Source organism: Dipteris shenzhenensis, chromosome 19 (genome assembly GCF_047967505.1).
Source record: "Dipteris shenzhenensis isolate YYH24624 ecotype China chromosome 19, Dip_SZ_1.0, whole genome shotgun sequence".
NCBI lineage: Eukaryota > Viridiplantae > Streptophyta > Polypodiopsida > Gleicheniales > Dipteridaceae > Dipteris > Dipteris shenzhenensis.
In genome coordinates, this window is record NC_141614.1 from 27,274,838 (window position 1) to 27,345,375 (window position 70,538).

Here is a 70,538-nt window from a genome sequence, read left to right on the forward strand (position 1 = left end):
GCCATGGAGGAAGTATGCAACTCACCCTAATCTTCATTGCAATTGACACCTAAGAGGGATCACTAATACTAACCCTAAATATTCCCCACTACTTGGTGTTCATTCCCCCACGACAATAACTAGACTCTAGTTTTCTTGATGATTCACCATATGAGGACACAAACGAAACTAAGTTCACCAGAAATGTTAGCTGGAGCATGAGGCCCAAGTCATGAGATGTCCCTTAAGGACCCATAGATCATATGCAACCAACCACCATGTTGGTAACCACTTATCCTGTACTACCCTTGAGATTGGGTTTTTTGGCTAATGATAAGTGGATTGAAAAATAATCCTCTACATTACAGAGTTATAAAAAGTTTTGTGTGTCTGAAGGATGTTTAAGCAAGTTGCCTAAGTAATAGTGTGATGGAGTGTTAGCTAATTTTCAAAGAATATGATGGAATTGTTGACGACTAGTGTGCTCTCTTTTTGTCACGTTCTTATACTCACGGTTCGATTATGAAATAGTGGAATGGGGGATATCTAAGTGGGGTCCATGATGGATTTGTTGTTAAGGTAATTCTCATAGAAGGTGATGGGATTTTTCTTGGCATCTAGTGTGGTCTCCTTTAATTTCCTACTTGCCATTGTATGTTGAAGAATGTAATAGGGATATTAAGAAGCTCTATGTTTTTGTATATGTATGTAAGTGAGTAAGAAAATATGGTAAAGAGTGTCACTTGGATTTCAAAGGTGAAGGACAAGATCTTTGCCTATTGTTCTATGTCAAAGTGGGGTCAAATTGGTTAGAAACTAAGGTTGCTTGGGCACTATTCTGCAACTCGCTATGCTCCCTGAAATCTCTTCCTTATATATAATGTCATGTGTTTGGAATGATATTTCCTTAGCTACATGCATGGTTCAAATTTTATATTAAATCAATAATGCATTTATATTATGCACATAAATGTTATTATCTCAACTTGGATAACGAGGATGAGTCTACAAAATCATCTTCAGCATTTTTCTTTATTACCGACAAGCCACAATGCAATGAGTTAGGGATGACACATCTAGTTGATCATTAGGGCAAGTACGACACTCATTTCAAGTCCACACACACACAAAGTTCTTGTTACATGCCTTATCCCCTTCTTTGCCCACTCCCAATCCTAAATGGAGTTGTTGAAAGAAAGAATACTCTTCTATAGTTGAAATGGTATGATCTATGCTTTAGGCCAAGCTAATCTCTAATTCATAGCGGACAAAAGCATACAATATGGAAGTGCCAATCTTGAAAAATACCCCACAAAGGCATTCAATCGTAAAACTCTTTACGTTTTAATAGTTAGGAACCCTATTGTTTCACATTTTAAAGATTTTATTTGCATATGCATATGCCCATATTCTTATGAGAAAAGAAATAAATGGGATACAAAGTCAAAAAGATGTATCTTTTGTTTGCTACAATGCAAAGGCTTGGTTAATACTATCACTTCTACAATGGAAAAACCAAAAAAATGCTAATAAGTTGAGATATCAAGTTTGATGAATCATACAATGCAATGTGACATACTGAGAACAATCATCATGAAACAATGATTGAGTCTGAAAGTTATGACTTTATGCCTAAGGTATGAAGGGGACAAAGGCAAAGATTTTATGAATTTTGTAAACATTAAAGGATGTCTATGCAAATGATTTGCTTAAAGCTAGTGCAGAAGGTGATGTAAAAAGGCCTCTAAAAGATTATAAGAACTCTTGAAATTTATGACAGAAGTTGTAGATTTGCATAATCTTGAAAATTTTTAGAGTGTCTTTGAGGAAAAGTAATGGACAAATGCTATGCATGGGAAGTACAATCATATCATAAAGAATGAATCCATAAGGTAAAATACATATCATGTAGGAGTATCAACAGGTAAAGGTTTGGACCAAAGCAAGGCATCGACTAAAATGAGACATCTACGCAAATCGCTAAAGCACAGACTTTGCATCCCACCTTAAGGAAATCAAAGCAACACTTGTTAATGGTTCACTAGAAGAGGATGTCTAAATGGCACAACTAGAAGGAATTGATCTGAAAGGGAAAAGACAACTTAGTGTCAACTCAAAAAGAAAAATTTCAGAGCTTCGATTTCATGGATTGATGTGAACACTCTCAACAATAATATCTTGCCAAAAGTGTTATCAATACAAAATTAACAATTGAAAAAATAGAATACACTGTGTATGTTACTCTGTATATGTAGGACTTGATCATAACACACAATGATCACGTCTTTGGTGGTTGTCATCTTAGATCCAGGACTATTGCACTTGTTGGAGTGACTAAGACTTGGAAATATATATTCTCTTATTGCATAATATATATACAATGGAATATTTTCAAATGATGAACATGCAAAATAGCAAACCCAGGGAGACTCCTATGGAAACCAACTAAAAAGTCAATTTGACAATTCATTAATGGTGTAGGCATATTACTATTATACTTGACACGCACTCATCTTGGCATTGCACATGCAATGGGATTAATAGTTAGTTTATGCAAGAACCAAGGAAATCCGATCTAAAAGGTACCAAAATAATTTTGCATTACATCAAAGGTACCATATGGTATGTGTGGGATTGTACCAAAGATCTTGGCTTAAATCCTTACTATGAAGAATAAATTTTACAAAATAAATTCATAGATTGGCTCTCTCTATATGCTTGTGTAATGTGGTTGTCCCTTCAATATGAAACATGAGCTAAACCTTACTAGTTATTGGTTCCTTTGTGTACTGTGGGTGTCCCTTCAATAAGAAACATGAGCTCAACCTTAACAAGGCTTTAACGACTTATAAGCATGTCTTTAGCAATTCAGCTACTTTGTATATCTTTAGCAATTTACATGCATGTTATTGTAGCAAGTATTTTGTAAAAGCAATCTTACCTTTATCCTTTGATTTATCCGATATGAATCACATGCTTGAACGATAAGGCACATGTTTTTATTGTCCTCCCATGAAAAATTAATTCTAAGGCTTCAATAAAAATAGCACACATGGTCCGTGCACCGCCCATCCACAGACAAAGCCTCAAATCAAATACCTTTCCATGCATAACAAGGACTAATTGATATGACATCCTTGAACGACCCAAAGTTACGTGTGTGCTGCTTGCACTAATGAAAATTCGCTACATATCTATATGTTCATACACATCAGCATGGCAAGCTTGCACCACTGGCAGATTCGTGAAAGATAAACGGTAGTACTAGAGAGCGGATCAAGTCATCAATTTAGCATCCATAGGAAGGGGAGGCTTGGCATGCTTGCTAACTAGAACTTAAAGCAAGAAAGAAAGCTAGATAAGCAGATCCTCTGCTAATGATGCTTCTTTTTAGCAAATCCTAATAACTACAAATCAACGATGGAGTTCCACCAGGCACCAAATAGGTATATTGATGAAAGGTCAAGTTTGTTCCTAGCCTTGCTATTACAAATCGAAGAAAACACTCAAGTCTTCCAATCACAACACTCTAAAACCAGAGCTCACCACCACCACATGGAAACATGTTAAGTCACATTGTACATACTCTCAATTTTTTTATCGCCTTGCATATCAAACTGTGACAATCATCATTCTAGGACATGAAAACACTCTCTTACAAAACTAAATGTAATGGTTGATGTATTGACTTTCTAGCATGCAACATTTAGAGATGTGCAATGTGTCCTTAGTTGACCGTATTGCTACCTATAGTATAACACTGGCTGCCACAAAAGCCTTGATGAATGGCCTTACTTGTTCAAGATATGCCTAGAAAGCTAATTACATGTAAACTATATTTTGCACCATATCTGAAAATAAAGTCTTTGCGATCCTTAAGGCTATCTGGCCATTCCTAGCCTTACCTTCTTAAAGCACACAGGCGCTATTAAGATCAACTGAAAACTCTCTTAAAGCTGCACACAAATCTTAATGCAAGAGGATTCCTGCTATAATAGCTGGATGAAGCTTGTATCTTGTAGCAAAAGTTCAAGAACTCCCTACAGCTACAGACGGATGAACCAATACACTGCCCTCTTTTCCTTGCGCTCAAGGTATTCAATACCCCTTATTTCCACGAATGCGAGAGCGCATATCAACCTGCCAACACAAAATCAGGCATCACTCATTGCACTCATTGCAGTTTCCACTTGAATTCGAACTTCGAGTGGAGGCTCCTATATGCATGAGATGTTGTTTTGAGTTTACATAATGCTCCATTTGTTGGAAAAACACCAAGGAAACTCTTAGGACAAAGAAACTCTTAACTGACAAGATCCATTCATGTGTTTACACAAGACTTAGTGCCACCAAACTCCCATGGGTAAGAGATCACTAAACATGAAACAACAATAAAGTACTAATATTAATGTTACACTAAAGATGGTACTGAAAGCCCTATCCAAATAATAGTCTCATCCATCTATGCACAAGATAATTATAAAGAGAAAGTGTAACTATTTGGTACTTCTCTCAAGAAATAAAGTATAATCTTTATTAGAATTGACTTTGGTCAAAGAATGTTGACTTTGGTTAACTAAGAATAAGGCTTATTGTTTTACTTTTGCTTTGCATTGGTAAAAGAGAAGTATGGGGAGCCCACAAGGGACTAGGATTCATCCAAGAACTGGGAACGCATGCATTTTTCTAACCTTTAATGGGTTAAAGTGTTGGCGTTTGTGTAGGACTTGAAAGATTGCAAAAGGGCCCACAAATGACGAAGCAAGTGCCAAAAAGCAAGTCCCACAAGGCCAAAAAGCAAGAAGAAGATGGCGCCATTAAGAAGGGTCCCACGAGGTTCTAAAAAGAACATAAAAGCTGCCCCAAGGTGGGCTAAAAGCAAGAAAGCTAGCTTTTGTAAAAATTAGCTTTAGGAAAAAAGGTCTAGCTTTTTGCTAGGCCGAGTCTATAAAAGAAGAGCCTCCGTGCTCCTAGATTCATTCAAGAGTTGTATTCAACTTCATGCTCTTCTCAGAGCCAGTTATACAAAGTTAATTTCTATTGCAATGATGACCTTAGGGGGGGTCCAGCCCTTGATTCTGGGCCCTACTGCTATGTATTGTCTTCTTCTCTCTCCCAGACAACACCTCTTGTTGCGAATCACTTTCCGTGTCTCTCCATGCCTTCCCCACTATGATGTGATTGATTCCAGACCGGAATCCTTTTCAGCTTGCACACGTGAGCTTCCCAGAGAGAGAGCCTGTTGTGATTTGAACTCCAGCCCTTCTTCTTCTTCTTCTTCTTCTTCTTCTTCTTCCTCCTCCTCCTCTTCATCCCGAGAGCGTTCTTCTCATGGGCGCAAAAGGAGGAAGACTAGAACAAGACGAAAGGACTCCAAAGAAGGAGGCAAGTCCATCAAATTCACTACTTTTAACGGAAAGTATGAGGCAAGTGAGAAAGGCTTGGACTCCATCCAACAGTTCGACATACCTTTCCAGACAAGACACTATCACGAGAAATCAAAATTGAAGATTATAAGCCTCCATCTTACAAGCAATGCCAGACCAAGGTGGGGAGCTCTTCTAGTGGCGGATGAAGCACCCGAGAAATGGAAAAGTTTCAAGAAGCAGTTTTTTTAGCAATTCTTATGATGATGTTCATACAACTTAGGAGAGTGTATCCATGATAGCCACGGATACGATCGAGACTTACTATCAGAAATTATTTTCAGTGTACCTCCTGATTACTCCCTTCAAGGAAATTTAAGAAAAGTCAAAGATGCGGAAGTACCAGGCTGGTCTACATCCAAGTATCCATACCCAAGTGAGCATTGAACGCAAGACAAAGCTGCGAGATCTGATGCACTCAGCCCTAATGGTTGAAAGATTTACTACAGACAATGGCTGCCTCAAAGGGCAAAGATGGAGACACCTTCAAAAGGATCATGACCCCGACAGTTCAGGGACAAAGGCAGCTCTAGCTTTAGAAGCCGAGGGGTCCATTGAAGCCCTACAAAGGAAAGTTAAAGTTTTCACCAGAGCAACTAGAGGCCTTCTGAAAGGAGGGAAGGTGTTTCAATTGTGGGCACTTGGCTGCCCAATGCCCTGAAAAGCCTACGGGTTTAAGGGAGAAAAAAATGCCAAAAGAACCGTCAACCTTTGGCAGGAGGAGTTCCTAATATGTTGGGAAGAGCCACTAATCCAAAAGCTCGAGAACTTTGCCTCTCATGGGGTAAAGTATGAGACCAGAATGCTTTGATTTTATTCGATTCAAAAGCTACAGACAATTTCATCTCAAACGATCTAGCTTTGAGGCTAGGATCAAGACTAAGAGTTGGGACCAGCTCGAGATGCAGAACATGTTTTTGAAGTGAATCCAGTTCAAGTCACTCCATTGATTGGAAAGCTCAGAATTCACCACAAGAGTTTTATGTTCACCCCTGTCACATGCACCCCTACACTTGGGTGCAATGTGACACACTGGCTACATCAACAAGTGCGTAAGAGTTCCCTAATAGGAGATTCTATCCTATGTTGTGACCCCTTTGTGAGCCCTTGTCCAGGAACAGTCAGGAACAAGCTACGTAAGTCCGTCTCTCAGCCTTAGATTAAGTCGAAAGATCAGTTCTTGTTCACTGGTACCCACTGGAGAGCAATAGGTTAGTGTTTCCAACTTAGGATTAGTGATAACTTTAGGTCCATGTCATGTGCACGGATTGGTATCTGACGTGTACTGGGTACACAAGACTAGCTCAGATAGCCTGGGGAGGCTTAGAGCTAGGCAGGCTTGATTCTCGGGTTGAGTGGCAAGGGTACGAACCAGTTTGAGGTCTTCGCTATTTTTGGCGCTTGGGGCCCAAGTCTATAAAAGGGGCCCAGAGGTTAAGTTCTCAGAGAGCCGATGGGAGCAAGTTTCGTTCCCAGGTGCTAGGTCTGATCCTGGATTGAGTCGCGGATGCGCACCTGCATCTTAGCGTAGCCCAAGGCCCAGTAGCAGATCCCAGGCTTCACAGCGCCACCTGGTGGTATGGGACACCAGGCTGGTTTGGATCTGGTTGGGAGTTCGTGCCAGTAGCTCAGCTCGTGGCTCGGAGGGGACATCTCCTGATTCGGGATCACATCCCGTAGATGTCATGGTTGGGTGGTGAGCAACCTGCTCAGTTTCTCACGTTGTGTGTGTTTGTTTACAGATCAGAGGTTTCAGGAGTGCTGGGACGTGTCAGTCGGTATCAGAGCCAACTCCTGAGGTAGGAACTTCTGATGCGAAAACTTTGGACGATTTGTTCCTCCAGGTATGCCCTAATTTCGAAATCTGTTGCTGCACGATCTTGTTGGTTCATGGGTTATCGAGGGTGGTCAGGATGTAGGGAAAAGGTAGGAGAAGGAGAGTCATGGTTTCGGAATTGCTGAAGGGAATAGTGAGAGAGGGTTGAGGCGTAGCTAGGAGAGAGTGGAGATGCAGGTAGGAGAGACGTGAGAAGAGCTGAGTGGCAGGCGAGGAGTTTTCGTTTGCTGGTCAGGGCTGCGTAGAGGTAGGTGACGCAAGTGCGAGTGGCTGAGAGGTGCGCCATGGCTGGAAGGGAATTCGGCCAGGCAGGGAGGTGCGCTAGGGGCTGGAGCAGGGTGCGGCCACGCTGTAGGAGGAGCTGCTTTTTTCGAAAAAGCACCACCCTCCAAGTTTGGGAGGGTGAGCTTTTCTGGGAAGCATAGCTTCCTAGATTAGCTGCACCATCTCCTATATAGTCGGGCAGGGACCCAAGATCAGCCATAGCCTCAGCTAGTGTGCGCAAGAAGACCTCCTTGCACATCTATTGGATTGCGCCATCTAGGAACGGCCATAGCCTGCGACAGGCTATCGTACAGCCTGCGTCAGATTCGGTACAGCCTGCGACAGGCTACCGTACAGCTTGCGTCAGCATCCGTACAGCCTGCGTCAGAATCCGTACAGCCAGCGGGAAGATTTCCGTACAGTACGGTCTGCTGCAGACTTCCGTACACTGCAGCCTGCACCGAAACCAGCAAGGAGAGAGACCACGGGATCACCTATGCCAGCTGATCGACAGCTTCCAGCATCTTCTTTTTGGCCAGCTCCTCTTCTTTCGTCACCTCCTCTTGGGACGGTTTTTTTTCTCTGCTCCACTCTCCTTCCAGCTTTGATTCCCCCAGTTATTTCTCTCAGTTTTATACTCTTTCAGATCAGATTTCAGACATGGCTGATTCTGTAAATCCTGAGTTTGCCATGGGAGATCAGGATTTGGACTACCCTGCTGAGGAAGACCAGGGTCTTTATGACGATCTGATTACAAAGAAAGCCTTCAGTGAATTCACCACTGCTCTAGATGGAAAATTCGAGCAGGTTAATGCGAATCAAACGGGGTTGACACAGCAACTCCAAGGGATTCAGACGACTCTCACCCTTCTGACTAGCACTGTGCAGGCACTCACGCATGTCGATGCCATGGCTTCAGTGCTAGGTCCGAACATAACTCCAGACCCTTTTCCCGGAGATCAGAAGTCTAGAACCCAGGAGGTTGTTGACACTTGGTTGCACAAGTGGCAGGTACACTTCCAGTTCCACCCGTACCCAGATGAAAAGAAAATACAGCTTGCAGCCGGCTTCATGTCAGGAAAGGCTTTGTTATGGTGGAAGGAACTCCAACCTAAGCCGGTAACATGGATAGATTTCGAAGGGGTCTTCAGGAAGGAATTCGTGAAGGAGGACGACTACGATATCGTAGGCAAGCTTAAAGCCCTCGATATGTCTAAGCTGAACTTGTCGTTTGAAGTTTATCTTCAAAGGTTTCGAGATCTGCAGACCAGGGCCACAAAGATGGATCCAGTGACCTTGTTAGGTTTCTTTGTGGATGGTTTGCCAGATTCGTACAAGTTGCAGATCAAGAACAATAAATGTACAACGTTGCAAGAGGCCATGAATTACGCGCGTATTTATGATGATACCATGGCCGGTGCAAAGACAACTACAGTTTCCGACACGAGTGGAAAGAACAAACAGAAGTTCTTTCAGTCTACGACTGGTACCGGGGAGACGAAGTCTATAGACAACGCCTCCAAGAAACACTTGACTCAGGCAAAGAATGGTCGAGCCCGTTTCCTTCGTACCTTGAAGCTTAAGAAGGAAGGACGTTGCTTCTACTGCGAGGAGCCGGGCCACACCAAGAATGAATGTCCAAAGCGCAAGAATCAAAAGTTAGCGCTCGGACCGAAGCTCCAGGCGGGTCCAGGTACCAAAGCCAAGGGAGCGAACCAAGTTTCGATGACAGGTATTTCTGTAAATGTCATTACCTGCCCACTTTCTTGTAATTGCACTTTCAATACTTCGTTATTTGGTTCCCATGATCTTTTCCGAGTTTATGGAGAAGTTAGGGACCAAAGGGTTCACATTCTCTTTGACCCGGGCAGCTCTCACAACTTTGTTAATTACAAATTTGTGCAGAAGATGGGGCTGTCCACGATACCTAGCAATCACACCTATGAGGTGCAGCTTCCACCAGCTGGGAAGCAGTTTTGGGATCGCAAGATTGAAGCGCTTCCTACCCGGATTCAAGCATACACAGGGGCTCTTACGTGCTATGTTATGCACTTGAAGCATGTAGACTTGTTAATCGGAATAGAGTGGTTTAAAACCCACATTATTCGGATTGGATGGACGGAGCATACCCTTTCTTTTGTAGATAAGGACACCCAATTTTGTATTCAGTGTGATAAAATTCCCTCTTCTCAGGGACCTATTGTATCTGCGATGCAGCTTCGGAATATATTAAACACTTCTCATTATGATGTCTATCAGTGTGTTTTGATTCCGCTTTCTTCATTTGTTGTCTCTGTAAATAACAAGAATGATTTAAGTGTGTTTGAACACCGTGAATTAAGAATGTTGTTGGGTAGTTTTAAGGATGTATTCCCTACTCAACTGCCGGAAGGTTTACCTCCAGAACGGGCAGTAGATCATCGCATAGACTTAGTCCCAGGGGCTCAACCTATTAGTGTACCACCTTATAGGATGAGCCAGCTTGAGGAGGATGAGTTAGCTACACAGCTACAGGATTACCTGAATATGGGCTATATTCGCCCAAGTAAATCACCTTGGGGTGCACCTGTCCTCTTAAGGAAGAAGAAAGATTCTACATGGAGAATGTGTATAGATTATAAACGATTAAATATAAGTAACAATTAAGAATCGATACCCTCTACCTCGTTCTGATGATCTGATCGACCGTTTGGCCGGAGCGAAGTATTTCACTAAGATTGATTTGCGTACGGGTTATCACCAAATCCGTATCTATGCTAAACACATAGATAGAACCGCATTCCGAACTAGGTATGGTCACTACGAGTTTCTTGTATTACCTTTTGGTTTGACCAATGCTCCTGCCACCTTCCAGCAGATGATGAACGATTTGTTCCGAGATTTTCTAGGCAAATTTGTTGTAGTGTTCTTAGATGACATGTTGGTATATAGTCGAACGCTTGAGGATCACATAGGACACCTCCGGATTGTCTTAGTTATTCTAAGACAGCATAAGCTCTATGCCAAGATGAGTAAATGTGACTTCTTTATGAAGGAGATCATTTACTTAGGACACAAGATTTCTTCTGAAGGTATTAGCATTGATCTGGATCGTATCCAGAAGGTTTTAGAATGGCCTATCCCTCAGACTGTGAAACAACTTCGTTCTTTCCTAGGATTTACGGTATTTCTACGGAAGTCTGTGCGTGATTATTCACATATCACGGCACCCCTAACAAACATATTGAAAGGTCGTGGACGCAGGTCTACCCAGCCGATCTCTTGGAATGATGCAATGAACAAGGCTTTTGAAACCTTGAAGTTTTCTATCAAGGAAGCACCCGTTCTTGCATTACCCGATCCTACCCGGCCTTATGTTTTAGAGGCCGATGCGAGTGATTTTGCGATTGGGGCAGCTCTATTCCAAGAGGGCAGACCTGTAGCTTTCGAGAGTAAGAAGCTAGACGACACCCAATATCGTTGGCCCACTAGAAAAGGAACTTTATGATGTAGTGTATGCCCTTAAGGTTTGGAGACACTACTTGTATGGTTCAAAGTTCCTTGTATTGACTGATCATCAGTCAATTAAGTATGTGTGTGATGGATCTAAATTGAGGGGACGCAAAGCTAGATGGGCAGAATTAATGCAAGATTTTGATTTTGAAATACGTTATCATAAGGGCTCGTTGAATAGTGTGGCGGATGCCTTAAGTCGAGTCAAGTCTGTAAATGCTATGTCATTTACGGAAATATCCTCAGACCTATTTCAATCCTTGAGAGGGCTATACGCAACTGATAGTCATTTCAGTTCTTATTGGCAGAGAGTCCAGGATGGGAGCTCCACGGTTGACCAGGACTCAGGGATTGTGCCACCTACGGTACAGGCGGCGGGAGGTCAGTGGATGATTAGAAACGGCTTGCTGTTCCGGAATGGAAAGATTTGTGTGCCAGATGTTCTGGAACTTAGATCCAAGATTCTCTGGGAGTGTCATGATGCTCCTAGTGCTGGACATCCGGGTATACATCGGACTCTGTCTCTTGTGAAGCATACATTTTATTGGCCGAAGATGCGTGCATTTATTGAAAACTATGTAGTAGGTTGCCAGGTTTGTCAGGTTACTAAGGCAGAACGCCTTAGAAGCGCGGGTTTATTACAGCCATTACAGATTCCAGGTAATAAATGGGAAAGTATTTCCATGGATTTTATTACTAGTTTGCCTCGAACGCGCAAGGGTCATGACTCCATTTGGGTCATAGTCGACCATTTGACAAAAATGGCTAGATTCTTACCTACTAGAACAACTATTTCAGCTGTTCAGCTGGCTCACGAGTTTGTGGACCACTTGTTTAAGCTGTATGGTTTGCCATCTGACATAGTCAGTGACAGGGACTCAAAGTTTATAAGTAACTTTTGGACACTTGTTTTTGAGAAGTTAGAAACTACTCTAAGTATGAGTTCCTCAGATCATGCACAATCCGATGGCAGTACAGAGAAGGTTAACTAGTTGGTTGAAGACATGCTTCGGGCATATGTATCTAAGAGACAGTCTTCATGGGAAGATTATCTACCTATGATAGAATTTGCTTACAACAGTGCAAAGCATTCGAGTACTGGTTACAGTCCTTTTATGCTTATGTACGGGTTTCAACCTAAGTCACCAATTATGGTTGGGTTAAAAGGGATTCAAAATGATGCTGCAAAGAACTTCTTGCAAGACATGCAGGAAATGTTGCAGTTTGCCAAGGAGTCTATTAGAAGTGCCCAAGATCGGGACAGATTTTATGCTAATAGACATCGTTCACCTAGAGAGTTCTCTGAAGGAACGATGGTATATTTGCGAATTCCCAAGGAATCCAAGAGCCTAAGTACTGGTTTGGTTCCGAAGTTATCCCCCAGATACTGTGGTCCGTTCAAGGTCATTAAAAGAATTGGATCAGTTGCATATCGACTAGAATTGCCTCCTGATGTTAAAGTACATCCAGTCTTTCATGTCAGTAGACTGAAAGAAGTCTTGGGTGCAGATGATCAACTTGTTTCTCCTCAAGAGATAATAGAAGTTACAGATTTGACTTTTATTCCACACGAACCTGAGTGTATTCTTGAATTTCGTGACAGACAGATTCGTAATCGATCTATCACGGAATACAAGATCAAGTGGAAGGATCGTGTTGAGGAGGATGCCACATGGGAGACATTACAAAACCTCCAAAGAACATTTCTGGGTTTTTTAGCGAACTCAGGAGTGAGTTCTTAGAGGAGGGGAAGTATGTCATGTGCACGGATTGGTATCTGACGTGTACTGGGTACACAAGACTAGCTCAGGTAGCCTGGGGAGGCTTAGAGCTAGGCAGGCTTGATTCTCGGGTTGAGTGGCAAGGGTACGAATCAGTTTGAGGTCTTCGCTATTTTTGGCGCTTGGGGCCCGAGTCTATAAAAGGGGCCCAAGGGTTCAGTTCTGTTATGCTCTAGCCGAGATAGCATGACCTCGGATAGATCGGTGGGCATTTTCTCTTAGATGACCAACTTTTGTAATAGTTAATGTGTGTAATTAAAATGGTCAAGAGAAGTAACTGCCAAGGTCCTAGGTGAGGGCGAAATGGCATTGACTAGATAGTTCTGAGTGCTAAGGCCTAGGTGCACCTAAATGTGCAATAATGCCAAGGGGCAAGTGGTTTTTAATGTGCCCCAAGAGAGGAGTAAAAAGGTGCACCAAGTGGAGAGGCTAAAGTGTTGACATTTGGCAAGGAGAACTATCTAGGGAAATGAGGGTCTCATGGATAAGTATGAATGAAATAACGTATGTATGTGATGAACTACTATCCATGAGAATTTGGCTGGGTGGAACAATCGTATGCCATCGCCCGTGAGTTGTATCCAGATCATGGAATAGAGCTTCGTAAATTAGAGATAGAGTATTTAACAGTTGGTATCAGAGCTCAAGGCAAGGAAGAGATCATGGGAAGAGCGACGAGATAGGTGAGGGAATGTGAAGGCTGTGTGTGAAGGGACAGCAGGCAACGAAGAAATTGCGACTGGTCGATGGGGATAGGTAGTCTAAGGAGGTGACGTGACTAGCGTGCGACGGGCTGTCAGCGTGAGAAGAAAACCAGTCGCAGGTGACGGGTAAACGAAGCTGTCGAATTTGAGTGGTCGTCGATACCTTTTGGAAGAGGGTCGTTGACGTGGATATTCGTCGGTGAAGGCGTAGGTGCATAATTTGACGTTTGCTTGGAAATCGACGTAACGCAGCGAGGCGTTGCGGCTTTGCACAGACATTTCGAAATTTCAGGAGGTGGATGAGGATCGACGGTCGAATTCTGTTTGGCGCTTTGGACGATCGACGAAGAGGGCTAGTTGGGGTCCCGTAACGTGTTGATGCGACAGTGGCCTATGAAGGATCTAATTAACTCACGCGCAGTTAGACGGAGGATCACGCTCCTACAGCGAGGCAGCAGGGGTCCAAAGGCAGCCTTCGAGGAGAAATCAGGGAGCTCTTTCTCCCCGTACAGTTTTTTGTTTTTAATTGATTCTGTTATTTCTGCACCGTAGAAGAAGAAGAGGAAAAAAAAAAAAACACAGGAAAGCAGAACAGAAGTGAAGGGTGTATATATATTGGTTATTTGGGTTTATTTATATATATATATATTTTTTTTTAAACCCCATCTTCCACTGTGAACCTATGGAAGCAGAAGGGCAGAATTCAAGGGCGAATCCTAGTCAGTCTAGAGTGCAGTCTACACAACAGATGTCACATCATGCAGCACCTACATTGATTGGTAGGATTTCGATATTAGAGGATGCTTTACAGCAGATTATGAACCAGCAGCTTCAAGTGAATGCTGGTCAAAATGAGATCAGGGAGATGGTGCACGCCTTGTCGGCTAGACCGTCTAGAATTAATAAGGGCAAAGCTCCAGCAGAGCCAGAGCCCAATATACATTCCTTAGAGCGCGCAAGGGTCAAAGTGCCTAATATCGCTAATTATAGACCGGAGAAGTACGCTGGTCGGATGACCGAGCGCAGCTCTGATGTGATTGAGGTTTGGTTACACAAGTGGGAAGAAGCCTTCGCCATTTGTGAAATTAGATCCGATCTAAAGAAGATCCGCGAGGCCACACACCTGTTTATTGAGGCAACGGACAGATGGTGGATAAAGCAACAGAAGGATCAAGTTGCTCCAACCACCTGGGAAGGGTTTAAAGCGGAATTCAAGAAACACTTTCTCCCACCTGATGAAGAATCCCGAGCTTGGGATGCTTATAGAAATCTTCGTCAGAGGAGTCTGTCAGTGGCAGAGTACACTGACAAATTCAGGGAATGTGTCATGAAAGTAACCGACCCTCTCCCTATGTCGGTTCAGTTAAAAGACTATATCTATGGACTGAACGACAAAATCAAAATGGAAGTTCGGGCTAAGTATGTGACTACTTTAGATGAATCTATTGCAGTAGCCCTGAACTATGAGGATGCCAGAGGCAGATCTGGTGGATTTGTGCAAGCAGGGACTCAGTATGAGCACCCGAGAAAAGGGGGATTTCAGAGGAAATGGATTTCAAAGACAAGTGTCTCGCAGCCAAGTGGCCAAACCAAGCAGGTGACGCCGGTTGAGGGACCAGTAAAGACAAGTACCACCATTGGGGTGAAAAGGAAAATAACTCCAATGGCAGCCCGGGCTTGGTTAAAGTCCTCGTTGACCCCTGAACAAAAAGAGAAAGCTAGAAAAGAAGGATTGTGCTTCGGCTGCCTTCAGCGACATCAGTGGAAGGATTGTCCACTGAATAAAGACCGTCGCACGGCTAATATGATAATATTTGAATGCGACGTAGAAATGCAGGAGAGTCCCAATGCGGAACATATGCAGATGCAACTGACGGGACCTTCTCAAAGGTTAGTACCTTGTTTGTTATGTGTATCTTTTGCTAAGTTAGTGACGAGTGCACCTGATAACATCCTATCTAAGCCCGCAGCAACGGGGTATACGGCCTTCAATGATACGGAGTTAAAATGAAAGGGCAAGTGGCCAATCATGATATCATTGTGTTGTTTGACTCGGTGTCAACTCACAATGTGATTAACTCCAAGCTCGTGAAGAGGCTGAAATTAAAGACAAGTCCATCTGACTATGCGTATACAGTCAGGATGGCAGATGGAAGTTCAACTGAAGTATGGGACCAAAGGGTTACCCAGTTGGAACTTCGGATTCAGGACTATGCTGAGAAGCTTGATTTTGAAATGACCAAGCTTGCTCATGCAGATATAGCCCTGGGTATGGCGTGGCATTCTAGGAAGAATCCAGCCATTGATTGGAAAAAGCACGTATATAAATTCAAGATGAATGATGTGCTTTATGTCTTACGAGGTGAAAAAGATATACCTCAGGGACCGTTGGTTTCCGTGATGGAAATCAGAAAGGCTCAGGTAGAGTTTTTATTCCTTTGCACAGCATCGGTAGAGTCGGTGCATGATTCTTCGGCTAGCACTGATGTTACGCAAAGTGGTGAGATGGCCAAGCTGGCTAATCTTATAACAGAGGAGTTCTCTAAATGTTTTAGGGATGAACTACCTTATGGGTTACCTCCAGAGCGGAAAGTTCAACATAAGATTGAACTGATCCCGGGGGCAGAACCTGTAAATAGACCTCCCTATAGAATGAGTTTTGCTGAAGAGACGGAGGTGCGTAGACAACTGGAAGAATACCTCAAGTTGGGGCAGATTCAACCAAGTTTCTCACCTTTTGCTTCGCCAGTGATATTAAAGAAGAAAAAGGATGATACGTTTCGCCTCTGTATAGATTACAAAGCATTGAATAATATCACTATTAAGCACAGGTATCCGATGGCTCGGATTGATGATTTGCTAGATGCATTACATGGAGCCGTGATTTTCAGTAAGATAGATCTTAAGTGTGGCTACCATCAGATCCGGATTAGAGCCGAGGATGTGCATAAAACCGCTTTTAGAAGCAGGTTTGGTCATTATGAATTTTTGGTAATGCCCTTCGGACTTACCAATGCTCCAGCGACCTTCGTCATGCTTATGAACGATTTACTACGTCCGTATATCGGAAAGTTCGTAGTACATTTTATTGACGATATCCTAATATTCAGTAAGAGTGTTACTGAACATCATGAACACTTAAGGATAGTGTTCAGTACTTTGAGGAAAGCCAGTCTCTATGTGAATAAAAAGAAAACTATACTGTGTATGGTTAGGCTTGAGTATTTAGGGTTCATAATTACTCCACAGGGAGTAGAAATGGATCCGAAGAAAGTGGCTGCGATACTAACTTGGCCAATCCCTCAGAGTCTGACCGCGTTGCGATCATTCTTGGGATTTGTCCAGTTTTATAGAAGGCATATCAAAGGATATTCCGGAATAGTATCGCCATTGACTGATCTGACCTCAGATAAAGTACCTTTTATTTGGGGACAGAATCAACAAGAAAGTTTTAACACCATAAAACAAGCTGTGGTCTCAGGACCGGTGTTAAAAATAGTTGATCCCCAGGAACCGTTGTTCCTAGAAACCGATGCAAGTGGCATTGCGGTAGGAGCAGTCCTCCTTCAAGAGGGAAGGCCAGTAGCCTTTGAAAGCAAGAAGCTTTCTCCCTCTCAAAGGAATTGGCCAACTCATGAATTGGAGTTGTATGCTGTTATCCATGCTTTGAAAACATGGAGACATTATTTGTATGGTTCAGAGTTTTATGTGGATGTGGATCATGATACTCTGAAACATTTTTGTAAGCAGCCTGACTTGAGGGGCCGCCAAGCTAGGTGGGCAGAGCTCATGCAGGAGTTTAATCTAACGATTCGGTACCGAAGAGGAAAAGATAATAAGGTGGCTGATGCGTTGTCTCGCATTATGCACAACCTGAGTTTCACGGTATTAGAGAGTGCTCTAATGACCGAGATAAGAGAAACTCAAAGGGTGGACGAGTTTGTCCAGAGCTTATGGCCTAAGGCTCATGTGTTAAAACCCGGGGAAAGTGAAAAGGATGACCTGGCATCCAGAAAAGGCCAAACTTATGCAAGATATACCATAAGGGATGGTATGCTAGTTAGAAATGGCAAGGTTGTAGTACCTGGTCAGAATGATCTCAGGCAGAGAGTCATTCGACAGTGCCATGATAGCCCGTGTGCGGGACATCCAGGTGTCGAGAAGACCTATGATCTCGTGAAGCGAGATTTCTTTTGGCCAAAGATGAAAAAGCACATTCATGAATATGTGACACGGTGTTTCTCGTGTCAGGTAAGTAAGGCCGAGCGGGTGAAGCCACCCGGACTTTTACAGCCCTTGGAAATACCACTAAGTAAGTGGGAGAGCATTTCCATGGACTTTATTGTAGGGCTACCTGCAACACAAGGAGGGTATAATTCTATCCTTGTGGTGGCTGATCGTCTAACCAAGATGGCTCACTTCATTCCGACTAGAGAGTCTCTTAGTGCCCCGCAAGTGGCGGATTTGTTCATTAGACATATATTTCGTCTGCATGGATTGCCTAGATCCATAGTGTCAGACAGAGATGTCAGATTTACCGGTCATTTTTGGACAGCGGTATTTGAGACACTAAGGACTGAGTTGGGAATGAGTAGTGGGAATCATCCTGAGATGGATGGTCAGACGGAGAGAGTCAACCAGACTTTAGAGGATATGCTGAGGGCATATGTGTCATTGAGGCAACATACATGGGACAAGTGGTTGCCATTGTTGGAGTTTGCCTACAATGATAGAAAACATTCATCTACCGGGTTCAGTCCGTTTGAGCTGAACTATGGTTATAGACCAGCAAATCCGACTATAGTTGGAGTACCTCAGAAAGTACCTAGTGCCGCGAACTTTGTAGTTCAGATGCGGGAGATGCTAGCACTTGCGAGAGCTAATATCCGCCAGGCTATGGATAGAGCCAAGGTGTATGCGGATGAAAATCGGTCTATAAGAGTATTTGAAGAAGGAGAAAAAGTTTTTCTCAGAATTCCTTCGCACTCGAAGTCGTTGACTTCAGGAGAGTGTGCTAAGTTATCACCTCGATACTGTGGGCCGTGGTTAATTCTAAAGAGAATAGGCAGTGTAGCCTATAAATTAGAATTGCCACAGGGGTGTAAGGTGCACCCGGTTTTTCATGTTTCGCGCTTAAAGAAATTTTTACATACAGGTGACTCACTAATCGAAGGTGTGGTTTTGTTTCAGGAGATAGAGGATATTGCAAGGCGCCAGCCAACAAGAATCCTGGACCGAGAAACGATGCAAATACGAAATCGGAAGATACCCACGGTGTTGGTAAGCTACCTGGGAATCCGTATACCAGTTACGGAGAGCGTTCCCAGATTTCATCATCGAGGACACTGATGCTTGAAGAGGGAAGGAATGTTATGCTCTAGCCGAGATAGCATGACCTCGGATAGATCGGTGGGCATTTTCTCTTAGATGACCAACTTTTGTAATAGTTAATGTGTGTAATTGAAATGGTCAAGAGAAGTAACTGCCAAGGTCCTAGGTGAGGGCGAAATGGCATTGACTAGATAGTTCTGAGTGCTAAGGCCTAGGTGCACCTAAATGTGCAATAATGCCAAGGGGCAAGTGGTTTTTAATGTGCCCCAAGAGAGGGGTAAAAAGGTGCACCAAGTGGAGAGGCTAAAATGTTGACATTTGGCAAGGAGAACTATCTAGGGAAATGAGGGTCTCATGGATAAGTATGAATGAAATAACGTATGTATGTGATGAACTACTATCCATGAGAATTTGGCTGGGTGGAACAATCGTATGCCATCGCCCGTGAGTTGTATCCAGATCATGGAATAGAGCTTCGTAAATTAGAGATAGAGTATTTAACAAGTTCTCAGAGAGCCGATGGGAGCAAGTTTCGTTCCCAGGTGCTAGGTCTGATCCTGGATTGAGTCGCGGACGCGCGCCTGCATCTTAGCGTAGCCCAAGGCCCAGTAGCAGATCCCAGGCTTCACAACGCCACCTGGTGGTATGGGACACCAGTAGCTCAGCTCGTGGCTCGGAGGGGACATCTCCTGATTCGGGATCACATCCCGTAGATGTCATGGTTGGGTGGTGAGCAGCCTGCTCAGTTTCTCACGTTGTGTGTGTTTGTTTACAGATCAGAGGTTTCAGGAGTGCTGGGACGTGTCAGTCCAGCCTAGGATAGGCCTTCTGGGCCCTCTCAAGGCTGAAAAATATTAAGGGGAATGGGCTGGGTGAGGGCTGCCTTTATAGGCTGCCCTGCACCCCACCCAATGGGGCCTTTTATGGGGCAATGAGCCCAACCAGCAGCCCAAAACAGCCGACCCAAAAGTCGGCCAGTTTTGGGGCTGGTTGGCTCATTTCCAGCCCTATAAATAGGGCCCTTTCTGCCCTCTCTTCCTCACTCAGTAGCCTCCAGCCTTCAGCCAGTCCTCAGCCCCTCAGAGCAGCCTCTGTGCCTCCTCTTCTAGCTCTGATCAGCCTCAGTCCCTTGGCCATCAGTTTAGCCATCTGTGGGAGAAGTACACGCAGCCCGTCAGCAAGGTGTTGGACCAACAAACGGAGCAAGGTTTGGGTATTGTTTCAGCAGCTCTTTTCAGTTATCTTTTACAGTTTGCATAGCTCACTTCTCAGCTCTATATTTCAGTCATCTCTCAGCTCTCTTTAGAATCTATTACTCCTAGCTTTCACTCTCTCACTCACGTAGTAACCTTGCATCCCGGTGGACAGCACAAGCCTCTTCCTTGCCTTGCAAAAGTGCTCTACATTGTCAAGTGTGGACAGCATCAAGGTCTCGGTATTGGTCGGCGTTGCCTCTCAGGTCTTTGGGTCTGCAATACGTGTGCACAATGTACTCTTCAGAAGCGTGTTTCCATGCTCTCACGAAAAGTGTTATCTGTATTTCTCAGTTCTCCAAGTATAAAGCCAATTCTCCCCTGATTGGGGGACGGGGCTCTCAATAGGTACAAGGACCCAATGGTTGTTGACTCCATTCTCTCTCTACCCTTATCTCCTTTCTCTCTCTATTGCGCATAACGCTAATTCCTCACTAAATGTTTAAAGAAGGTCTTGATGCGATTACACAATCAGATTACCGTCACATGTTACAACCATAGTTTTTTCCATACGCATACGTCATACGAGTATGGAAGTATGATTGGAGTATAGTTCAGCCCCTAGGGCTGAAACATACGTGACCCTAATTTTACTCAAAAACATTTAGAAAAATATACATTGTAAACATTACATTGACATAGAGCTACAAACTTCAAATTGAATCTTCAGACTTCAAACTTGTATTAATATTAAAGTCATGAAGTGTACAGAGTACAGATTAGCAGCGAACAGATCAGAATAGTGCTAAAATATGTGTTTTCCAAGGTTTTGGCCAGGCACAAAATCGATCCCTCCCCCAAACAAAACAAAACCCACCCCCCCCCAACACACACACTTAACAAAAAAATCAAACCACCCCCCCCCCTCCCAAAAAAAAAAAAAAAGCTCATACGGAAGGCCGTACGTACGTACGTACCAATGGCGTGCGGAAAAACTTTCCGTACGCGTACAGATGCAACAATGGTTACAACTCCTCAAGTATCATGATGTCATTTTGGGTATGCCGTGGTTCCACAAAAAGGAAGTAAACCTTGACATCAAGGCAAGAACTCTCAGTTTCATCCACAGAAACAAGGAGGAGAAGATTTTTGGCCAAAGGAAGAGGCGAGAGAATTACAGTTGTATCTAATGTTTCTACAGCTAAATCAATAAAACCAGTCATTTCTGCATACTTTGTTTTCGTACAAAAGAGAAAGAATGAACCTCAAGTGGAAGTGAATCCTGTTGAAAAAGAAAAACTTCAATTTCTTGATTCTTTCGACAATTATTTCTTAGATTCTCTTCCAAGATAGCTTCCTCCTAAGCGGCCGAAGATCATGTCAAAAAGCTTATTCCAAGAAGGGAGTGCCCGAATCGGGCCACCTTATCGCGTGAGCGCAGCACAGACCAAAGAAATCATGTCACAGGTACAAGATCTACTTTCTAAGAGACCCATCAGATCTAATTCCTCTCCTTTTTGCTCACCCATGCTCCTCATTCAAAAGAAGGATGACTCCTATCATATGTGTGTGGATTATAGAGCCCTCAACAAAATGACGGTCAACAAATAGGTTCCAATCCCTCGCATAGACGATATATTGGACAGACTAAAAGGGACCACGATCTTCAGTCGCATTGATTTAAAAAGCCGGTACCATCAGATAACGATCCTTCCTTAGGATGTTCATAAGACATCTTTTCGGACCACTTTCGGATTCCATGAGTTCTTGGTGATGCCTATCGGGTTAACAATGCACCAGCCACTTTCAACCGCATGATGGATAGGATTTTCAGACCTTAGTTTTGGTCTTTTCAAGACGGAAGAAGAACATCAAGAGCACTTGGCCCTTGGCCACTGTATTTCAAGAACTAGTCACAAGCTTTTTATTAATGGCAAGAAGAGTGGGTTTTTCCTTGATGAGATTCACTATCTTCAGTTATCTCTAAAGAAGGGATTCAGATGGATCCCGCCAAGATAAGAGCTATACAGGAATGACCAAAACTTACCTCTCGGTACATGAAGTGCGCAGCTTCCTTGGGCTTTGCTCCTATTACAGACGCTTCATCAGACACTTTGCTAATACAGCAGCCCCATTACATGATTTGACCAAGAAATCCGTAGTCTTCAGATGGGCAGAACAGCAAAAGATAACTTTCAACACTCTCAAACAAAAGTTAACAACCTAGCCGATTCTCATTGTTCCAGATCTACACACTCAGTTTAATGGGGATTGTGATGTATGTGGGGAGTGTGTAGGAGCTGCCCTTCACCAAGATGGTCAAGTGATAGCTTATGAGAGCTGAAGGCTCCGTGACGCAGAGAGGTACATGGGTATCTACGAAAAAGAAATGTTGGCTGTCATTCATGCTCTAACCATTTAGAAGCATTATTTTCTTGGAGCTAACTTTACAGTCAAGACCGATCATCAGAGCCTCGGGTATTTCTTGACCTGGAGAAAAATATCCAAAAAGTAGATGAAATGGGCAAACTTCTTGTCCATGTTTCATTTCCAGATTTTCTATACTCCAGGAGCACGAAACAGGGTAGCAGATGCTTTATTGAGAAGGCCCTATGTGAACAATATTACCATAGCTCATCACAGGGACCTTGAGGCCATGAAAGAGCTTTACCTACAATATCTAGGTTTCGGAGAGACCATGAGAAATATTCAGCAGGAACGATCATCCACTTAGTATACACTGAAAGATGGTTTCCTTATGAAAGATGATCACCTTTGTGTGACTCGCGATATGCGAGCAAATGTCTTGGACGAATGTCATGCCCCTGCTTATGCAAGACATCGGGGTATTTCCTCTACTACACAAGCCATTGAAAGATATTTCTTTTGGACACGAATGTGGAAAGATATACACGAGTTTGTGGCGGAATGTCTCACATGCCAAAAGGTGAAGTATGATCGGCACAAGACTCCAGGACTTCTCATGCTGCTGCCCATTCGGCAAGAACCATGGCTATGGACTTCATCTTTGACCTTCCCAGATCTAGATACAGGAATGATGGGATATGAACATCATTGATAGGTTCGGTAAGCAGGCCCACTTAATTCAAGTAAGAAAAACCATTAAGGCAAACCACATGGCAAGGTTGTTTCTAGCACAGATCTTCACGCATCATGGGATGCCTAAGTCGCTTGTTGTGAGCGATCGAGACCCCAAGATGACTAGTTTGTTCTGGCGAGTATTGTTTGATAACATGGGTACGAAGTCACATCTCTGGTGTGCTTATCTGCACCCTTCTTTTACTTCTATTGAGATCTTTCAATTGCTGTCCAAACTTGGAAAAAGGATGTGTCCAAGTCTTGAACATACTGCTCAGCTACGAATATCTCGTCCTTTGTTCTGAGAATAGGTAGCAAAATCACCTTTTCATAATGACTTCAAACGGGGCTTTTCCTGTGGAGCTTTGAATAGTATTATTGTATGCAAATTCCACAAGAGAAAGATATCTTTCCCATTCGTCTTTTTATTCGGACACAACACACTTTAGAAGATCTAATACCATAGAATTAACACCTTCACTTTGTCCGTCCATCTGAGGGTAAAAAGAAGATGAGAAATCCAAAAATCGCAACATATGGGAGCTCCTCACTCGCTCTTCAAAAGCCCAATTTGGATGCTCTCACCAACTTCACCAAGTTGGTACAGGAGGTGAACACGAAGGAAGGACAAATAGTCTGTCAAGGTCAGAAGATTAACATCACTGAAAACATGATTGAAAAGGCACTAGGCATTCATGATTGAAAAGGCACCTGGAGGCGATTTGCAAGCACACTTCTTAGAGAAGCACTGGAAGAGAAAGGATATTCTAGATGTATACCCCAATGCTCAGATTAGTGCAGATCTTGGAGTCAATATTTCTAGCTTGCCAACAGACCTCGAGGATGTGCTGAAGAAAACAATGCACTTCTTTCCTGATACAAAAGAAACCGTGAAGTTCTGGCATGTTCAAGCAGTAGTAGAGCAACTGAAAGGACGTGATGTCTCTTTCTCAAGGACGATCTCCAAGAGCGTGATAACCAACTTGAAGAATTGCATGGATGGCAAATCCAAATTGTCAGCTCAGTCTGCTAGAGTTGCAATGTGCCTAATGAAATCTACCCTCAAAGGGATTTTTGAGCAATACGATAAGAAGATATCTCTGAAAATGAATTTTCTACAAGAGAAAGCCACCGGCAAAGGCAGCGCTACATAAGAAGATGTCTCTAAAGATAAATTTTTTTACAAAAGAAAGCCACTTATCCAGCAAAGACAGCGCTACATGACAAAATGCTCAGGGAGGGTGCAGAAACCAAGGTAGAGGAGGCAGAAGCGAGGGCCTTGCAAGCACGAGAGCAAGCTGAGGCCACTGAAAAAATGGTCAACCTAGAAAGGCATAGAAGAGAAGAAGCAGAGAAGCGCATCAAGGAGCTCTGGGATAGGCTTAAAGACGTTAGAACAGATGGGGACATCGTGGAGAAGGAGCTAGCAACGATGTGAAAGCATCTTGAAAATCAGAGAGCCGAAAAGGAGGCTCTTTACAAATGGCTTTGCTACATGCAAAGCGCATTGAACATTAAAAAAGACCAGATGATGGAGGAGCTGAAAAGGGAGAATGCACAAACCAGAGCGGTGATACAGGAGCTGTGAGAGAGCTTCAAGGACAAGAAGGATGGGGCAGAGAGCAGCCACACGGTGGAGAAGACAATAAGATAGCATCTCATGTTGAGGAGTCGTCACAGGCTGGGGACACCATTTGAGGCTGCTCAGCAAGAGCAGATGGCATTTACTGAAAGTGCTCCTACAGGTGGGATAGCTACCACTACTCGCCCCGCATCTCCTATACCCATGGAGCAAGGGAAATTTTTGGATGCTCTCTCATCGATGCTTCAGAATGCCTTCTTGCAAATGGGACAGCAAATCGAGCAGCAGATCGGCTAGGCTATGCAAGACAAGAGCAAGCAGCTCGCAACTCAGCAAGGGGACCACTCAGACAGTCATCAGGATGTTTTTTCTGCTCCACACAGGGGTTTTATGGCAAATGCCCGCTGTGCCTATGAGCATCAATCTTCTGGACCGTTGCATGTACCTATCATGGGGATTATTTGGACTTGGATGATGCATTCTCTATGCCACAGAGCACCTTCTTGCAAGATGTCAAGCCATCTTTTGGCTCAGTTTTCTGCATCTATGCAGGCCAAGCCTTCTCTTCTAGGTCGACGCATTGGTATGCATCCAGTTAGTGCTCGTTTGACCGCACCAGCGAGTATGCTTGGAGCTGGTTTTGGTTTATATGGCAGCCCACACCCCTGGAAGAGAGGCCAGTCCTCTTCTCAGCCCTTTGGCATGCCATCATTTCGGAGAGATGCCTTTAGCAGAGAGACCCAATCAAGGGTTCATGCACCTATCGCTCTGCCAGTGAGCACCTATAGCTAGACACAGCCAGTGCATCAAATGGCAGCAACGGTTACTACGCAGCAGGGGGTTAGTGGTGGGCAGCATGCCACTTTTGATGAGATGCTCTCAGATTCCTTGCATTCATATAGGGCCCTACCTGAGACCATCTAACTTGAGATGTCTTTCTCCAATTATGTGAACCTCAAGCATGATGATGCCCATACTTCTGGAGGTTACGCAAATAGGAATTATGCATCCAAGGTTGTCAAGGACAAACTCACAGTGTATAAGTTCGAAGGGATCACTCGCACACCTAATGAGATGGGGGAGTAGCTTACGAAGCTGGAAGATTATTTTCGCTTCTACCCAAATACAGGACTATGCACATACTTGCTGGCGCTATATGAGGGACTCGCCTCAGAGGCCAACCACATGGAAGGAGTTCAAGGAGTTATCCCTGCTCATACTAGAGCAATATCTAGCTGAGTTTTATGCATTGCAACAAACCGGAACAGTCACTATCCTTGTTTATTCATGACATTTTCGAGAAGAGAAAGCTGCTCCGTTTTATCCAAGGGCTGCATCTTTCTTTGGCTACGGATGTGAGGGCACATAACCGACAAACAATTGAGCGTGCAGCCCAATTGGTAGAGGTGTTTGAGCCCAAATATCGCAGAAAGTATAAAATGGCAGTGAGCAGCACATACGGGACTGGGACTTCATATGAGGCTGAGAAGAAGCCTAGGGTGACTTTTTGGCATGATAGGAAATCAGCAGCAGCACCATTTCCGAGTTTTCCCACTGTTACAGGCAGCGAGATGCCATGTGCTAAGCCATACAGGTCATCTCATGCTAAGCCAAGTGCTGGTAATGAAAAATCAGAATTTAAACAACAGACCAAGGCTATTGTGGACAGTGGAAAGCGGGCAAACTTATGCTTTGAGTGTGGTGAGAACTGGAATCCTGAGCATCGAGAAGTTTGCAAAATGTGTAGAGTGGCACTGCAAAACTCAGCATGATTATTGAGATGTCGGATCGTTAGGATTTAATGGATGCTTCTGAGACCTTGGATGCCACTCATGATGATTCAGAGGGTGCACATGACGTGGAAGAAGCTCCAAATACTGGAGCCATGTAGGGGGCTGATTTTCCCTTTGATCCAGGTGGTGCTATTGAACATAATATGCATGGTGTACAATCAAATGACACTCAGCCCACCTGTGGCATGCGACGTTGGCCTACAGTCTTTCATGTGGAGCATCAAGTTGCTATGCCTTTTCATGCGCAAGACGATGCAAATGGAAATGCTCCTGTGGACGAGGAGATCTATTGGGATGTGCAGCCAACAATTTATGCTATCTCTTTTCATGCCTTGATGGGTGCCAAAAGTGCTGAAACTATCAGATTGAAAGGGCAAATTAATGGCAGGACTGTTCACATGCTTGTGGACAGCAGTAGCACTCATAGTTTCATCAATTTTAAGACCTTACAAAAGGTGGAACTGATTGCTACTGAAATTGATCATGGGATGAGAGTAGAGGTGGCAAATGGACAGCATTTGATGAGTAAATTTTGTTGCCAAGACGCAAGGATCAAGCTCTCTGAGGATTATGAATTTGTTGGGGATCCCTTGGCACTGGACATGGGGCCCAATAGATGCTGTCCTGGGCTGCATTTGGTTAAAATCTTTGGGTAAAATCAGAATGGATTTAAATGCCCTATTACTCAGCTTTGTCCACAGGTAGAACTATAGCATTGCATGGCATTGCCACTCTTAAACAATTGCCTCCCAAGAGGGATGTGCATCATGCCATTGTTCTAGAGCCTAGTAGTAAGGCCATAAACAAAGCCCCGTACTGTCTTTCTAAGGTTGAGTGGGATGAAGTTGCAGTACGGGTGCGGGAATTGCTTGAGAAGGGCTTCTGGTGAAGAAGAAAGATGGAGGCCTTGTTGTATGATATATGTATTGATAATGATTATATATATATATATATAATATATTTTATTAACCTTTAAAACCGAGACTCCATTTTCGCCGTTTCTTCTAGTGACTGAAACTCTGAAACACCGTTTCCCGCCCGTTTTCGTTTCCCCATTTCCAAAACTCGTGGGAACTATGCATCCCAATTGCCTCCCAAGAGGGATGTGCATCATGCCATTGTTCTTGAGCCTGGCAGTAAGCCCATAAACAAAGCCCCATACTGTCTTTCTAAGGTTGAGTGGGAGGAAGTGGCAATACAGGTGCGGGAATTGCTTGAGAAGGGCTTCTGGTGAAGAAGAAAGATGGATCGTACCGCACGTTCCTTGATTACAGAATCTAAACAAGGCCACTATCAAGAACAAGTTTCCAATCCCCATGATAGATGACTTGTTGGATGAACTCAAGGGTGCTACGTTTTTCACAAAGATAGATTTGAGATCCGGTTACCATCAAATCAGAGTGAAAGAAGGAGATGAGCACAAGATGGCCTTTTGCACAAAACGGGACTTGTATGAATTCAAGGTGATGCCTTTTGGATTGACTAATGCACCGGCCACTTTCTAGGTACTAATGAACAAGATATTGCAGCCACTTCTTTTCAGATGCGTGCTGGTTTTCTTTGATGATATCCTCATTTACAGCAAGGACAGGCAAGAGCACATTAAGCATGTGAAGCAGGTGCTAGAAATTTTGAGGATGCATCAGCTTTATGCAAAAGCCAGCAAATGCACTTTTATGGCAGAGGAGGTTGAGTACCTAGGGCATATTGTGAGTAGACATGGCATTCGGGTGGATCCTGTAAAGGTGAAATGCATCAAAGATTGGCCACAGTCACAAAACCCCACCCAGTTGAGAGGATTTTTATGTCTTGCTTCCTTCTACAGGCACTTTATTCACAAATTTGCCAAGCTTCCAAATCTCCTAGATCTGAGCAATCAAAGTAAAGGTCATGGTGGATATCCTCTGCAAACACTAAGACCTCCTCACCTCCTAACTGCTTTAGGCAATGTTCCTTATGAAGCTAAAAACAACAATAGCACCCCAGAAAGAGTGTGAGACAAGAGGAAGAGAGGCACGGGAAAACATGGCAAAAGAGACAAAGGAGACGGAAAGGTCAAAAAACCAGTAGACCAAACAAAAAGGACAGCAGGACGCAATTGACAATACCAATAATCCATGGACGCAAAGTGGGGCTCCAAACGATAGTGCACTTGTGTAGAAACATGCAGCCTAAGCCTCAGCTTCAGCTTCAGCCTTGGTGTGCCCCTCTAGTCCGAGCCTTCCTTTTGTCCCACAGCATTCTACCTTCCGGTGATTGCAAAAAAGATAGAGCACTATACTGTCTTTATAACTACTACAATCTCTTCCATATACTCACCCCTACCCCAAACACCAGACACCATAGACTCCCTCAACCTTGAAAGTCTTCATCTCAGACAAGTTCAAAGCAATACACATCATCCAAAAGAGGTCCTGCTGGTGGCAATGGCAGATTAATCCACTCTTCCTCTCTCACATATGCTAAGACTGACCGCAATACACATCATTCAAAAGAGGTCCTGCTGGTGGCAATGGCAGATTAATCCACTCTTCCTCTCTCACATATGCTAAGACTGACCAAATATGATCATGTACTTCAGAGTATAACATTTCTACATGTACATCATTACCAAATTCAATGCTCTGCACAGACGGGCCCAATTCCAAGATCAAGTACATGAATATACAGTTTCTTGTTTCTTTTTCCTTTAGTATTTATATCCACTCATCAAACTCAACATCTGTACAAAGACTCATCCAGAGAATTTCTTCTGGGAGGTCTTCCATTGCTGGTGTAACACAACACCCTGCCACTCTTCATCATTTACATGCAACAGTATGTGCCACACACCTTGTGTTTTAAAGTTAAGGACTTCTACATACTGAAAGTTCCAACTGAAGCACACTGTATCATACTGTGAATCCACCTCTAATACATTTTTTATTTTTTCTTTTCTTTTTCTCCAGTAACTCCTCTACTGATATCACACTATCTCCTTCCACAAAAATATCTACAGAATCAAACCCCACACTCAAATCACTCTAATATAATATCTATCCTCTAGAAGTCTTTTTTTTTTTTTAAGTTCTTAGAAAAATTCATATTCTGGTATCATATCTATCTCATAAAACAGATCTCTCGGCCACTGGCTCCTGGGAAACTCCAATCCTGCAGCTACCTCATCTGTTATCTGTAGAATAAGAACCCACCGCTCCACTGTAACTTCATTGAATATTACTTCATACTACACATGTCGTGGTATAATAATAGCCTCCACCCTGTGGCTCATCTCAAACACCAAAAACATTTCTCTAATTACACCAAGGTTATCAGTCTTTTCAGCCCTTCTAGTCTCACACACGATTGCTCATAGGAACTCAGACATCTTCTGTCAGCAAACCATTGCCTTCGAGAATTACCACAAGCCCAATGCAAGAGCAAGACACCATCTGCCTTCTCAGCGTGACCAACAAATGATATCTTGTGAGAGAAGCCAACACCAAAACACCGTGAGTATATGGGATCTAGCCAACGCTAACACATGCTCATCAACGAGACTTTCTTCAAAGGAGCCATCTATCTTTGCCACAATTTACTTTAAAACTGCGTCTCAGACTATACACCATATAAGTCACAAGGTGCTAGCTATGACCAGCAAGCAACCCATTAGCTATATTGTCTGCCGCCCACGAGCTCCCAATGGAATCACATAAATCTGAGGTGAGCCAAGCTCTCATGTCGCAGCTCGCCATCCCGGGAGTTCCTCCACAGCCGAGGTCTCTGTAGCTAGCATTCGACACCCACCTGGTCAAGGCCTCCCTGCTCTCAACCCATGCAATTGACGATCAACCAGCCTATGAGCATGCAGCACCTCTGACCCAAAGCTCACGACCAAAGCAACCACCCTGTCTAGTCGCTTTTCTCAGCCACTCTTACAGCATCCTAGAGCTCACGGTGCTCACAACCTCCTCCGTCTGAGAAGCTTCAATCTGCACAGTAGACACGCCAACCAAGTAGCTCCCTCCAAGAGCAAACAGCCCACTACCCAACTCACACAGTCATCTATCAAGCCACCTCCGTCAGCAAGAGCCACGGCCTCTTCTTCATGACGATCCGGCCTCTCCTTCCTCACCTCTTCATGATAATAGCTGCTCACAGCTTCTACTCCTCACAGCGCACACAGAGCTCTTCCAAAGCTCTCTCCGCCCACATAGTAGTGTTTCTCTACCTTCACACAGTAATTGCAGCCTTGCAGCTTCTCCCTTGCATCACAGAGCTCCCACCTCCGTCACCCACGATCCTCCAGACCATATAGTAGCGATGGCCATCTCCCAAAGTTCTCCCCCTTCTCCAAAGTACGCTGCCTCCGTAGTTGAGACGCCCTCCACAATCCAGAAGCTTTCAGCTTCATCACCTTCCAAAACAAGATCCCAGAGCCGCCCTTCTTGCTGTCAACTCACGTATCTCCAACTCATTCCTCCAGAAAAATCACGTAGCCACCTTCACATGCATGTTTTCCTTGATTCCAGCCACGTCATCATTTGCCTTTTACCACTCTCCACCCTTCCCTTCAAACTTTATACCATGGCTATTGATGCCCAAACCATAGACTTAGTGCTTAGTTGCTCGCAGACTAGCCACATATGATGAACCTAAACTTGACACACGGTAGATTTACAAAATACACACAATACAGAAAATATTCATGCCATCACACATATATGACTCGGGACAACCATGAAGAGCACATCTCAACCCACAATAAAACACCGTCACACACTGGATACCATGCTCTGGAGTGCATCCATATTGCACATCACCCTGCAGAAGTATCTACCATCTCAAGTAAATATATACATCAGTGTAAAGTCTTTTATGAGAGTGTCCATAACTCAAAGCCACCACCCATGAGCTATGTACATAGCTATGCACCTACCCATCAGCATGCAACAAGTGAAAAACATATTTACATTTTTATCTACACACCGGTCACCTCTTCCCCTTAGCCAGCCCCTATCACTCATCCCCCATCAAATGTCTCCCCCTCCCTCCCAGCCTTCTACCAAGTCCACCCTCCACCCTATCTCCTTTACTCACCCAGCCCTCTTTTATGACCCCCCTACCCACTGCTGGGCTCCCATCCTCCCACACCCAGCCCTCCACACCCCTACTCTAAACTTCCCATCCATAGCAGTTCTCAGCCCCCATGGATGTCTTGGATCAATTCCTCGTGGAAGTTCACCATGTCTATGCGCAAGAGGCCGAGCAGCAAAGATAGTTTTATAGCCTCAACCAAGAGGTCACACAGCTTCATAAGAAGCATGAAATTGAGATAGTATTCTAATCCTGTTAATGACCGACCATGTAGCCATCTTTCCGCTGCATATATAAAATGAACAAGCTTTAGCAGGGTCTTGGCCATGAACGTGGCCTCCTTCAAGAATGCTTCCCGTTCTTGCTTGCTCTCTATGCAAGCTTAGCAAACATCTGGATTATTCCCTACTTGTGGAAGTCCATCCACCATGCTGGCCTTCTGTATAGCTTGTGCAATCCAATAATTAATGTTGTCACCGAATGTTTGCTCGGAAGAATTAACTTTGACATCTAAAGGATTGTGCCCAGGCAGGAGGCTCAGGTTCAGGCAGGTGTACTCTTAACTTTACCTCTTTAGTTCATTATCATGGCCAATAGATATTAGATCCCTAATTTTTGTGAGATGGGCAAGCTCGATGGGACCAATTACCCATTATGGAAAATGAAGGTTCAGAGCCACTTAGTGCTGAGGGAATTGTGGGGGATTGCAATGGGGACACAGCTGTTGAAAGCAGCCTCTAATCACTCAGAGGGCAGTGGAACTAAACCTTTAATCACTTCAGCACTTATTTACAGCTCACAAAGCATATATCACAACCATTAAGCATTGCCCTGCCTCTTGTCTTCGAATAATCGACGAGATGCCTATTCTCTCCAAAACTCACTTCAATGTCTCGTGGCACTCCTTTGGGGTCTCAAAGGCTGCAAGCCACCACATGTCCTCAAATTGGACTGAGAAACCCTGCTCAACTTCCTCATCCCCTTGAGCAAAATGCAAGGCGTCATTCATAATACAAATGCTCACCCTCTCTAGCTTGTGCTCTTTTTACCAACTAAGCTTCATACATTTTTAAAACAAATAGCTTGCCATCTGTACAATAAAAGAGAAATACATTAAGGATATAGAAATGAGAAGAAGTTGAATGCGAAGAGGGAATTTCTCTTAGCTTCCTCTCTCATCCCATAGAATTTGACCATGGCTCTCTGCAAATTCTCTATATCCACGTAAACATTATTGAAAGCATTCATCTCAAACGTTTGGATGCCAGATTTCTTTTTACTCTTCCAAGTCATTGTGCCACTTACGCAAAGGTATCCTCCAAGCTTTTCTCTAGCACATCGGTTTGTTTCTTGACATGCAAGCCTTACAGACCACGGTGTTGGCAATGGCATTGTAGATCTTATACTTTTCCTCCATAGCAAACTGAAAATTTTAAAAACAGATTTGTAAGCTTCGCAACTTACACGAGCATCATCATAAGCTCCAAGCACCTCCTTTGCTTGCACGAGGCCCTTGAAGTCCTTCATTACCTCTCTAGCAACTTGTTCACGTAGCCCTTTTTGTCTAGGGTCCTTCAACACTTCAATGACATCACTTGGCTTTATTAAACTTGACAAGTGCACCCAATTGGCCCCAAACACCGTGGCGCCCCTTTCGGTATTTCTTTATATTTCACAATGAAATGATTACAAGTTGCATCTGGGAGACCTTCCCTGCAACTGAGCACGCAACCCCAATTTACTCAGCCTTCGCAAGGCTTTCAAGCATAAAACACCTTCACACAAGTGCACTTAACCCATAGGCTCAATCCAAAGGCATTCTCTTTTACGAGTGCAATTCCATTGGCTGTCCAGATGCAATCACACTGCACCCCAGTTGCACTCTCTTTCAGTGGTGTCCAGATGGCATTCACAAAGCTTTTCAAAGCTCCAAAATAAAATCAACAAAGTACCCAAACAAAGAATGACTCATGTAGCACTGCCTGGGCACCTGTGAACCTAGAAAGAGACGGCACACGAGGCCAACCAATAGCTTATGGCAAAAAGAAATTGCAGCAGCAAAATCACAACTCACCAAGCCCTGAAAACTCGAACCAAGTCCTCAATCGCAAAGAGGACATAGTAGCCAATGCCCAATTGCATTCTCAGCCAAAGAGGAGTGCAAAGGCATGAAGAAAGAGCATTTACAAGAGCCGACCAGCAAGAATTCCACTGAAAAATGCGAAAAGAAGCACTTCTGTCGTGAAGAAGTGGGAGTTCTTGGGCTCAAAAGAAGTGTGCTTCAGAGAGGAATGCATTGAGAAGGTTTTGGAGAAGTTTCATCGCCAGAAAGTCCTCCAAAACTGAGAAAAACCAGTCAACCAACGCGTGGGACCACTCGAAATTCAACAAAAAGATGTAGCTTTGCAAGAGGAGAGACCCAGGACGCTGTAGAAGCAAAAGGGTCTAGAAAAATCCACTTTTGCATATTCGACCAGCAAAAGAAGTGCTCAACTCTGCCCGTTCTACCAAACGCACGGAGGGAAAAGCATATCACTGCGAAGGGGAGGCAAAGGGGAAGCCATTGGGCCAAACGGAAGTCGAGGAATCCAAACGGGTGAGGAGCTATGAAGAAAAACGGAATTCAGCTGAAGGAGGCTGAAAAACCAGTCCAAAATCTCAACAAAGGGAGAAGATGAGAGAGAAAACCACACATGTGAAGTTTAGAAGGCCCAAGAAGCTCCAAAAATGGCAAAGGAGCATGTAGAAGGCACTAGAGCCACCTGGAACTCTAGGGGGGCCACTGAAGGTACATGGCCCTCTAGGACGCCCATTAAAAATGCCACGTCATCATTTCCCAACATTCACTCTTTTTATTCCTTGGAATGCCTTTGGGCCTAGGGATTAATTATGCTTATGTGCTAGGCACCATGCCGCGTTTAACATTATTGAGTCCACGCTTGGACTTTTAAAACCAAAGTTGTCACACTCTTGTAGTACATTAAAGTACTTAGAATTTCACGCCCCGTGACAGCTGTTGCCTCAAGCCACCGTGATTACTCCAACCACATCAACAACGACAACAGTGACAATACCAGCGGACCCTGTTTTAGTGAGAACGTGGCAGATCTGAGATGTGGAAGCCCTGGTTATCATTGTTGGTACGACAATGGATGTGGTGCTTCCCCATACACAGATGGCGAACTCTTCCTTCAAGGCCTAGACAACATTGAGGGGCATGTATGAGCTCAACAACAAGGTGAGAATCTTGGACCTCGAGACAGAGCTATATGGCATGAGCATGGATGAAGCAGCATCGGTACAAGAAAATATCACCAAGATGAAGGTGGTGCGGGATCAGACGAGCTCGACAAGGATGGCAAGGCTATTGCTAGGAATGCTCACCCGGAGCTATAGCAGTTCTGTTACTACGATGATTGCAGGGCAAAGGGCAGCGCCGGTGACTTTCGAGGAGCTAGTTCCACTGTTGCTGTTCGAGAAAAGAAGTATGAAGAAATGGATAGAGATTATAAAGCCCTAGTAGCTTAGGACAGGAGCAAAGGCAAGGATAAGGGTAAGCATGGCAAAGGCAAGCGCAAGATGAACAAATCTGACAACAGAGAAAACTCTTCTGATGAAGATAAGAAGAAGAAGAGAAAGAAGGAAAAGAAATGCTTCTATTGTGATGAGCCACAACATTTTGGAGAAGGAGATTCAATCTACATTTCTACCTATTAGGAATTCAAATTTAAGAAAGAGAGGAATAAAAATCAGACTTCAGAAACTCCGAAATACAAGTAGATGAATTATTGTAATTCTGCATGCGTGCAATCCATGATTGAGTGCTTCAAGATAGAAGACTAAGGGAAGTTATGGTGGGCAGTTGGAACCTCAAGGGTCCATTCACATCCCTTCACATCCCCCCATGTGACTATTCATCACTGACCTTATTCTAGGTGCCTAGTCATCCCCTCACACCACACTGCATGGCCAATCATACAGCAAACGAGTGCCCGGTCCTAAGTGCCAAGATCACTGCATAAGCAAATCCACCACCAAGGTTGTGGTGCCATGTCTGCATCATTGACGGCCACGATGAAAACAATTGCCTCTTCAACATGCGCAACAACCCGCCTCGACCTCAACAATACCAAGCGGCACCCATGCCAGTGTACAGGCAACCAACACTTGCATAAGCGCCCCCAGCTCTGAGGCTAAATCATGTTCCTATTCAGACACAAGTCCCACAATTACTCAGGGATCTGAATCCACGACCATATCCAAGAGCGCCACATCCACAAAAGAAAACGGTTGATCAAAAGAAGAAGGGGGGCAGCTCAGAGTCAAAGGAGTCAGCTCAGTTGGTTGTAAAAGAGGAACTTTTCTTGGTGGCATCACCCAGTGCTGTTGAGATTAGGTATACTGACCCCAGTGTTATTGTCAGGATGTCCGACATTAAGAGATGGTCAGAAGAGGAGCCAGACTTTTGTGAAGGTGATGGACAGTGATGAGTGCCAGGAACCATCTCGGTGCTTTGTTGGTGTTGCTGACACAGAGGGGGAATCTTCGACAGTACGAGGACTCCAAGTCAAACACAGGCTATGACTTATAGGGGGACAACACATAACCATAAGTGGAGCTTCACAGTCCACATAATCTAGATTTATGCCAAAGATATAATTTTCGGGTATGTTGTTTGGTTGCAGACCTAGCCAAATGGAGGACGGGTTAAAACAGACCCTGAGAGCTTGGTGCCTAGAGGACTTCTATTCACCCATCATGAGTGGGGAAGTTGGAGGATGCTAGTACCTAGAGTGCTTGAGTTTGAAGGTGGGGTTGTGACTGAAGGTGGTGGTGCCATCAAGTGCTACCAAGGATGGACTTGTGTACCAGACTGGTGTGCTAAAGCGGAACCGGACCTGGCGGAGCAGGAGCCACTGGATGAAAAGCCAAGAAACGACTATGACAACACCAAAGTGTTCCAGAGGGCTACGACACGGGAGCTACTGGAGCATCTGCATTAATGGATTGGGATTGGGCCAATGTGGGTCAATGAGAGGGGGTGTTGGATTAGGGTTAGTCACCTCCCCACCTGTGAGCCCCCAAGTGAGAAGTGCATCGGAGGGGTGTACCATAGGACAATAGAATGGGTCACGGGGCTGCCACATGGGCAGCACATGGGCTGCCATGTGGGCAGCAAAGAAAGGGAGATCCCTGGCAGAGGAGAGCCTCCATGGAGGGCAGATCTAAGAGATGACTGCGTGGATAGGGCACTGATGTCAGCTTGTATACGGATTATATGGAGGACTTCTACAGGCCGGACGGACCAGAAACTAGGGCTGAGCACAGGCGGAACCAGCAGGAACAAAAGGCACACTGCTCGTGGAAATGTGAGCAGGATATAGGGCAGAGAACAGCCCCCACTATGGGTTGATCAGCCTGGGCCACTAGCTGGTTGCCATGTGGCTAGCTGAGCCAGCAACAGCCTGCAAATCGAGGGCCAAGAAGGGCATTTTTAGGCTTCCCCCTCCAGTCCGCTGGTAGGGGATTCCAGTCGGCCATAAAGAGGCTGGCGGGTCGGTTTATTCAAGGAGGGCTCAGCCCCTATAGAAGGGGGCTTTTGGGCCTCCATTTGGCATCACTTGGAGCAGCCACAGAAGAGCAGACAGGAGCAGCAAGACCAGCAGCAGCTGGGCCAATTTCCAGGAGGTGAACCAAGCTGAAGAGGCTGCAGACTTAGCTCAGAAGGTGCTGACTACCCGGGCAGCAAGGTGGAAGGATCACTAAACAGAGAGTCTACATAAGCTCAGAGGAGCACGCGCGCTCACAGATCTAAAAGTGCTAGGCAGATAGTAGGAGGACTTTTTGTAAGCTCATAGGACCACGGTTTGGTGGGACTCCGCATCTCTTTTGTATTGTGTCCAGTTTGGACTGACGGAAATATATCAGTGTCGCTTTTATATTTGCCTTGGATGCACTGTCTACTTATTGGCTTGCACACACATCAATGGTTGTAAAGTACACACAAATTAAAAAGTTTGACTCCGTAGTGAAACACTTCCACGTATAATTCCTGGGCTCATCTATCAGTCTAACACTTAACCATTTTCTGGGCTCATCTATCGGAAATCCCCCTGATGGGATTTCCATTTTCTAACACTTAACCATGCAACAAATAAACTAAGCCATAAGAGGGGTTAAAAGGAGACTAGAAAGAGCCCAACCGGTAATGAATGAGGTCCCACAATCTCCACCAAGAATGAATCCATGATGTATTTCTATCCTTTATTACTCGAATCACAAGATAGACTCTTTGAGCAAGAGTACTACAAACCTTATAGCCCGGGGCTTCTAATATATCGAATTTATGAAGAAATTCCCAAGTAGAAATCAATAGAAGTGTATAAAATTGACTCCCAAGCTATGTAGAATAATAAAAGTTGCTCTCATAGCACCCAACTCAACCAAAAGACAATAATCTATAAACAAACAATGTGAATAGTTGCACCCAATAAGCATGAGCTCTAAAAGTTGGGCCTGCTTTTCTTGTCGAGAATAGGCGCTTTTCTCTAGAAAGTCTAGCTTTCTCCAAAATCTTGGCCTTTCCCCAAAAGCAGGCGCTTTTCTCCATAGAGTACGGCGCTTTGCATGCTTCAAGCTCAAGTGGGCCCTCCATTAATTGAGGCACCACTTGGCTTGTGCTTTCTCCTTAAAAAACAGGGGAATTAGCACTCTCCAAAGTCATGCACCTTGTACAAACAATATCCAACACTTTGGCCCATTAGAGGTTAGCCAAATGCATGCATTCTAGTTCCTGGACTAATCCTAGTCCCTTGTGGGCATCACCGCAATGTTATTTAACAAATGCAACGCAAAGGAAAATAAAACTTTTTCTAGTTCACCAAAGTCAATCTTAAATATTTCTCTTTATTTCTTGGGAGAAGTTACAAACTTGTGACAGAGGGCCATTTTGTGGGTGTGCCCGCCCTGTTTAGGATAGTTCCCCTCGGATAGAGGCCTTTTCCAAGGCAATAGGTAGGGCTGAAACTGGCCTCAAGCAAGCTAAAGCGCTGTAAACTATAACTAACTGGTCATCCACATCAATCACAGCCACAATGCATCATTTCCATTAGTTAACTACCACTAAGAAACCAACTTTAAACACACTAAAAGGGAGGCTAGAGTGTCCCTGCTCAAAAACCAAACACAAGAGACGCAAATTGGCCCCAAATGCTTTGGCACCCCTTTCGGCATTTATTTACTTCTTCTGGCAATGGAAAATACTTCTACAGCAAGGGCTCACCCCTTGCACTCTACTTCACTAGCAGTTCCACTATCCAAGCCAATTCTTGGCTTCAAAAGGCATCCAATCCCAACAACATAATAGCACCCAACTGCCAAGGCTAAGGCATTGCCCACCGTTTGTGTCCAACTGAAAAGCTGACAATGCATTCCACAAGACATCCAGCTTGCTTTACAAGGTTTGGCAGTTCCAAAATCCAATGTCCAGCCTCTTAGGGCGACAATGCATCAACACAGATCTCAAACTGCACAAGTGACCTCAAGGCAGAAAGAAATCCACAACACTCTCTCTCTAGCACCAATCTAGGCACACCCTCTGTGTCTGGGTGTCTAGACGTTCACAACCTGAATGGCCAAGAGAGAGCTTTGAACAACAAAAGAGTAACAACAAGCTTCAAAAAAGGCAAATGCAATCAAAATGAAGGTCAAAACGACTGTACCCGGTGTCCATGGAAGAGGGGCGAGCTCTGCCCTCGCACCTATTCTCTATCCAGGCCCCTAGCAGTGCACACTTGACCCTCAATCACGAGCAAATGTAAAACCAGCAGCAAATGAGATCGAATCAGCTATGGCATCAATCCAACTTCTCGGTGCTCTATCCCGGGTTAGAACACCTCCAGAGGCTAGCAAATCCACCAAACAAGAGGCAATAGGAGCAATGGGCAGCTTAGAGAGAGATAGAGATAGGATTCAGCATGGAGAAGATCACGGGCAAGAGGGATGAATCCGGACCGCCAGCAATGAGATCGTTATGCATGCAAAAGAGCTGTACAATCAACAATGGTCCTCGTGATGCGTGCCACTCAACCGTTGATGGGATAAAATCGGTATCTTTTTTTCTGAGCACATCATGTAGGTGCGTAGGCACAAAAGATACATATACATGTACATAGGTGGGGGGGTTTCATCTTTGTCATGATCTATGACGTATTCCTTTCTCTATACCTTAGACTTATGGATGGTTTGATGAATGGACACTTGTGGAAGGGTATGCCCTGTCGACGGGACACTTCCTATGAGGCACAACCCTTCACAAGAGACACATTCTATTGAAGAGACACTACCATTGTAATGTACCCTCTCATCAAGGGTCACACCCTTCACAAGGGGTACACACCTCTTCATGCACATACACTTTGGAGTATACACCCTTTCATGTGTGACTCTTCACTCTCTATATATGTGAGGACCAACTGTATGGATAACACACTACAGTCACTCAAGCAATACAAATATTCCTTGTTCTCTGCTATTTTAGTCTCTTTCCTGTTCCTTAGCACATTTCTAAATATAGTAAATCTAGGATTTCTTATAGTGGTATCAAAGAAAATTTCGCTCTTGCCTGTAGGAAATGCCCCCCCACCTTCTAGCACCTATCTGATACATCTACTTCCGCTAGAAAGACCATCTTCCTCACATCACGAGTTGATGTGAATGGACACGACAAAAATCATGTCTTTTGATGCGCTTGGGCTGTCCCAAAACCAAGAGACTCACCCTTTTCACCATCAGATGCACCTTCTGATGAAGAGTTCCTCACCCAAGGGACACACCCCATCATGGAAAAAGGACACATCTTTTCATGTGGGGACACCCCTCTTTAAAACAGGGTTACACCCCTTCATGAAAAGGTACACCTATTCCAAGGGTCATGCCCCTTAGAATAGGCACACCCTTTGGCACCAAGCACCATCCTACAAAAGGGTACCCAGAGGGCCTAATAAGGGCAACCAGCCCTACACCCAAGGCCTAACCCTAGACTACCCAAGGGTTCATTAAACCCACATTTTAATTTTTGGTCAACCATTCCTCCTGCAAGCAGGCCGTGGACGTCGACTGCATCTGTTGGAGAAGTTTGCAGCGCCAGTTTCTCTCCTGCTCATCCCGCCATAATTGTCTGGGACCAGCAGCCTTTCTGCTCCTTTCATCTCAAATCAAATCAGCCTGGTGCCTACTGCTCATCACGCCACCTTAGTCTATGAACAGCGGCTCTTTTGTGCCCTCTAAATCCGTCTAGCCAGGCCCGGTCCTGTTTCTAGTACCCCACAAGTACTTGCCACGGATTTCAACACAGGAAAAGCGTGCCCGATTCCACGCAATCTGCAGCACGCCTCTGCCAATGCCCTATCTGTGTTGAAAGTCTCGCCAGGCACCCTTCTCTTGTTCACACTTCAACGTGGATTTGCAAAGACAGCAAATGGACCTCCGGACAGAGATTTCCAGGCCCTTCTATGCAATTAATTGGCAGATCTAAGCTATGCCAGGTGGATTCTTTCCATTCCTTTTTCTAAGGATTCTCTTTCATATCAATATTTGCTGCTCATTATCAAATCACAACAAATGAAAGCCCTCTCCTTAAATCATGGAAACCCTTGGTAATGCCTCAGCCCCTTCAAGGACACCTCAGGCATCACCTATCACTCAATATCGTGTTCAGATTGCACAACCAGCCCACTTAGGAGCTTTTGCATCGTGGGTCTTTTGTGTCACATGCCCTTCCAGTGACTTGGACCACATCCTTATATCTTTGGCGTGAGGCACCTCAATTACACTACTTCCTCAACACAGTCCAGGTTCTGTTTCATGAGACACGTAGATACCCAGAACCCGATATTCCACACGAGTTTGCTGTCCATCTTTGGAGAGACTTTTACCCCTCAGCTTTGGCATCTCTAGGGTACTCTCCACCTCCTTCAGCTCCCAGATATCCTCCAGAACAGGTTTTACCTTCCCCAAGACAATCTTTACACTGTGAAGGCACTCCTCCTGGATATCCTCCTCTTCAGACAGCAGCTCCTTATCCTTTCTCAGATCCGTGGACTCTGCACCCTGCTCCTATCCTCTCACGAGCAGTAACACCCACTTCGACATCACCAGTGTTACCTCAATCAAGACCTCCTGTCATGTGCACGGATTAGTATCTGATGTGTACTAGGTACACAAGACTAGCTCAGGTAGCCTAGGGAGGCTTAGAGCTAGGCAGGCTTGATTCTCGGGTTGAGTGGCAAGGGTACGAACCAGTTAGAGGTCTTCGCTATTTTTGGCACTTGGGGCCCGAGTCTATAAAAGTGGCCCAGGGGTTCAATTCTCAGAGAGCCGATGGGAGCAAGTTTCGTTCCCAGGTGCTAGGTCTAATCTTGGATTGAGTCGCGGACGCGCGCCTGCATCTTAGCGTAGCCCAAGGCCAAGTTGCAGATCCCAGGCTTCACAGCGCCACCTGGTGGTATGGGACACCAGGCTGGTTTGGATCTGGTTGGGAGTTCGTGCCAGTAGCTCAGCTCGTGGCTTGGAGGGGACATCTCCTGATTCGGGATCACATCCCGTAGATGTCATGGTTGGGTGGTGAGCAGCCTGCTCAGTTTCTCACGTTGTGTGTGTTTATTTGCAGATCAGAGGTTTCAGGAGTGCTGGGACGTGTCAGTTGGTATCAGAGCCAGCTCCTGAGGTAGGAACTTCTGATGCGAAAATTCTGGACGATTTCTTCCTACAGGTATGCCCTAATTTCGAAATTTGTTGCTGCAAGATCTTGTTGATTCATGGGTTATCGGGGATGTGGTCTGGATCTAGGGAAAAGGTGGGAAGAAGGAGAGTCTTAATTTCGGAATTGCTGAAGGGATAAGTGAGAGAGGGTTGAGGCGTAGCTAGGAGAAAGTGGAGATGCGTGTAGAAGAGGCGTGAGAAGAGCTGGGTGGTAGGCGAGGAGATTCTGTTGCTGGTCAGGGCTGCGTAGAGGTAGGTGACGCAGCTGCGAGTGGCTGAGAGGTGCGCCATGGGCTAGAAAGGAATTCGGCTAGACAGGGAGGTGCGCCAGGGGCTGGAGCAAGGTGCGGCCACACCGTGGGAGGAGCTGCTTTTTTTTCGAAAAAAGCACCACCCTCCAAGTTTGGGAGGGTGAGCTTTTCTGGGAAGCATAGCTTCCTAGATTAGCTGCACCATCTCCTTTATAGTCTGGCAGGGTCCCAAGCTCAGCCATAGCCTCAGCTAGAGTGCGCAAGAAGACCTCCTTGCACATCTACTAGATTGCGCCATCTAGGAACGGCCATAGCCTGCGACAGGCTACTGTACAGCCTGCGTCAGATTCGGCCATAGCCTGCGACAGGCTACCCTACCGTACAGCCTGCGTCAGCTTCCGTGCAGTCTGCGTCAGTTTCCGTACAGCCTGCGGGGGGATTTCCGTACAGTACGGTCTGCAGAAGACTTCCGTACACTGCAGCCTGCACCGAAACCAGCAAGGAGAGAGACCACGGGATCACCTACGCCAGCTGATCGACAGCTTCCAGCATCTTCTTTTTGGCCAGCTCCTCTTCTTTCGTCACCTCCTCTTGGGACGGTTTTTTTTCTCTGCTCCACTCTCCTTCCAGCTTCGATTCCCCCAGTTATTTCTCTCAGTTTTATACTCTTTTCAGATCAGATTTCAGACATGGCTGATTCTGTAAATCCTGAGTTTGCCATGGGAGATCAGGATTTGGACTACCCTGCTGAGGAAGACCAGGGTCTTTATGACGATCTGATTACGAAGAAAGCCTTCAGTGAATTCACCACTGCTCTAGATGGAAAATTCGAGCAGGTTAATGCGAATCAAACGGGGTTGACACAGAAACTCCAAGGGATTCAGACGACTCTCACCCTTCTGACTAGCACTGTGCAGGCACTCACGCATGTCGATGCCATGGCTTCAGTGCTAGGTCCGAACATAACTCCAGACCCTTTTCCCGGAGATCAGAAGTCTAGAACCCAAGAGGTTGTTGACACTTGGTTGCACAAGTGGTAGGTACACTTCCAGTTCCACCCGTACCCAGATGAAAAGAAAATACAGCTTGCAGCCGGCTTCATGTCAGGAAAGGCTTTGTTATGGTGGAAGGAACTCCAACCTAAGCCGGTAACATGGATAGATTTCGAAGGGGTCTTCAGGAAGGAATTCGTGAAGAAGGAGGACGACTACGATATCGTAGGCAAGCTTAAAGCCCTCGATATGTCTAAGCTGAACTTGTCGTTTGAAGTTTATCTTCAAAGGTTTCGAGATCTGCAGACTAGGGCCACAAAGATGGATCCAGTGACCTTGTTAGGTTTCTTTGTGGATGGTTTGCCAGATTCGTACAAGTTACAGATCAAGAACAATAAATGTACAACGTTGCAAGAGGCCATGAATTACGCGCGTATTTATGATGATACCATGGCCGGTGCAAAGACAACTACAGTTTCCGACACGAGTGGAAAGAACAAACGGAAGTTCTTTCAGTCTACGACTGGTACCGGGAAGACGAAGTCTATAGACAACGCCTCCAAGAAACACTTGACTCAGGCAAAGAATGGTCGAGCCCGTTTCCTTCGTACCTTGAAGCTTAAGAAGGAAGGACGTTGCTTCTACTGCGGGGAGCGAGGCCACACCAAGAATGAATATCCAAAGCGCAAGAATCAAAAGTTAGCGCTCGGACCGAAGCTCTAGGCGGGTCCAGGTACCAAAGCCAAGGGAGCGAACCAAGTTTCGATGACAGAAGATGGGGCTGTCCACGATACCTAGCGATCACACCTATGAGGTGCAGCTTCCAGCTGGGAAGCAGTTTTGGGATCGCAAGATTGAAGCACTTCCTATCCGGATTGAAGAATACACAGGGGCTCTTACGTGCTATGTTATGCACTTGAAGCATGTGGACTTGTTAATCGGAATAGAGTGGTTTAAAACCCACAATATTCGGATTGGATGGACGGAGCATACCCTTTCTTTTGTGGATAAGGACGCCCAATTTTGTATTCAGTGTGATAATATTCCCTCTTCTCAGGGACATATTGTATCTGCGATGCAGCTTCGAAATATATTAAACACTTCTCATTATGATGTCTATCAGTGTGCTTTCTTCATTTGTTGTCTCTGTAAATAACAAGAATGATTTAAGTGTGTTTAAACACCGTAGATCATCGCATAGACTTAGTACCTGGGGCTCAACCTATTAGTGTACCACCTTATAGAATGAGCCAGCTTGAGGAGGATGAGCTAGCTTCACAGCTACAGGATTACCTGAATATGGGCTATATACGCCCAAGTAAATCACCTTGGGGAGCACCTGTCCTCTTAAGGAAGAAGAAAGATTCTACATGGAGAATGTGTATAGATTATAAACAATTGAATAGAGTAACAATTAAGAATCGATACCCTCTACCTCGTTCCGATGATCTGATAGACCGTTTGGCCGGAGCGAAGTATTTCACTAAGATTGATTTGCGTACGGGTTATCACCAAATCCGTATCTATGCTAAACACATAGATAGAACCGCATTCCGAACTAGGTATGGCCACTACGAGTTTCTTGTATTACCTTTTGGTTTGACCAATGCTCCTGCTATCTTCCAGCAAATGATGAGCGATTTGTTCCGAGATTTTCTGGGCAAATTCGTTGTAGTGTTCTTAGATGACATCTTGGTATATAGCCGAACGCTTGAGGATCACATTGGACACCTCCGGATTGTCTTAGTTATTCTAAGACAGCATAAGCTCTATGCCAAGATGAGTAAATGTGACTTCTTTATGAAGGAGATCATTTACTTAGGACACAAGATTTCTTCTGAAGGTATTAGCATTGATCTGGATCGTATCCAGAAGGTTTTAGAATGGCCTATTCCTCAGACTGTGAAACAACTTCGTTCTTTCCTAGGATTTACGGTATTTCTACGGAAGTCTGTGCGTGATTATTCACATATCACGGCACCCCTGACAAACATATTGAAAGGTCGTGGACACAGGTCTACCCAGCCGATCTCTTGGAATGATGCAATGAACAAGGCTTTTGAAGCCTTGAAGTTTTCTATCAAGGAAGCACCCGTTCTTGCATTACCCGATCCTACCCGGCCTTATGTTCTAGAGGCCGATGCGAGTGATTTTGCGATTGGGGCAGCTCTATTCCAAGAGGGCAAACCTGTAGCTTTCGAGAGTAAGAAGCTAGACGACACCCAATATCGTTGGCCCACACTAGAAAATGAACTTTATACTGTAGTGTATGCCCTTAAGGTTTGGAGACACTACTTGTATGGTTCAAAGTTCCTTGTATTAACTGATCATCAGTCAATTAAGTATGTGTGTGATGGGTCTGAATTGAGGGGACGGAAAGCTAGATGGGCAGAATTAATGCAAGATTTTGATTTTGAAATACGTTATCAAAAGGGTTTGTTGAATAGTGTGGCGGATGCCTTAAGTCGAGTCAAGTCTGTAAATGCTATGTCATTTACGGAAATATCCTCAGACCTATTTCAATCCTTGAGAGGGCTATACGCAACTGATAGTCATTTCAGTTCTTATTGGCAGAGAATCCAGGATGGGAGCTCCAGGTTGACCAGGACTCCCGGATTGTACCACCTTACGGTACAGGCGGCGGGAGGTCAGTGGATAATTAGGAACGGCTTGCGTTCCGGAATGGAAAGATTTGTGTACCAGATGTTCTGGAACTTAGATCCAAGATTCTCTGGGAGTGTCATGATGCTCCTAGTGCTGGACATCCGGGTATACATCGGACTCTGTCTCTTGTGAAGCATACCTTTTATTGGCCTAAGATGCGTGCATTTATTGAGAACTATGTAGTAGGTTGCCGGGTTTGTCTGGTTACTAAGGCAGAACGCCTTAGAAGCGCGGGTTTATTACAGCCATTACAGATTCCAGGTAATAAATGGGAAAGTATTTCCATGGATTTTATTACTGGCTTGCCTCGAACGGTCATGACTCCATTTGGGTCATAGTCGACCATTTGACAAAAATGGCTAGATTCTTACCTACTAGAACAACTCTTTCAGCTGTTCAGCTGGCTCACGAGTTTGTGGACCACTTGTTTAAGCTGTATGGTTTGCCATCTGACATAGTCAGTGATAGGGACTCAAAGTTTACAAGTAACTTTTCGACACTTGTTTTTGAGAAGTTAGAAACTACTCTAAGTATGAGTTCCTCAGATCATGCACAATCCGATGGCAGTACAGAGAAGGTTAACCAGTTGGTTGAAGACATGCTTCGGGCATATGTATCTAAGAGACAGTCTTCATGGGAAGAATATCTACCTATGATAGAATTTGCTTACAACAGTGCGAAGCATTCTAGTACTGGTTACAGTCCTTTTATGCTTATGTACCGGTTTAAACCTAAGTCACCAGTTATGGTTGGGTTAAAAGGGATTCAAAATGATAATGCTAAGAACTTCTTGCTAGACATGCAGGAAATGTTGCAGTTTGCCAAGGAGTCTATTAGAAGTGCCCAAGATCCGGGACAGATTTTATGCTAATAGACATCGTTCACCTAGAGAGTTCTCTGAAGGAACAATGGTATATTTGCGAATTCCCAAGGAATCCAAGAGCCTAAGTACTTGGTTTGGTTTCGAAATTATCCCCCAGATACTGTGGTCCGTTCAAGGTCATTAAAAGAATTGGACCAATTGCATATCGACTAGAATTGCCTCCTGATGTTAAAGTACATCCAGTCTTTCATGTCAGTAGACTGAAAGAAGTCTTGGGTGCGGATGATCAACTTGTTTCTCCTCAAGAGATAATAGAAGTTACAGATTTGACTTTTATTCCACACGAACCTGAGTGTATTCTTGAATTTCGTGACAAACAGATTCGTAATCGATCTATCACGGAATACAAGATCAAGTGGAAAGATCGTGTTGAGGAGGATGCAACATGGGAGACATTACAAAACCTCCAAAGAACATTTTCGGGTTTCTTAGCGAACTCAGGAGTGAGTTCTTAGAGGAGGGGAAGTATGTCATGTGCACGGATTAGTATCTGATGTGTACTAGGTACACAAGACTAGCTCAGGTAGCCTAGGGAGGCTTAGAGCTAGGCAGGCTTGATTCTCGGGTTGAGTGGCAAGGGTACGAACCAGTTAGAGGTCTTCGCTATTTTTGGCGCTTGGGGCCCGAGTCTATAAAAGGGGCCCAGGGGTTCAGTTCTCAGAGAGCCGATGGGAGCAAGTTTCGTTCCCAGGTGCTAGGTCTGATCCTGGATTGAGTCGCGGACGCGCACCTGCATCTCAGCGTAGCCCAAGGCCCAGTTGCAGATCCCAGGCTTCACAGCGCCACCTGGTGGTATGGGACACCAGGCTGGTTTGGATCTAGTTGGGAGTTCGTGCCAGTAGCTCAGCTCGTGGCTTGGAGGGGACATCTCCTGATTCGGGATCACATCCCGTAGATGTCATGGTTGGGTGGTGAGCAGCCTGCTCAGTTTCTCACGTTGTGTGTGTTTGTTTGCAAATCAAAGGTTTCAGGAGTGCTGGGACGTGTCACCTCCTTTGCTAGATTTCCACGGGTGGTTTCATCCTGCCTCGCCTGCCCCCTCCAACATGAGCACATCTCAGGGAACAGCCGGGATCTTCTTCCAAAAATGGTACAAACTAGAGCACAGTCTCATGCTCTTCTCACAGGGACCTCAGATATGTCGAACTGCTCGCATGTAGCCTCTCCGTAGATAAGCGACCCTAATCCAAAAAAGAACCCTGAAGTAAACATACAAGGCGAAGCATTACTTCAACTTCAAATTTCTCAACTTCAGGACAGCATTTCTGACTTGGTCCAGAAAGTCCAACAACTCCAGGATTCTCATAGTACCACACATACAGAGGATGACGTGACGCCACCGGACGACTATGTGGACCCGATCCCACCAGAGGTAGAAAACACTGAACTCCGTGCCCTCTACCGCTTACTTCAAGCTTACTTCAAGCTTCCAAAACTAAAAGACTTGACATTAAACTTCCAGAAGCCTACACTGGTCCACGAAATCACCGAACAATTGACCAATGGCTCGCAAAATTGCATGTACTTTGATACTGTCGACCTGACTGAAGGCAAGAAGATTGCCTTGGCAACCTCCCTCCTCAAAGATACAGCTTTCCTATGGTGGCAACGATGCTTAAAGGACGGCAAAAGTGTGTTAACTTGGGAACGTTTTGAACACGTTCTCCGTAAGCAGTTCATACCTGCCAATGCGGAGTTCTAAGCTTGCTCAAAACTTTGACAGTTGGAGCAACAGGCTCCCTGTCTTCCTACATCTCTCAGTTCACCATGTTGGTGCTGGAGATCGATGGTTTAACTCATGATGATTGCCTTCATGCTTTCATCTCAGGCCTAAATCCCTCGTTACGCATTGATGTCCTTAAAGAAAACATCACCACTACAGCTGGCACTATTGCTTACGCAGAGCGCATTACAGATTTCCAAAACACAGGGAAGCAGAGTTCTAATAGAACACAGAACTCTACTATGGCCAAGGGTGCTCGCCCTCAAGATAATCCCAAGTTCAGAAAAAACTCGAGTAATCAAGGTCGGCGACAGTCTCAAGATCCCAACGAGTCTCAGAAATCGTATGCTAGATCCCCACAGAAGCACTCCTCCAAGGATCGCGCCTCTTCCTCTTCACAAAGTCATGACTGTCATCACCAACATAAGGTGGGGCCTCTAACAAGAAGAAGAACTCCAGCACAAAAGGACTTTGTACCATCTGCACGCGCGACCATAGATGGTTCGATTGTCCAAAGCGACCAAAGCAAAACTCCAATATGGAACCTAGCACTTCCCAAGCAGAAGATGCTACCCCAGCACAAGACAAGAAAGGCAAAGCTGTTCGAAAGGCAAATACCATCCCCATGAGCCTTGCCAGCAACCCCAAACCTTCCTTGGCCACTCAAGTACTTTGCGTCCAAGGATGGATTCGAGGAACAACAGTCACTATCCTCATCGACAATGGCTGCTCTCATAATTTCCTAGCTAGTTCTATGGTCGAAAGACTTCGGTTGACCACCAGTCCTAGTCCCATGGACTATCAAATTGAACTCGCAAATGGAACTACCTTCTTGTGCAACACCAGGATCAAAAACCTTTCCTTTCGCATCCAACATTATACAGACAAGTTGAACTTCGACATCATGCCTCTTTCTCGGTACGATGTCATACTCGGACAACAGTGGCTCTACGACTATGATCCATCAATCAGTTTTCGCAGCCATACTATCCAGTTTGTCCACCAGGGAAAACTTATTGAGCTAACTAGTTCTAGGGACTCTCCTTCAACTCCAGTTGCCTCCGCCCTACAAGTAAAGAAGTGGGTTCGTAAACGTCAAGTAAAGACTTCACTTCTATTGGTTACGGCAGTAGAGGAGACACTGACAAAGGATCCTCCTAAGTACCTCAACCAACCTTTTTCTAGATATTTTTCCACAAGAATTGCCAAAGCAGTTACCACCTCGACGACCAGTGGATCACCCAATCAAACTTATTCCCGGCAGTAATCCACCGTCGAAACCTCCTTATCAGGTTTCTTACACTCAAAATGAAGAAATCCAAAGACAGGTGACCGAGCTACTCGACAAAGGTCACATTCGGCCTAGTTGCAGCCCTTTCAGATCTCCTGTACTACTTGTGGAAAAAAAGAATAAGTCAATGCGCCTCTGCATCGACTACCGAGCCCTCAACAAGCTCACTATCAACAACTAGTATCCATTGCCTCGCATTGATGACCTCTTCGATCAACTTCTGCATGCAACACAATTTTCAAAAATTGATCTTCGTTCAGGTTATCATCAAATCCGCATACGAGAAGGCGATTAGTACAAGACAGCTTTTTGAACAAAGTATGGACACTATGAATGTTTGGTCATGCCTTTTGGGTTAAACAATGCCCCGGCCACATTCATGACACTAATGAACGACATCTTCAGGCCTTTCCTCGATAAGTTTGTCATCGTTTACCTCGATGACATCCTCGTTTTCAGCAGATCCCTACATGAGCACAAACAACATCTTCCCCAAGTTTTTGAAGTTCTCCGCGTAAATTCTCTCTACATCAACATTGAGAAGAGTGAGTTCTTCAAAACCCAACTCGAATATTTGGGACATGTTATTTCAGCTCAAGGCATCTCTATGGATCCCAAGAAGGTCGAGGTAGTCCGAAACTGGCCTACTCCTAAGAATGTTCATGATGTCCGCTCTTTTCTCGGATTGGCAAACTTCTACCATATAAAGGTCTATCAGTTTTCCGTGATTGCAGCTCCGATGTCCGAATTATTGAAAAGCACGGCAGTTTTCCAGTGGCTTCCTGAAACAGAGTATAGTTTCCAACAACTCAAGCAAGCACTCACTACCACATCTGTTATGGCTATTGCTGACCCAAACCTTCCGTTTGAGGTCATGAGCGATGCTTCCGACATCACTACAAGAGCAGTCTTAATGCAAGAAGGCAGAGTTAGAGCTTTTGAGAGCCATAAACATTCTGATATCCAAACCAAATACCCGGTTTATGATAAGGAGTTTCTTGCCATTGTACATGCTTATCGCTCTTGGAAACATTATCTCATGGGAGCCGACTCGGTGATAAAGGCAGACCATCACTCTTTAAAGTATATCTTTACTCAGCCAGTAATGAACGCTCGACAAGCACGCTGGGTTGAGTTTTTGGCCAACTTTCACATGACCATTCAGTACATTCCAGGACTACGCACTGTAGTTGCAGATGCTCTAAGCAGGTTAACTCTAGCATCAGCTATGGTAATCTCTACATTATCTGTGGATGTTCCGAATTCATTCAAAGGGAAGTATCTCAATGATAAAGACTTCGGCACAGCAGTACAAGTTCTTTCGAAAGATCAACCTTCGACTTCTTAACGGAAGATTTTTTCATCCTATTCTTATACGGACGACCTTCTGTATTATCAAGATCGCGTCTATGTACCACATGACAAGGATGTTCAATGTCTTTTGTTAAAAGAGCATCATGTAGTTCCTTATGCTGCCCATCCAGGCATCAACAAGACTTACAGCTTACTCAGTGCAACATACTACTGGCCTCAAATGAAAAGCGACGTCATCAAAATGGTTACATCTTGCTTATCTTGTCAACAAATGAAAGCAAGCCGACGACTACCAACAGGACTTCTTCAGCCTCTTCCAGTTCCAACTGAAAGGTGGGAAAGTATTTCCATGGATTTTATTACAACACTACCACGATCATCCAGAGGTAACACTCAGATTATGGTCATTGTTGATCGATTGTCCAAAATGGCACACTTTGTTGCTTGCAAAAGAAGTGCACAGGCTCCGGACATCGCCAAACTCTTCATACAACATATCTTCCGATACCATGGATTGCCCAAGAACATCGTCTCTAAGAGAGATCCTAAGTTTACCAATCACTGTTGGATTTCTCTGTTCGAATCTTTAGGTACAACTCTACTGTTCAGTTCAGCCTACCACCCAGAATCAGATGGCCAAACTGAAAGAGTCAACCAAGTTCTAGAATGCCCTGACATATTACAGCAATATTTTCAGAATTTACCGTGATATTTTCTACACCAGTTCATTATCTCCACCACGGTCTTATTTTGAGTGGGAGGGGATGTCACGATTTGTGACGTATTCCTTTCACAAGACACACATTCTATTGAAGAGACACTACCATTGTAATGTACCCTCTCATCAAGGGTCACACCCTTCACAAGGGGTATACATCTCTTCATGCACACACTTTGGTATACACACCTTTTCACGTGTGACTCTTCTCTCTCTATATAAGAGAGGACCAACTGTATGGATAGCACACTATAGACACTCAAGCAATACAAATATTCCTTGTTCTCTGCTATTTCAGTCTCTTTCCTGTTCCTTAGCACATTTCTAAATATAGTAAATCTAGGATTTCTTACAATCTTAGTAGTTGTGTCTTTTTTCTTTGATGGCTACATGACCATGGGTCGATGTAAATTTTCAACCTTGAATATATGTTTCCTTTGCAGGGACTCTGAAGGAAGTGATGATCGACAACGTGGGTGCACCAGGTTCTCAAAGCAAAGGGGTATCCATTGTAACGTGATTGACATGGTCGAGCTTATATTGTTGTCTTTTTTAATATGTGGATCTCAAGGGTGTGAATTAAATGTGCCATGGTGTTATTGCATGTATGCATGAAGAGTGGTGAAATACAAGGTAACTACATGGCTGGAATGTGGGTAAGTCAAGCATATGTGGAGATTGCATGCTAGGTGGCTACGTAACCTTGAATGGCATGCTTCTAGACTACGTGCATGGAGATGATTATGGGGAGCTACCATCAGGTGGCTAGACACGTCGTGGAAGTCTCTGGGTGTGGGACGAGCATATGAAAAGACTCTGGAGCTCGCTGCGATTCAGGGAGATGGTGGTTGCAGAAGTCAATTCCAAGAAGCTGGCTGCACGCACGGAAGAGAGTCGTTAGAGACAAAGAATAAGCTGTTTTTCATGAAGGCATGCATCGTTTGCGAACCGGATGCTCCCTAATCACACAGCGATGGATTGTGATTAACTTTAGAAGACTGGAGGTTGTCGTTCTTTCTAATAGACACAGAGAAAGAAAGAAATAAATAAATAATTTTTATTAGAGTCTTCAAAAGACCGATGGGTCTATGAGAGTATATATACCTTTGTAAGACTAGAATAAGTCCAATCATACAAATTTAGATTTTTTGTTGTTCTAAAGATCAAAAATCTACAAAGTATATAAAAGAGAAAATGAAAGAGAAGAAAAAAGAGGTAAACAAAAACTTTTATGAAAAACAAAAGGAAGACATACTTAGCAAGCAAAGCAACACTTATTTTTGTTTTCAGCTTATGTTTAATCATTCTAAACATAACTAAGGCCGATACACCATAGATAAAAGACTTCATATCTAACAATGTGCGAACTTTTTTCATTATTTTCCTTGGATTATACCTCTTGTGTAATAGTAAAAAGATCAAATTACTACATTGAGTGATAAAAGACTCCTTAGTTGTACAAAGGCGGGAAAATCTATGGAATTGGGAAGAAATGACTCCATATTTTGCCAAATCAAAAATGTTTGAGTCAATGTGAGGCATTTTTATAATGTATAAACCACTATATTCAGGTTGTTCACGTTTATCGTATATATCAACCTCTAATCCTATGGTAGATTGAGAAAGTCTAAGATCTAAGAAATTACAAAAATCCCCTCTTGAAGTGCAGTTCATTTCACAAGAGTCACGAGGATAGATTCCTTCTCCAAAAGCTCTAGCGTCTTTGTACATAAAGTCTTGAAAGTTAGGAACATCTGGTACAAATAAATCATCTATAAAACGCTTAACTTGACTAAGCTTATGTAAAATGATAGGGCAGGTATTGATAGAAATAAGACGTTGCATAAACTCAAATTCATAAGTGAAAAGATAAAAGTTTGCTAAAAAGACGGCACAATTAGTGCCCATGGGGATTCCTATAACTTGTTGAAACAAAGAATCACCTATTTTGATGTAAAGATTAAGAAAATCTATCCAAGAGCAAACATCTTCCACACTTACTACCTTTGTGTATCTTTTCTTTTTAGAACCTATGTCATGATCTTTATTTTTTAGCCACAAGAAGTCAAAGCATAAGGCTGTTTTCTCAACTTTTAGCACTTTGCATCTATCTTTGTCAAATCTCAGCTTGAAAACTTCAGCCACTAGCTTTTTAATTCTAAACTTCACGTCTTCCAGCTTGATCTTTGTGTAAAGCGTGGTAAAATCATAGGTTTGAAGGAGAATAGGAGACTCTTTTTCCTGAATGCTTCGAGAGGAATTAAAAAATTTTACAACACGAATCACTCCTACAGAGTCATTTAAAATCCAGCTTGAGTGTCTGAATTGCAAGCTAGTGGGGGCTGGCCTATGAGAGGGGAGAAGGTCGTCCTGAACGTCATCGCGCATGCTAATTTCCTTGGGAGAAAGCAGATGTGATTGTGATCATGGCTTATACTTGGATAGACATGGAAGGTTTCCGCTTACGTTGATAGTTGTTGTGGGATTCGAAAGCCTTGTGTAGCCAGATGTTTTCTCTGAAGCTATCGTGGGAGTATTCCTATTATGCTCTAGCCGAGATAGCATGACTTCGGAAAGATCGGTGGGCATTTTCTCTTAGATGACCAACTTTTTGTAATAGTTAATGTGCGTAATTGAAATGGTCAAGAGAAGTAACTGCCAAGGTCTTGGGTGAGGGTGAAATGGCATTGACTAGGTAGTTCTTGAGGGGCCGCCAAGCTAGGTGGGCAGAGCTCATGCAGGAGTTTAATTTAACGATTCGGTACCGAAGAGGAAAAGATAATAAGGTTGCTGATGCGTTGTCTCGCATTATGCACAACCTGAGTTTCACGGTATTAGAGAGTGCTCTAATGACCGAGATCAGAGAAACTCAAAAGGTGGACGAGTTTGTCCAGAGCTTAATATACGATCTGTCCGAAGTCATGCTATCTCGGCTAGAGCATAACAATTCCGATCTGAAGAAGTTTTCCTCCATGGATGTTGTGAATCGTGGTTACTGTGTGTCCATGTGTTTGCTTCCTGTCAGTTGTTTTGGGAACTCGTCAGGAGTCTTTGTGTCATGGATACTCTGCTCTGGGCTGGTGTACAAAGCTCTTTTCTTGGGCACCCACAGAGTCATTTTCTGATCTTCAGGAGTTCCGGCTACAGGTAGTTACCAAGAATGGTTACACATGGTTCTCCTTGTTGAAGAGGATCTATAACTGGTTCTTGAGTATTCCATCTTCCTGTCCTCCTTTTTTTCCCCCCATCACCGTACAACCAATTAATGCACCTTGGAATGTGTGCAAAGACCCGTACAGCCTGCGTTCAGCCTCGGGATGAGTGCCAATAGTCCATACAAGCAGCCAACCCGCCTCAAGGTATGTGCAACAGGTTTGTACGGTCAACCAAAGACCTCGGGCTACATGGAAACAGACGTACAACAGCAATAGCTCCATACATAGCCTCGTATGGCATGCCCGAATGGTTCGTACAGCTCGTACAGCTAGTCAATACACCTTGGGATGCGTGAAAGATATCCGTACGACCTTGAGATGCGTGCCAACAGCCTCGATTTTCATGCAAATGCTCACGGAAGAGAAAAGGATTTCGTGCATCACGTAGCAGCTCCCGAGGTCCAAGGCTAGAGAGAGAAATCCAAGCTAGAGAGAGAAGGTCAACACTTGCAATCACATACACACAAGGGACGGCCACATGGCTCATTAAAGCCTCTAACCCCTTAACAATGACACACTTATGCCTTCCCTTGGGTCAAACATTTAGACCCCTTAATTCCTTGCCTTGGGCCTAGCATTTGGGCCTAGTGGGTGTACTTAGGATTAGACCCTACTTCTCACATCAAACCTTAGGGTTTTTCCGTATCCACGGGTTTATTTGCACATAGATAATCCAATCCCCATGACATGGACTGCATGGCCCAGGCTGGTTTAGGGCCAATTCGAGTCAAGCATCAACCGACCAGACTTGGGTCAACCACCTGGCTGGACCTGGGTCAATCACTTGGGAGGCATATAAAAGGCCCTCCCCCTCCATTGCTGGATGTATCTCTTGGAGCATTTCTCTCCACCTCACTTGGGTGATTCCCCTGCTGTATATATACAATCGCCATTGCCACATTCATGTGTCGATTCTCTCTTTCCATGATGTATGCTTCTGTACTGCACCACTCTCACAAAGTCATCTGTCATTTTTGAATTTCCTGTCATCTGCTGTTGCTACACCATGCATTGGCCTTGATTTTGCTGTTTTGGCTTGTTTGCAGCCCCGAGAGTCAATGCTCAATGATAGTGGTCTAGTGCATCCATGTGGTGCAGGATGTATGTGACTGAACCTCTTGCTACACAAGGAAAGGGGACTCCTGTGAAGACCAAAAGCAACAGAACCCTACCTTCTAGAATAATCTAGCAAGAATGAAGCTGTGACAATCACGATATCAGGCTCCATCAAAAGAGGGACCCTATTTGGCTTTAACATTGAAGGTTGCATGCAGAAACATTGCAGGTTGCATGCAGACTGTCGAATAAATAGGGTCAATGCCCCAATGCAGGGCCATTCCTTAGTTCATCTTTAGGCATTTCGGCCTCTTCCTTGGTGCAGATCAGCAGCCTGTTGGAGAGCAGAGGAGAGTGCTTGTGTGCAGCGCAAGAGGTTGCCACATCAATCAGTCTACAGAAGAATTTGCACCATCCAGGTGCACAGAGAGAGCATCTGAGACTTCGACCGCCTCATCATGCAGATCTACATCCTGTAGGAAAGCCAAACTGGTGCACAGGAGGATCCATAAGAAGATCAGTAGCAGACCTACCTAGAGCAGTCACTGAAGGCTGATGGAGACGAGAGGTGATAGGAGGGTCCTACCAAACTAGGAGCAGCAAACAGAGTCTAATCTTGGTGTCTTACCTCAGCAATTGTTTGTTGTAGGTAATGGTACAGATTTGACAAGGTTTTGTGCTTGGATCTGTTATCTATGTAAGAAACTGCGTCGCTGTACATCTGTGTGTACTTTCTCTCCATACCATATCAGTACCACAGAAAAGATAAAGCCGTCTAGACATGTTTCAAACACAAGCTTTGATCCTCTCCAAAGGAAACTCTTATAATGATAAAATCCCTATAAACCTAGGCTTTACTAAGCACTTAACACACAAAATGTTGTAGTAATTTGCATCTAAGGCATGGCAATTACGGAATGTTAAACAACATTACCACATGCAAGGCAAGGCATCCATAGCTACAACTTCTGGACCATCACTTAGTTATCTATACTATAACTGGAGATTAAAAAACAGATGTGCATTAAAACACTGAAGTCAAACCTGACTGCGCTTGCATTGAAAATACGTGTCTCGTAATCCAACACATTCAGTTGATATTGTTGGACTGTTCTCCCCTGCACAATCCCTGAATGATCTGTTCTCAACCTGGAGGCAGATTGTGCAAAAATGGTTATGAGACAGGGACATACTGAAATGCTCTTTCTAAAAATAATGAAAAGTCAACATATTGCATGCTCAAAAGTAAATAGGATCCGTCATTATATAACTGAGTGTTGACTATGCTGCAAATGTTTGGTGTCTATGAGCTATTGTACAGTACTCAGTATCATTGGTCATAGCTAGAGTCCTTGACTAGAATTGTCATTTATCTTATAGCTTTCGTTTGTTTTATTTTAAAATTCAATTTATAAAATTGGATATATTCTAGTCGTATGAAGGGTGTGTGTGTGTGTGTGTGTGTGTGTGTGTGTGTGTACCTACACGTACGTACGTACATACATACAGTTACACATTTATTTATTTGTTTATCATTATAGATCTAGAAGTCATTTGCTTCAAATAGTACATGACATCATATGTGAGAAATCAACTAGATAAATAAGTATGCCATGCATTGAAGGTTGGTTAAAGTTTGGCTTAGAGTAAGTCTTTCAACCACATATGACTAAAACCATAGTTTTGTATTTATGAAGGGTAGGTTGAAAGGCTTAGTTTGTCCTACCTATTGTTATAAGTACGATTGAAATCATATATTTTTTAATACATGTTTAGTCAAAAGAGCAGATATAGTTTGTGCCACATCTCAACATATACCTTCATAAGACTAGAATAGATCCAATCTTACAAATTAAATAAAAATAACTATGTAAACAAAGCTACACTTATGTTCTCATCAGTACGCAAGCATAAGCTGCCATCTGGGTTTTGATTAGGTAAACCACTGGAATTACTTGGGTAAAAAACTTTGCTAGCCAAAAGGAAGAAACAAAGCAAAAAAATCAGAAAAATGTGTGTGCGTGTGTCCCCACAAAAAAAACCGATTTGACTAAGAGTCATTGGAGCAGCTCATCTACTTGCTTTTCAACATTGCATGCCCAAACTCAAAAATGGGTAGTTGAACGGCTTAGTTCAACCTACCTATTATTATAAAGTTTTATTCATGACGAGTCGTAGGAGCTACGATTTGTGCCACATCTTAGCTTCCCTAAGCTACACTTATGTTCTCATCAGTACCCAAGCACAAGCTACCATCTAGGTTCCGAAAGATTCCAGAATCTCTTGGAATCTCTTGGGTAAACCAAGTGCTTAATAAGCTTGTAGAACTCGTCTTCGGGAATCTCCGTGACCAAATCAACAAAAACTTCGATAGCAAAAAGGGAAAAAAAAGCAAGTGAGTGTGTGTGTCTCCCAAAGAAACGAACTTCATGAAGAGTCATTTGAGCAGCTACAATATCTACTTGCTTTTCAACACCCCATGCCCAGATAAAAATCGAAAATTTTCAAGAACTTTAAGATATTCGCTCTTGCATTTTACCTCTGTCTAATTCATAACTCTGGCAGCGGAATGTGCGATTTTCTTGGTGCAGGGCATTGCCAGTTTCCAGTGACTCTTTACAACCGACGTGGCAATGGCAATAATTAAAAATTCGTTGCATGTGTTTAGGAGAACGTCAAAGCACAACGCCACGAAAAACTACCTTGATGCAATAGGATTCACTAAGGCACTTCACAAGCTCCAGAGCGACGCCCTTGCACGACTTTGCCATGGTCCCGACAAAATGCCTATCAAGAAAGTAATCATCACATGCATCAACTGTTTTTTTAAGAAAGCCCAGAGCCCTTCGAGAAATGCAAGCACTTAATAATTTTACTATATTAGAAGGGAGACTAGCTGGAGATGAAGAAAGCGAATGGTATGATATGAAATTTTCGGATTTTTCCAAGGCCGACCTATTTCGTGCTTGTAAGAAATCTCTCGTGTGTCAAACTGATTCAGATTGTCGACTACTAAATATTTCGGTTTCTTTCAGCATGTTTTGTCACGGCTTCTCACATTTGTCCACAAATTACGAATGTCTTGCATTGAAAGTAATTGTTGGATAAGGATTAATGCCTAGTACTCCAATTCCAAATAAAGAAGACAATCATCCAAGTAGGGGCTAAAACTCCTGGGTGTGTATGTGTCGATGTCTTGACTTCAAGCCCCAACCGCACCTCAGGATTCTGTCTTGATCACCTCGTATGGGGGCGCTATTGGCACTTTCAATATCAGTACAATGCCAAAAAAACAAGAAAACACAACCTCATAACACACCGTCAAAGGATGCCCAAGTACTACCCTATGTGTCGGTGCCCAAAAAAGAGTCCTCGGCAGTCATGAATGGGCGCACCCCAATACACATTAGCTCCCCTTCTGCCTATTTTCTTTATTTTTCCTGTAATTTGTCATAAACAACCTGGGTAGCTTGCTATTTTAAGAGGAGGGTTCATGGGTTTTAAAAAATTAAGTGCCCACCCATGGGCACTCCTTTTACACACCACCCAACAATGGTTTCGTAATTTGCGAGACCATGAACACCCGGGGATTGGCAAATCTGAAGGGTGCCCATGGTTGGGCAACCAAGCACTTGGGGAGGTTAGGATGTGGAGTCCACATAGGCTGGAGTGTGGAAAGAGATGCCTGCCTATTGCCCGCCCATCGTCAAAAAACTTTCCTCCTATTAATCTCGGTGTCTAAACAGCCTATTTCTGCCAACAGCGTTTCGACAAAGCAACTAAAACGTGTGGGTATCTAGGTACCCATACTGAGTTCAAGCCTCAAAGACAACTCATGGCTCTATCTTAGCCACCCCGTATGGGCCATTATTGGCACGTAGAACGCCCAAAAAAAAAAGTTATCCAATAATTCGGGTCCAATCATAGGCCTTTCTTTGCAGAATGGCCATTGGGTCTCCTCTTCTTGAAAAGGATGACAACATTGTTGGCTCTTAGTGTACTTGATCTTAGGGCGGTTACACACCGCTTCGTGCCCACCCAAGCTTTGGCAAGCATGAGCAGTGTGTGAATTACACAGCAACCAGGCACGATTAGATTTAAAAATGCTCCATTTTATCACAAGCACATGAAAACGCCCAGGCTGGTGGACTACTCCTTGAACGTCATGTCTTCAATTCCTATTGTCAGAGGCTTAGCAAGCGGTGGGCGGGGGGGGCTATGCCTACCCGAGAACCTTGGGCGCTCCTTTTTTTAACGATAAATTGTGCCTTGCCACATGGATGCCACATAGAGGCATGCCCCTTTATTAGCATGGGCGGCGCCTGGTGTGTAAACTCTCTTACAACAATTATTTTTGTGAACATGATAAATAATTTTAAAGTTAGTATCCCATTGTTTTTTTATAAGATGGATAGTTTGATCTATCATTGTCACATTCTTCAATGCAAAGATGCACGTGTGTAGATGATGCATAAATTGAGAAGTATTGGCCCTCCAAATGGGGTGGAAGGAGTGCCCACGTGAGTGTATTTTTGCTAGACTCTTCTCTACATGCTCCACACAATCCACAATCCATATGCATGCAAAATGCCCATACTCACACACCATGAATGACACGAGAGGGTGCAACCCTCATGCCTCTTGGGATCACATCCCTTGGGCATACCCCATTATTCTACCCTTAGCCTATGACCCTTTATGCCTACCATTGATTAATGCAATACCCATGCACAATGCTACCCTTTCCTAACCATCCTAGGACCTAATGCATACGTGGACGCTTTATTATATTCAATTGGCCAATTTACAATGTTACAACCATAGGGTAATTGCCAGATTCCCTAAAATGATCCACTAGGATCTAATACAAATAATCATATCGTGACATGCCCTCTTGCTTAGAGAAGTAGATGTCCTCATTTGTGTGCCTTCAAATAATCTTCAACAAGTGCGGGGTAATCCTTCAAGTGATCTTCATCGAACCATTGGCCATCTTCCATAGGATATCCTTTAAACTTTACCAAGTATCGAGATCTCTGTCTATTCCTGGTACTCCTGACCTCATGGAATAGTATTCGTTCCAGAACAAGTAATTCTACCCCATCTTTAAGTTCTGGTTCTTCTTCTTCAATAGGCCTCACCGGTGGTTCACCTTTAAATGGCTTCAAGATGCTAACATGAAAACCATTCTTCATCCTCCAACTGGTAGGCAATGTCAACCTATATGATGTTGGAGTTCCTTCTAGATGTATAACCTCTGAAACCTAGAAAGGTCCATAATATTTTACTGCTAGCTTTACAAACTTGGTATTTCCTCGAATTGTCTTTATACGCCTCTTGTCAATCTTTAAAAGGACCCAATCTCCCTTCTCATAATGTACATCCTTTCGCTTCTTATTCTCGCAGGCTTCTTGTACACTTCTTGAGCTCACTGAATATGTGATTTAACTTGTGTAAGTACTTCCTGCACATCTTCAACAAACTGATCAACTGCCAAAATCATGTCTCCTAAATGTGCAATGGGTGTGGGAAGGACTTGGCCATAGATGATCTCAAATGGTGCCTTGCAGGTAGCAGAATGGGTAGAGTTGTTATACACAAACTCTAATAAAGGTGAATATAATTCCCATAGGGTAGGATTGTCATGGACATAACTATGTAACAGCAGTTGGATAATAGCTTGGTTACTATTTCACTTTGTCCATCAATCGATGGGTGATATGTAGTGGAGAATTGCAATTTAGTTCCGAAGTCCTCAAAAAGAGCTTGCCAGAATTGGCTTTGGAACTTATAACAGTAGGGATTTTCTCATTTTGTGTCCTTGTCTTTGGGAATCCTGACACAAAGTCCATAGTAATATGCTCCCATCTTTCACTAGGTATGGGTAATGGCTGAAGTAATCCTGGTGTCTTACCATGATCACTCTTAACTTTTTGACAAGTTAAGCACTATTGGACTAAAGTAGTTACGTCCTTTTCTCAATGCTGACCAATAAAAATATCTTTCAATTCTATCAATGGTTCCTCTAATACCTCTATGTCCAGAATAGGGACTAGTAGGCATCTCTTCAAAAACTAGGGATCTAAAAGTGGAGGGTACACAGATGAAATGTCCTCTAAGAAGATACCCATCATGAATTGCATATCCCTCTAAGGAATCACCTTGTCCTTGAAGTAACACATCATAGATAGTCCCAAATTCTTTATCACCTTTGTAGGCATCCTTCATTTCACTAAGAGATTCTTCTCTCACTATGGAGACATATTTTACACTCGGTCTATGACTTAGTGCATCTGCAACTATGTTCTCCTTACTAGCTTGATATTCTAACTAAGGTTGTCTAAACCCTTGGAGATATCCACTTGATTTGCCCAGGTGAAACTAATGGTTGAGAAAAGAAATGTTTAATACTTTGATGATCTGTCTTAACCTTGAAGTCGGATCCATAAAGATAATGTCTCCATAAGTTCAAAGCATGAACTATGGCTAATAGTTCCTTCTCATGCGTGCTATACTTTAATTCAGCACTTTGAAGTTTTCGACTTTCAAAGGCTATGGGATGTCCCTCTTGCATTAATACAGCTCCAATGGATGTACCACTAGCTTCTGTACATATAAATAAGAAAGGCTTATCAAAATCCGGCAAAACTAACACAGGGCTAGTCATTAAAGCAACCTTCAAATCCTCAAAGGCACTCGAATGTCTATCACCCCAGTGATACATTGATTGCTTCTTAAGTAGATCAATAAGTGGTGATGCGATCTTAGACAAATTCAAGATGAATCTCCTATAATAGCTACATAAACCAAGAAAAGATCTTAGTTCATGTACATTCGTAGGGATAGGCCATTCCTTTATAGCTTTCACCTTGGTTGGATCAACCTGAATTAAATATTCTATTTCCTTCTTAAAGAACTCACTCTTTTTAATATTTAGGAAGGGTTGGTTTTCTTGAAGCAATTCCATCACTTGTGCAAGATGTTTCTTATGTTCTTCTTCATTTTAGCTAAAAATTAGAATATCATCAAAGAACACAACTACAAACTTGCCTGTGTATGGTCGAAGAACTCTTCTCATTAGCCTACAAAAGATAGCAGGTGCATTAGTCAACCTAAAGGACATAACTATAAATTCATAATGTCTTGTTTGTGTTCTAAAGGCAATCTTATGCACGTCTTCTGCCCTCATTCTAACTCGATGATATCCCGACTTTAAATCCAATTGGCTAAATACCCTGGCACCTTTCAAGGAGTCTAACAAGTTGTCAACTCTAGGTATAGGAAACCTATTCTTAATTCTCAACTTGTTAAGGGCTCTATTATCAATACACATCCTAAAGGTTCCATCCTTCTTCTTTACTAAAAGGACTAGAGCTCCAAAAGGCGAACTACTTGGCCTGATTAGACCTTTCTCTAACAAGTCCGCAACTTGCTTTTCCACCTCCTCTAGCTCTACCTTATTCATTCGATAGGGAGCTCTACATGGAGGAGAGGACCCTGGAATCAACTCAATCGTATGATCTTCAGGTCTAGAGATAAGGCAACTCATGCCGATCGTCACTAGCAAATTGATCATCGAATTGCTTAAGGAACTCTAAATGTTGATGTTCCCGATCACTATGTTTGGGCTTCACTTCCCTGACATATATCACACTACAACTCACTCCCTTACGTAACTTTCTTTTAGCTCTAGTATGAGATATGAGCGAAATATGGGAAATATCTCGCTCACCTTTTAAGGTGATCCTCGTACCTTGGTGCTCAAAGGTACAAGTATGTTTCCTTACATCCATAGATGGTTGGAAATCATACCTCCAAGACTTGCCTAGGATCATATCAACTTCCTGCAGAGGAGCAACAAGAAAGTCTCTACGATCTTCATACTTTTAAATCTCGAAGAGGAAGTTCTTGACTTTAGAAGTACATTGCTCTTCATTCCCTCTAAAAGCACCACTAATACTCATATCCCTCAAAGGCCATTTCTTAGCTTGTACTATATTAGCCAACTGATCTGAGATAATATCGTAGTTCCTACCATCATACGATGATACGTTGACCCCCAACATATCCATGTAACTTAAATAAGTTGTGTCGACCAAAGGTGTGAAACAAACTAGCATTATTGCTCTTTTTATTATTTTTAATATTTTTACAAGAAGGTTCACCCTCTTGCTTAGGGTGAGAAGCCCTAGTTACATTGGTCTTACCCATCTTCTTCTTTAACTCTGGACAATCATAGAATCTATGGTTTGTCAACTTTTTGCATCCACTTGTCACGTTCTTCAATGTAGAGATGCACATGTGTGTAGATGATGCATAAATTGAGAAGTATTGGCCTTCCAAATGGGGTGGAAAAAGTGCCCACGTGAGTGTATTTTTGCTAGACTCTTCTCTACATGCTCCACACAATCCACAATCCATATGCATGCAAAATGCCCATACTCACACACCATGAATGACACGAGAGGGTGCAACCCTCATGCCTCTCGGGATCACATCCCTTGGGCATACCCCATTATTATACCCTTAGCCTATGACCCTTTATGCCTACCATTGATTAATGCAATACCCATGCACAATGCTACCCTTTCCTAACCATCCTAGGACCTAATGCATACGTGCAAATTTTATTATATTCAATTGGCCAATTTACAATGTTACAACCATAGGGTAATCGCCAGATTCCCTAGAATGATCCACTAGGATCTAATACAAATAATCATGTCATGACAATCATCCCATATAAGATTTGAATCTCGATACGAGATTCTCTCCTATTCTTGAAAAGAATGGCAACATTGTCCGATCCTAGTGTACTTGGTCTTACAACAATTATTTTTGTGAACATATACAAATTTAAAATTAGTATTCCATAGCTTTTTTATAAGATTGATAGGTTTAAATGACTTGAAAATTATTGTTTCGGGAATATCATAATGTGAAAATTGGTACTATCTTTAATGCTACCATTCATTTTGATTGACCTTGTACACTTTGGAGAGTCATTTTACAAATCATCAATCTAGAAAGTTGAAGGGGTTAGACACTAACCTACATCCATCCAGTACAACACAACTAGGTGTTTATAACTTCGTTCATAATACTAGGACTAGAGGCATTGAAGCCTAAAGCAATTGTTATCCATATCACAATTTTAAAAATCAATCATTTGTAAGAAGCATACACAAGACAAAAGCCAAAGACACAGCCAACCATAAAGCTAATAAGAAAGGTTGTTTACCAATCATAAAACCCTCAAGAAAATACCTTTAATAAAAAGAAAGATCATTGATTTTAAGGGTTTTCTTAACAAATTGAACAAGCAATTGAATAACAATATGTGGAAGAAAGAAACTTCTTTTTATAAAAAAAACATTATCAAGAAACAAAGATTGGGATCTTAAGAAAAGGCAAACACTGTGGTCACCTACAAGGAAAATAAGATCAAACAGATTTAAGAGAGAGTGATTTCTTTTGTAAAGATTAAAAACTCAAAAAAGAGAGAGAACTCTTGCAAGTGTTGAACATCATTTGAAACTAAGGTGCAAACCTCAAAAAATAAGTCCACTTAGGAGATCCAGTAATTGTAAAGGATGTACATTGCATTTGTGACAATGTGTACAAAGGAGTTATAGAAATGGGCATGTCCCACATGTAAAGACTAGGTGTAAACAGCCTATTCGGCTTCCAAAGTTAGGGTTATGTATATAACCCTGTAAGACATCTTTATGAAGTAGAAAAATGTACACTTGTATATCATCCTAGACTTGTGGTGGCTGCCTTAATCTTCCTCTCTCTCATAACTCCTCCCACTTCTCTCAACATGGGATTAGAGTTTTTGGTCTAGCTCTTGTCCCCTTCATGCTCAAGGTCAATTTGTTTATTTTCCATGTAGCTCTTTCCTTGTTGAGTGTTTCTAGCCATATTGCATCCTTTAGTTCACACTTTCTTAAAGATTTTGGTATTAGTAGCCCCTGAAACAAAGTGCGATTTTGAAACTTTTAGTATTTTGCCAATGTGAGAGACCGTTCTCCATGTTAGTGTCAGTTAGTTGAGAGGACACCCTCTGTTCTTTCAATAATTCAAGTGTAGATGGCCATGCGATAGAGCACATTCATTTTATTTTTGACACCATTAGCCGAGACTTCTTCTTGATCTTAGAGTTTGAGCCAAGAGGCTGCACATAGGTGGTGCCCCTAATAGTATTCCTTTTTTCAAGATCTCAAAGAACCTTGGTTGCACTGCAAGGGCCAATGCAAGGGTCATCCCCCAACCTCCATTCAATAGTGCCAACTGTGCTTTCAAGCCCCAAGGTTTGTAAAGCCTCCAAGGGCCTTGTTAGCAGCTTCATGAGATGACATGTGCTTTCAAGCCCCAAGACTTGTAAGGCCTACAAGGGCCTTATTAGGGGATCCAAGGAAGCCTTGTCGTTGCTACAAACTCAAGTGCATAGGCACTTAGCTCAGAGCATGGCACTACCTATGGGACATGTGCTTTCAAGCCCCAAGGTTTGTAAGGCCTACAACGGGGCCTTGTTAGGGGCCTCAAGGAAGCCTTGTCGCCCCTGCAGACTTGAATTCATAGGCACTTAGCTTGGAGCATGGCACTACCGATGGTGCATAATATGCCGATGGCCATGAAAAATGCATGTACACTAGCTATGACCAATCTCTAGTCCATTTCCCGATATGCAGCCATCACCGTGATTTGTGGCCACCTCAACTACAACTATTGTCACATCGCCCAACATGTGTAACAATTTGCCATGCCATTGCCAAGTGGTCGCTTTTGCTACACAATTCACTTGCGACTCGAGTAGATGTGTAGTTTGCAACACAGCATAGCCATCGCATTTATCACTTGTTTTGTTGCCGCCATTATATATGTGCTAAAAGTTTTAGCCTCCCTTTTGCCTCTATGCGCCGTGTTGCCTCTGTAGAAAAGCTGCACTGTAATCTAGTCCAAAGACTATCCAATGTCCATCCATGGATTATTGCATTAAAATTGTTGCATTGCAAAGCTCTTATAGCTCCCCAGCCTTTTTTTCCTTAAACATTTTTTTAAACAGAAAAAGGAACTTTCTATTGATGCTTGGAAAAACAAACAACCCATACAAGTTGGTCATCCCTAAGGCACCAGCTAGAAATAAAACCTCAAGCCTAGCAAAGTCCAGCTTGCATCCTAGGAACCCAACTCACTGCCTAGGGTATCTCAGGGACAGGGGCTAACAACCAAGGGGGGGACTATACAACCACTGAACTCCTCACGACATGAAAATGTAAACTCCTACAGGCTATGCCTTGCAAAAACACTCCCACCTTTTAGCGACGACTACTCTGGAGTTTGCTGCCCCGCGCTCCCAAGTGGCATGCAAAGTATAGATGATATTCTACCAAATAGCTACCAGGACCCGGTGATGGGGACCACGGTTTCCAAAACCATCTATTCCATTGCGTTCTAGAGGCCCAAAAACCCTTACTTGTTTGCTCTTGCACACTTTCATGGAGATTTGGAGAAGTTCAGTCTCTCTGAGACATTAAATTGTATGTTTCTCTGTCAAAAATCCATTTAGAGGTTCAAACCTTTGATTTTGTTATTACAGTTAAATTGCAAGGGTTGACTCCTCATTTTCCATTCATCGGTTGGGAATTTGGAGTTCCAGCAGAAGAAATATATTTGCAAAATTTCTTGCTGAGTTAGATTATATAGTGATGCCCATGTTTTGAGGCATCCTAGATTCTTTTTTTACTAGCGGTCATTATTGTGGGGCCATGATGTTTTGGACATATCTTATACAAATCACTCTGGTTGCAGTCTAAGCTATGTACGCTCATTTGTGGTTTGTATTGGGTTGCAGTGGATGCTTTACAGGCCATTTGGATGCGTTGGTAGGCCCAGATTGCCTCATGGGATGATTTATTGATGGACGTTTAGCACGCAGATGCTATTTTATGTTGAGGGACAGCTTCGACACATTGCAATTGATGCACTCATAGTCCCATGCTCTCTTCGCTAAGACATTATTGATGCATATGCCATTGGATGGTGTTTATGCTTGAGGCAGTTGGCTCTTATTGGCATTGGTTTTGCCATTGTTTTGTTATTGCAGGTTGACATTTTCTTTTGTGCCAGATATGCTCATATGGATGCATATTATATGCACATAAGTCGAATGCATTTTGATGCTTTGAACCTTGAGTTTTGGTGACACTATCCTCCATTAAGGCATACATATTTGGGTGCACCTAGTATTTGGTGTGATTTCTCTCTTGCAACAAGTACTAGCATTTGGGATTTTGCTTTATTTTCATCATGGCATCCTCTTCCATGTCTGAAAAGAAGTTTTTCAACATTACAAGGTTTCATGGGACAAACTTTTCTTTGTGGAAAGAATAGATAAGGGATGTGCTAATTCACAAGAAGCAGATTAAACCCTTGGCAAGGATTAAAGCTAAGCTTGTAGATATGTCTGAGGATGATTGGAATGAGTTGGATGATTAGCAAAGTCTACTGTTAAACTTCATTTTGCAGAGTTAGTTTATTTCATAGTAGTAAATGAGCAGACTACGGAAGATTTGTGGAAGAAATTATGTGCCACTTATGAGAAGGAAACTGCCTCTAATAAAGTTTACCTCATGAAGAGGTTGTTTGAGCTGTAGATGAAGGAAGGGGTCTCCATTGCTTCTCACTTGAATGAATTCAATATTATTTTTAGCCAGCATTAGGCTCAAAAGATCAATTTTGATGCAGAGACTAAGGCAATATTCTTCTTATGTTCATTGCCATCCTCATGGGATACCTTCCGTATAGCTCAATAACTCTGCACTTGGTGGAGTACTGAAGTTTGATGATGTTGTGCGTAGCTTGTTGGACAAGGAGATATACGGAAGTATATGGATGGCAACAAGCAGGATGCGGCCTTAAATGTGCAAAGGGGAAGATCACACTTCAAGGGGAAGTCCCAAGAAAGACGGAAGTCTCATAGCAAATCCAAGGCACGGAACATTGAGTGTTACCATTGTGGCAAGAAGGGCCACATGAAAAATAATTTCTACAAGTTGAAAAGAGAGCAAAAGGATATGAAAAAGAATGCAAATTGGGGTGCAAATAAGAAGGAAGAGAGTCCAAGGGAGGATAAAGGAAAAGTGAGATTGAGGAGATCAATGCAGTTCACTAATGATAGTGACAATGACATTCTCCTCATGTCTAGCCTACCTGTAGAGTTGCTTACCACTTCAAATGATGCATATTCTCAGGATTGGATTTTGGATGCTGGTGCTTCATTCCATGTTACTCCCCATAGGGATTGGTTGTCCACTTATGATAGTGGAAAGACAAGTTGTGTGCATCTTGGAAATAACTATGCATGTGACATAGTGGGAGCAAGTGACATAAAGTTTTCTTTTGCAAATGGGTTTGCTTTTGTTTTGAAAAATGTGAGACATGTGCCTAAGTTGACCGAGAGTCTCATTTTAGCAGGTCAGCTAAATGATGCTGGTTTTTAGACTACCTTTGGCTTTCAGAGCAAGAGGTGCCAAGTGTGGGACATCTCTATCCCTTACATGTATCAGGGGTGTCTGATCATGTTGTTGCAATAACAAAGCAACCAGTCCTTCTTTGTGGCACGCTGGTTGGGTCACATGAGCTAGAGTGGAATGAAACTCTTATGCCATTTGGGTTATGTACTGCATTTGAGTTTGTTTGATTTTGAATTTTGTGAGCACTATCTTTATGGGAAGTAGATTAAATTAGCCCATAAAAGAAGGGGAAAGAAAGAGCTTGAAAAGCTTGATATGGTGTATTCAGATGTATGTGGTCCCATGCCTACACGGTCATTAGGTGGGGCTTAATACTATGTGACATTCATTGATGATGCAACTAGGAAAGTGTGGGCTTATGCTATAGCTCGGAAGAGTGATGTGTTCCAAGTATTTCAAAAATGACTGGCTTTGGTTGAAAATTAGTCAGGTAGAACGCTTAAATGCGTACGGGCTGATAACGGTGGAGAGTATGTCTCTCATAGGGATTTTATAATCTATATACACCCTTTTGTAATTTCTAAGTTGATTAAAGTATCCCTTATGTATGAAAAATTTCACTTTTTGAATTAAAA

The 70,538-nt window shown here is 43.5% G+C and overlaps 1 protein-coding gene across 1 annotated transcript; it reads right to left on the bottom strand.

Moving 5' to 3' along the window:
• Window positions 1-3,565: 3,565 nt before the first annotated feature.
• On the bottom strand, window positions 3,566-59,533 carry LOC147890295 (cytochrome C oxidase assembly factor). Its single transcript, XM_087390950.1, has 4 exons — window positions 59,381-59,533; window positions 59,128-59,212; window positions 57,470-57,574; window positions 3,566-4,119 (listed from the first exon to the last, which is right to left on the bottom strand). The coding sequence occupies exons 2-4, from the start codon at window positions 59,194-59,196 to the stop codon at window positions 4,078-4,080; spliced, it is 216 nt and encodes a 71-aa protein (XP_087247076.1). The 5' UTR covers window positions 59,197-59,212; window positions 59,381-59,533; the 3' UTR covers window positions 3,566-4,077.
• Window positions 59,534-70,538: the final 11,005 nt, after the last annotated feature.

Excerpts from the sequence above, each read along its gene's own strand:
- LOC147890295 (XM_087390950.1), bottom strand. The coding sequence starts at position 59,196 with ATGGCAAAGTCGTGCAAGGGCGTCGCTCTGGAGCTTGTGAAGTGCCTT. Across the intron at positions 57,575-59,127 it reads GTGAATCCTATTGCATCAAG|GTTGAGAACAGATCATTCAG; the intron begins GTAGTTTTTCGT and ends ATCTGCCTCCAG. Across the intron at positions 4,120-57,469 it reads TTCAATGCAAGCGCAGTCAG|GTTGATATGCGCTCTCGCAT; the intron begins GTTTGACTTCAG and ends TTGTGTTGGCAG.